Source organism: Equus caballus, chromosome 19 (genome assembly GCF_041296265.1).
Source record: "Equus caballus isolate H_3958 breed thoroughbred chromosome 19, TB-T2T, whole genome shotgun sequence".
Lineage (NCBI taxonomy): Eukaryota > Metazoa > Chordata > Mammalia > Perissodactyla > Equidae > Equus > Equus caballus.
The window spans coordinates 13,730,241-13,802,329 of NC_091702.1; positions in this window are offsets into that span (position 1 = coordinate 13,730,241).

Here is a 72,089-nt window from a genome sequence, read left to right on the forward strand (position 1 = left end):
ACTGTTGATTATTTGTATACCTTCTTTGGAAAATATCTATTCAAGACCTTAGCCCATTTTGTGATCATCTTATTAGTTTTTTGCTGCTGAATTTTAGGAGTTCTTTTCTATTTTCAAAATTAACCTCTTATCAAACCTCTTATGGTTTGTGAATAGCTTCTTCCATTCCAGAGATTGCTTTTGCAGTCTACTGATTGTTTCCTTTGCTGTGCAGAAGCTTTTTAGTTGGATGTAGTCCCACTTGTTTATTTTTGCTTTTGTTGCCTGTGCTTTTGGTGTCATATTCATGAAATCATTGCCAAGACCAATATTATGAAGATTTCCCCTGTGTTTTCTTCTAGGATCTTTGCAGTTTCAGATTTTATTTAGTCTTTAATTCATTTTTGAGTTGATCATTGTATATGATGTAAGATAAAGGTCGAATTTCGTTATTTTGCATGTAGAAATCCAGTTTTCCCAACACCATTTCTAGAAGAGATGGACCTTTCTCCCTTGTGTATTCTTGGCACCCTTGTCAAAGATCAGTTGACTATATGTGCATGGATTTTTTTCTGGGGTCTCTATTTTTAGTTCCATTTGTTATATGTCTGTCTTTATGCCAATCATACTATTGTAATTACTGTAGCTTTGCAATATACGTATATATGTTTTCAATTATTTTATTGAGATCATAATGTTTTATAACATTTTGTACTTTCAGATGTACAGTATTTATCAATTTCTATATAGACTACATCATGCTCAAATCTAATTTTTATCAATCACCATACATATGTGCTCCTTTTTACCCCTTTCGCCCAAACTTCTGTCCCCTTTCCCTCTGGTAACTACTAATCTCTTCTCTTTATCCATGTGTTTGTTTATCTTACACATATGAGTGAAATCATGCAGTATTTGTCTTTCTCTGTCTGGCTTATCTTGCTTAACATTATACCCTCAAGATCCATCCATATTGTCATAAAGGAGACAATTTTTTATGGCTGAGTAATATTCCATTGTGTATATATAAGTACATCTGAATCCATTCATCAATTGATGGGTACATGGGTTGCTTCCATGTCTTGGCTATTGTGAATAATGCTGCAATGAACATAGGGGTGCATAAATCTCTTTGGATTGTTGATTTCAAGATCTTTGGATAAATACCCAGTAGTGGGATAGCTAAATCCTATGATATTTCTATTTTTAATTTTTTGAGAAATCCCCATACTGTTTTCCATAGTGGCTGCACAAATTTCCAGCAGTACATGAGGGTTCCCTTTTCTTTACACCCTCTCCAACATTTGTTATTTTTTTGTCTTGGTAATTATCATCCTTGTGACAGGTGTAAGGTCATATCTCATTGTAGTTTTTATTTGCATTTCCTTAATACTTAGTGCTGTCGAACATCTTTTCGTGTGCTGTTGGCCATCTGTATACCTTCTTTGGAGAAATTTCTGTTCATATTCTCTGACCATTTTTTGATCACATCCTTCGTTTTTTTGTTGTTGAGTTGTATGAGTTCTTTGTATATTTTGGAAATTAACCCCTTGTTAGATATATGATTTGCAAATATTTTCTCCCAGTTTGTGGCTTGTCTTTAAATTTTATTGATGGTTTCCTTTGCCTTGCAGAAGCTTTTTAATCTGATGTAGTCCCATTTGTATGTTTTTTCTTTGGTTTCTCTTTCCTGAGTAGACATGGTATTTGAAAAAATGCTGCTGAAAAGAGTATACTGCCTATTTTTTCTTCTAGGAATTTTATGATTTCAGGTATTACCTTCAAGTCTTTAATCCATTTTGAGTTAATTTTTGTATATGGTGTAAGATAATGATCTACTCTCATTATTTCTTCTTGATTCGGTTTTGGGAGGTTGTATGAGTCTAAGAATTTATCCACTTCTTCTAGATTATCCAATTTGTGGGCATATAGTTTTTCATAGTATTCTCTTATAATCCTTTTATTTCTGCAGTATTTGTTGTAATTTCTCCTCTTCCAATTCCTGTTTTATTTATTTGAGCCTTCTCCTTATTTTTCTTAGTGAGTCTGGCTAAAGGTTTGTTGATTTTGTTGATCTTCTCAAAGAACCAGGTCTTAGTTTCATTGGTCCTTTCTACTGATTTTTTTTTTTTTTTTAGTCTCTATTTCGTTTATTTCTGCTCTAATTTTTACTATTTCCCTCCCTCTGTTGACTTTGGGCTTTGCTTGTTCTTCTTTTTCTAGTTCTGTTAGATGTAGTTGAAGATGACCTATTTGACGTTTTTCTTGTTTGTTGAGGTGGGCATGTATTGCTACGAATTTCCCTAGAACAGTTTTTGCTGCAGCTCATAAGAGTTGGTACATTGTACTCTCATTTTCATTTGTCTCCAGGTATTTTTTAATTTCTCCTTTGATTTCTTCATTGATCCAATCATTGCTCAGTAGCATGTAGTTTAGTCTCCACATATTTGTGACTTTCCCTGCTTTTTTCTTGTAGTTGATTTGTAGTTTCAAAGCATTGTGATTATAAAAGATGCTTGATATGATTTCAGTATTCTTAAATTTATTTTGATTTGCCTTGTTTCATAACATGAGATTCATCTTTGAGAATGTTCCATGTGTATTTGAGAAAAATGTGTATTCTACTCTTTTTGGATGGAATGCTCTCTATATATCTATTAAGTCCATTTGATCAAGTGTTTCATTTAAATCCACTATTTCCTTGTTGACTTCCTGTCTGGATGATCTGTCCATTGATGTAATAGTTGGGAAAGTTGGGTGTTGACATCCCCTACCATTATTGTATTGCTGTTAATTTCTCCCTTTAGGTCTGTTAATAGTTGTTTTATATACATTAGTGCTCCTGTGTTAGGTACATATATATTCATAAGTGTTATGTCCTCTTTGTGGAATGTCCCTTTTATCATTATATACTGTCCATCTTTGTCTCTCATTATCTTTTTTATCTTGAAGTCTGATTTGTCTGATATAAGTATGGCAACATCTGCTTTCTTTTGTTTGCCATTTGCTTGGAGTATCATGCTCCATTCATTCACTCTGAGCCTATGTCTGTCTTTAGAGCTGAGAAGCATTTCCTGGATGCAGCATACTGTTGAATCTTGTTTTTTAATCCATCCAGCTATTCTGGGCCTTTCTATTAGAGAATTCAATCCATTTACATTTAGAGTGATAATTGATATATGAGAGCTTAATGCTGCCACTTTATCGCTTGTTTTCCAGTTGTTCTATATTTCCATTGTTTCTCTTCCTTTGTATTTCTGACTGCCATTTCATTTTGGTGGTTTTCTGTGGTGGTTTTCTCTTTTTTTTTTTTTTGAATTGTGGCTCTGCTCAATTTTTTGTTTAATGGTTACCATGAGGTTTGTATAAATGATCTCATAGATGAGATAGTTCATTTTCTGATAGCCTCTTATATACATTAGCCTGAGCATGTTCCATCTCTTTGCTCTTCCCTTTCTAAACTGTTGTTGTCACAAATTATTCCGTTTTGTGTTGTGAGTTTGTGACTAAGTTGAAGTGTTTATAGTTACTGTTGATGCTTTGCTTCCTTTTGTCTTTTAAGTTATAATTAAGTATTTGCTACCTGTTCTGAAAGACAACTGCAGTTTTCAGATTTTGTCTGTCTTTTCATCTTCTTGCTCAAAGCTTTGTGGACTCTTGCCTTTTGTTTCAGGTATGAGGGCAACCTTGATCATTTCTTGTAGGGGAGGTCTATGAGTGATGAACTCCCTCAGCTTTTGTTTATCTTGGAAAGCTTTTATTTCTCCATTGTATCTGAAGGTTACGGTCACTGGATAGAATATTCTTGGCTGAAAGTTTTTGTCTTTCAGTATTTTGAATATATCATTCCATTCTTTCCTAGCCTGTAAGGTTGCTGGTGAGAAATTCACTGAAAGTTTGATAAGGCTTCCTTTGTGGGTTATTTTCTTCTGCCTTGCTGCACTTAATACTTTGTCTCTGTTGTTAACTTTTGCCAGTTTTATTATTATACGCCTTGGAAAAAGTCTTTGAGTATTGATGTCGTTAAGTTCTATTGGCTTCATGTATTTGTAAGCTGGTTCCTTCAACAAGTTTGGGAAGTTCTTAGATATTATTTCTTTGAACAAGCTATTTGCATCTTTCTCCCTTTCTTCTCCCTCTGGAATACCTGTAATCATTATAGTGCTTTTCCTCATTGAGTCAGATATTTCTCAAAGAATTCATTTATTTTTTAAAAATCTTAGTTCTCTCTCCTCTCCACCTGAAGCATTTCTATATTTGTATCCTCTAAATCGTTAATTCTTTCCTCCATAAGATAAGCTCTATTTTTTAATGCTTTGGATTATGTTTTATCTAATTAATTGTGTTCTTCATATACAGAATTTCTGCTTTTATTTTTATAGTTTCAATCTCTTTGGTGAAGTATTCCTTCTTCTCATTACTTTTTTTTTCCTGAGCTCACTGACTTGTCTTTCTGACTTTCCTTGTAACTCATCTTTATGACAGTTATTTTGAATTCTCTGTCATTTAGATTGTAAATGTCTATGATTTCAGGTTTCATTTGTGGAGACATCATTTTCCTTCCTTTTGATGAAGACTTCATTGAATCTGCAGATTGCTTATCACTGATGTATGTTTAAGCAGTATTGTCTTTAATTAATTAATTACTTAATTAATTAATTTATCTTTTTGAGGAAGATAAGCCCTGAGTTAACATCTGTGCCCATCTTCCTCTACTTTATATGTGAGATGCCTCAATAAGAGGCCCCATGTCTTCTCACTCTTCCTAGGAATGGGTATAATCCACAGTGACTCATAGGTTTATTGATTCCTCTTAGCCTGTAATCTGAGTGCTGCTAAAAGCATATGTTTGGTTACTTGTCCAAAAGTGAGAGATTGGGGATTGAATTGGAGATCAGTGTGCAAGTAATCTGTTTTGCTGACTCCCTCTCCAAGGATGGTAGTAAAGAAAGAAGGAACAACATTTTACTGAGTTGTTTACTTTTGAGAAAACTCTTAAGAGAAGGAGAATTTAATTTTTGTGGTTGCAATAGCTTTTTCTTGTTCTGAAGACAACGTTTAGTAATTCTAGGAAACAAAGTAGTATTTTACAGCCAGGTCTCACTGAAAAGTATAAAATTTTATGCAGGTCATTTACTTTGTTCCCTAAATTATGTGTTTAAGTGAGGACTTCTACTCTCTGCCCACCGAGCAAATCCTAGGAATGTTACTTAAAACTTCATGTACATTCTTGTGCCACATAACAACATTTCAGTCAAACGAACTGCATATACGACAGTGGTCACATAATATTAGTACCATGTAGCCTAGATGTGTAATGGCCTATACCATCTAGGTTTGTGTAAATACTCTGCATGATGTTCACACAGGAAGGAAATCATCTAGGGATGCATTTATTGGAATATATCCCATCTTTAATTGATGCATGACATATTTCATTAATATGCTTATAAAACATAAAATTTTCCTGTTTTGAAAATGGATTCAAAATCTGAAATGCACACTAAGTTCTCATTTGTTTAAATAACTGACAGAAAAGTATATGAAAATGAAGAGGACTAAAAATTAGAAGTTTTCCTTTTTAAAATACTGTCATCTCTCTGTACTGGAGGGGGATTGGTTCCAGGAATCCCTGCAGATACCACACTCCAGGGATGCTGAAGTTCCTTAGTAGGCCCCTGTATGCATAGATGAAGAACACGCAGATACAGAGGGCCTACTGTAATGTTTATTAAACATAGTCTGTGAATGCTTTCAAAATTCAAGTATCTGATAAATATAATAGGAGCTATGTTATAAAAATTTAACTCCTGCTCACGTGGTCATTCTCCACACCTTCTGTACAATTATATAAAAGGTAGTTTATTTCATAGACTGAGAGAAAGATTTCTCTCAACACTGCTCTGGAACAAGAATTGTACCAGTGATTAAAGATAAAGTGTTAGTTGTATAGACAAAATAGTCATTAAAATTTTAGATAACTCCAGAATTTTAGCTTCCAAAAAGAATAAAGTTCAATATCTCTTTATAAAGAAAAATATATAATAATTGACCAGTATAAAATACCGTCATTTCTTCCCTTATAAATATGCATAAAATAGAGCCATTATTTTTATTTGCAGAGGGAAAAACAGAGCTCAACATCTTGTCTGGGTTGTCTACCCTTCTCTCTGCTTCGCTCACATCAGCCTCAGCATTCTACTGCAGGCAAGCCACAGTGTCAGTTCTTTTGTGACATCAGTTACAGTAAAGAATGATTGATGGGCACAGAGAACACTTGTTTTGAAAATAAAATTTCCTAGAAGTTTGAATTTAGTGGAGAACAAATGAGGAAAAAAAACCAAATAAATACAAAGGGAAAGAAATATGGTCAGGCTAACAGGTGTTAATGTTTCAATTTCTTGCTTCTTATATGCCACTTTAAGCTGGCATTCATTGTTAGCGTCCTCTTCCACAACTTGCCTGTCTTTTTATGGTGTTTTATCTGCTTCTTACATCCTTTTTTCATTCAGAGGTTGTGTGAATTATATCTCAGTGTATTCTCTTTCTCTAATTTTCATGTATGATTTCTCTGTGTTCTACCTATTAATTCTCCTATAGAGAGGCCTCTCACACTGAGAATTTATAAGAGGTGTCTGCTTTTTCTCTATTTTAATTAGAAAAACTCTTTAACCACTTCCTGGAAAATTCTACCATCATGAAATGTTCTTTTTACTATTGGATAATAGCCTTGATTTTCTTTTCCGGGTCTTTATTCAATCACTTCAATTCAGACAGACTTTCTAAGTTTCATTTTTATTGTACTGTGTTACACATTACAATGGAAAATGAAATATATCTGCCCTGCCACATGGGCTTAATCGTATTCCTTTGACATTAATTACCTTTTATATGTCAACAAACACATATTATACTCAGAGTGTGCTTCTTTGAGCTTCCTTTCATAGAGAGTAATTGTAAAATGATGAAATTTAAATGAAGCATAGCCGACTTAAGTATACAATGTGTGGAGAAAAACAGGAGAGTCAGTTTTCTCTTTATTGACTACCTCCTGTGGAGACAGGAGGATGTTTGTTCTAGTTTCTCAGGTACTCCTATTTCCAATTTGTATTCCCAGTGGTAGAGATGGTACAGGCATACTCATCACCAATTACCAAATAAATTACATTAGGCAAATATTTACTGACTGCTTTACATGTGAGTGAGGGAAAATAATAGAGAGGAAAAGAGTTGTTTAGATAGGAGATATTTTCTTCATTCTTGATTTGATTAGGCCAAATCTCACCATGGGGGTGACATAAAAGCATCCAGGTGAGAATTTTATTAATTGAAAGATTCAGCATTATAAACATGTGAATCTTCTCCTAAGCTGATCTACAGATTTCATTCAATCCTAGTCGAAACTGTATAGCAACAAGAATAACATCATTGTGGTGGAAATTGATAAGTTAATTCTAAATTTCATATGGTCAGCAAAAATCCAAAGAATGGCCAAGAAAATCTTAAAGAAGAATCAAGTGGGAGGACTTATACAAACAGATATCAAAATTATAATAAAACTATGACAACTAAGACAGCGTAACATGGATGCAAAGATAGATAGACAAATGAAATATAATTAAAACAAATGCAAAGGCATAGAATCCTGATCTATGAAAAAGTTCCATCCAATGGAAAGCTTTTCATTAAAGTAATCAGATCCATTTGGATACGAATATGAGAAAAAATGAATGTTGACCCTAAACCATACCATATCCCTCAAAATTTAATATTGATTATAGATCTAGATATGAAAGACAAAACAATATAACTTGTAGAAATAATAGAATATCTAATGAGGTTGGTTTGGGTAAATGTATTTCAAAAAGGAAGCATACACACACATACACACAAATAGAATAACCGTAAAAGAGAAATGTTGATAAGTTGAATCATTAAAAATAAGAGCTTCTATTCACACACACAGAAAAAAATCGCAATTAAGAAACTGAAAATGCAAACCAAGAGTGGGAGAAGATATTTGCATTATGTATCTCGACAAAAACCTCACAACCAGATTATATTAAAGAAATAAACAAAAGCTTTACTAATACAGTGAAAGTAGGCAGTCATTTTTTTAATAGGCAAAAGTCTTTAACAGATATTTTTAAAAGATATCTAAGTGGTAAATTAACATTTTAAAAATTGTTTAACATCATTTATCATCAGGAAGGTGCAAAATAATGGCTATCTTTTTAATATCTCTCTTTCCATTTATACACATTTTATTATTCTGAAAGCAAGTATGTTTCTGGTTCAAGGCAGGCTATCATTATTTACAACAACAGCCCCATGAGTTCTCCACACGCCTTTCTCCCGCTTCAGGACATTGTAATGACTGTCACATGCCTATTCATACAATAAGGAGGTGTCATAAATGACAGGAAAGGACCCCAAAACTATCTGTCTGGGAGTTCATATAAACCACAAAATGTCACCCTGTCTCCTGAGAAAAGGAGAGTAACCTTTATTTTGTAATGTTTTACAGTCAGTTGAAATGTAAGTGCACGGGGTTCAACTACATGGGAAATAATCAGGATGAAAAGACAGATGGTGCTATCGTTATATCAACATTCTTTGCTCAAGAGGTCCTGATCATCCAAAAAAAAAAAAAAAATACATGAAGATATTCCTAGAGCAGTGTTTCCTGACAATGCCACAAATACATGTTGCTGCATACCCATCAGAATGAATAAATTATAAAAACAAACAAAACAAAACAACAAAATTAACGTATTAATTAGTGTTGCCAGGGTTTGTGGAGTCATTGAAACTCTCATATACTGCTGGTAGAACAAAACTTATTACAATCAATTGGGATAACTCTTTGGTAGTATCCACCTATGAAATTATAACTTCCAGCATTCCCAATAAAAAATGTGTACATGTGTTTATCAAAAACATGAACTGGAATCATTCACAGCAGCATCATTTATAATAGCCCAAAATTGAAAAGAGCCCAGATACCCATAAACAGTAGAATAAATTGTGGTATAGTCACACAATTAGAATATTCTAAAATAATGCAAATGAATAAACTATTGCTAAAGATAACAATATGCAGGGGCCAGCCACGGCGGCCTAGTGATTAAGTTCAGCATGCTCTGGTTGGGTTGCCTGGGTTCAGTTTCCGGGCATAGACCTTCACCACTTGTCTGTCAGTGGCCACGCTGTCATTGCAGCTCATATACAAAAAGAGGAAGATTGGCAACAGATGTTAGCTCAGAGCAAATCTTCCGCAGCAATAACAACAACAAAATGACAATCTGCAGGAATCTCATAAGTATGATGTACAAGTACTCAAGAACCAACACAATGGTAGTTTAATGTGCCATCAAACTCTATACCAGCATTACATAGTGGCTAGAAATGTGGCCTTCAAAGTCACAACACCTGGGTTTGAACACTGGCTTCAACAATTACTAGCTGTGTAAAACAACGTTTCAAATATTCTTGGATCAGTTACTTTAACTCTCAATTGCTTGGTTTAAACATAAATAATGGGAATAATAATAATATTTAAATTTGTCACAAGTTTTTTTTGGGGGGGTGTTAAAATATAAGATAGTGTCTGATACACTGTAAGTTTCTATAATAATAATTTCTGTATTATAAATTATTATACTGATTATATATTGTACCTACTAAAGAGGCACTAAGTAACCAAGTAAGTAGAATGACTCATCCAGTTGGTGTCAGCCATCCTGTTTACCTTTGTATCTATTGTGCTTGCCCACCCCATTCTAGAAAAATGGACTCACGGATGGAGTAGTCATAGTGCCAGCAATGGACATTATGAATGGGTCCCAATCCCATGAAAAAACACATAGACAAGCTGATACAGCTATTGCTGCTGCTCGTTGTACAACATACCAGTAAAAGAGACCAAAGCTATGCCCCAAATCATCCCTCAAAGGGACTAACCAGCCATCAGGGGGCAAATTGGCCACATCAGAACCCTTCCAACATGGAGATAGCAGAAATTCTCCTTCCCTGGAATAAAGGCATATTCTAGCTTAGCCTTTGCTTTTTTTGATTACAGGACCTTGGGCAGCACCACTCTATGAATGCCGAGTGTTTGCTCCATCAAAATGGGATCAGACTATTTCCAAAAGTATTCCTTCATAAATCTTCTGCACACAAATCTCTATCTTCAAGTTTGTTTCCCAGTGAGCCTTCCCCGGTACAAACACTTGGACACATAACATTAAAACTGTTCAGAAACAGAGGTAAACGGAAACCTTAAAAGAAATGATAGAAAAAAAAGAATAGGATTATTATCTTTAAAGTAGCAGTAAGAAGACTGACAGCTGATTCAAAACAGGAAAGATGGAAGGCAGAAGTAAAGGAAACAACAACTTGGAAGTGCTGAAAGGAAACCTACCAATGTACTATATCACACTTGGGAAAAATAATATTCAAATGAAATAATGTCATTTTCAGAGAAAAATGAACTGAGGAATTTTTTGCCAGAAATGTTCACTAAAAGAAGAACAATAAATAAATAAAGAGAAGGCTTCAAGAAGAATAATGAACCCAGGCAGAAACCTGGAAGTTCGAGAGAGAAAAAAAAAAGAACGCTGGAAAAAGAACTTAGGATGAAAGTGGAATAATAAAAATGAGTAATCCAAAAGAAGGCAAAAAGAATATATACAAATGCAAACAGCATTTTTAACAATAAATAGTAGTTTAGCAATACTCTGTGTTTCGATCTTCTTTTCATGTGTGTATGAAGATAGGGAGGGAGTCGTTAAGCTCAACATTAGAAGAACATCAAAGTATTTTCATTACTGAAAATTCCGGAACAAAGGTCTACCGGAAGTAGAGGGAAATAAGAAATTTCACTGTCTTTATGTCACAATTCTTAAAGGATGAGGCTGTGTTACCTGTGAGTTCTAAGTTTCTAAATAATTCATTCAATAGAACAGGCTGACATAATAAAAATGGATTTAGGAAATGCTAAAGCATGAGTACTATTTCTATAACTGAAATAATTTCATGACAAAGATAGATGACCATGAAAAGAAAAATTCTATAACTGCGGGAGAATTAAGTGGCTATTAAACAAAAAGGAGATCTACAATGAGGTAAGAGGCTTGAGCCAAAAGATAAGTCAATGTACTCCTTCCTTCACTGAAAAGTCTTGATATGAAAAACAATATCAACTGTACTAAACTGTGACCAGTGAATTTGTTTAGATTCTCATAAAAACTGCTTGACTTTACGCAGACCTTGCAAACCAATAGCAAGTTCATGGATAAAACATGGAATAGCAATGGTTTATGGCATATGACATTGAGTGAAAGATTTTTAAATAGCTTTTTTTTAAAATAATAATTGCAGAGGAACTTCAGTTTAGACTCATAACAAAACATCATTAATTCAGATAACAGCAGGAATGGCCTCCCTTATTTCAACATGTCCACAATGAAAAAGAGAATGAAGCAAGACTGATAAAGGTAGTTATGCTATTAACCTCATTATATTGGCTTTTCACATATTTAAAGATGGAATTATGTAGAAACCATAGATATTCCAAATTTAGAGGGCTGGAGAAAATCATTCATTCTTTATAAGAAAATATCGAGAGTCATGGTCTCCCAGGATAGGATGATCTTTATCAGAAAAATAATTCTCCAAACAAAATTCTGCCCTCCATCTACGGATAAAGAAGCCTTGCCCTAAGAAGCAAATTCACAAAAGGTCGTAAAAAGAAATCCTACATTTTTTCCACAATGGAATTTAAAATAGTCTGAAGAAACTTATGGTAACTATGGTGGAAGTTATCAGTGCTCACTTCCTCTTATGGTAATAACTAGACTACATTTTTCAGTCTCCTTGAATCAAAATGACATGTGACTAAGTTTCACTGATGCAATGTGAGTAGAAATGTCATTTCTAGGCTGAGGTGGTGAAAAGCGGGAATGTCTTCTCTAATATATATATTTTTTATCTACTAACTAAATGGAGAGGACCCTGGGCATCATGAAGAGGGGAGAGATACCAAAATGGAAGAAGCTTGGTTTCTGAGTTATTGCTTAAATTCAAGTCATTCGGGAGAGCTACCCGCTCAGAAATACCCCTCTGAATAATTGCACAAAGAGAAAAATACATTACATTTTTACTTGCTATAGCACTGAGTTTTTAGATTTTATCATTTATATCATCTAGTATTACTTACTGTCACTAATAAGCAATTAAATCTTTCTTTTTAAGTCCATCTCTCTACCAGCATAAATACCATATAAAAATTATTTAATTCTTTCCCAAACCTTTTGTGAGTTTTCTTTGTTACTTGACAAACACACCTAATGAAAATAACAATTCTCTTGAGTATTTAATGGTGTGCAAATCAATATGTGTATTTTGGTGGATAAATGGCTATTATGCCAAGTTTCAGCTCTCATGAAGTTACAGGCTACTGGAAGAGGAGATGAAATAAGTTTAGTAGCCCTAATGAGAGGAAGAACAAAATGCTAGCTGTCACAATGGGTCTGTTAATATAAATTGGAAACAGATTTCCAAATGGTGCCCTCTCCAATATGGGGATGTCAGATCAGAGTATACGAAGTTTGAAAACTGCTTATTTTAAATATTTAGACATATTTGTAAATCCATCAAATGTGTCACAGTATACACAGCTATTATTTCTTCACAGAATTAGAGTTCTGGAATTATTTTGCATATATGTTGTAAATACCTATTGTTTATTTTAACTTGGATTAGGTAATACTCATTTAGAGTCCTTATCTTTTACAAGATTATTTTTATCTTTGAAATTAAATAAATTGTTTTTATATCTCTATTTATATTCTCAAAAAAATTATGGCAGAGTAAATTATAATATATGCAAGTAACGAGGTCATATCAAAAAGAGAGAACAAAATTCAGTCATACCGTGATAAACTATGTGTATATTTTGGTGTGGTTAATTGAATTTTACCGATGTAAAAGGTAATTTTCTCTTGGTTCAATTCCATTTTAATTTTTTGTAAGAGAAATAAAAGCTATGTAAAGTGACTGATGAATTTGCTGGGAAATGAAATTTAGGGATAATTTAGAAAATTAGTAGTCTAAATTTAGAACAACAATACAGTTAGGTAGCACACGATGCAGTATACTCCCACACAATGTCTGCTAAGCAATTATTTGCTGACAATAAAGATCCTTAAATTTCAGTTAACTCATTATCTTTTGCTGGTAATGCTAATGTAAAATCTAGTATGTGGAAATTTTTTCTCTTAATTTTCAAGGTTTGTTTCAAAAAAAACTTTAATTAAAATCTTGGATAATTTTGTACATGCCAAAAATTATTGAATTTTTTAAGTGCTCTTAGTTTATAGAAAATATATATTTAAATACAGATGTTTTTCTGCATATTTAAATTTGAAGGCAAACCTATGTATAATTAACTAAAATATTTCTATTTAACAAACGAAACTGGTTGTAGGAAGAAGCCTCATAGAGCACACTGATTTTAGCAATTAGTTGAATGATACTTTTCCAATTGACCTTTAGGAGTTGGAAATATAATTGCAATACATGTTTAAGTTCTGTCATTGCTTTGATGGCTATAGAATTCTGATACCCTAATTGCACTGCAAACTTAATAAAAGAAGAAAAAAAGCTCTTATAATTTCATTTGTTTGAATTAATTGTATGTTTTGGGTTTTATTTGCTAGAATAGCATAATTGAACATCTTTTCTGCTGGGAGCCGTGGCTACATCATTTGATCGGCTGTTTGACAGGGTCCAGCCGATTAACGCCGAGGGGTGCAGGGTCGCCCCTTGGTGAAGAATAACTGGCCAGCCCCTCACATAGTTCTGAAACCTGTGCTGCTTCTAATTGCCCTTCATTCCTTTTCCTTTCTTAACCTCCAGTTTTCACTCCTTTGGGTGGCTGCTTGGGAAGCACTACCTCCCTGGAAAATTAAATATAGTAAGAGAATGTGACCACCTGCAGGTAACTTTCAAGATATTTTTCAGTTAATTATTGGAGGAGCACACAGTCCCATTTGAGACAATCAGAAAGGAATCCTGCCCAGATAAGATGTCGAATTAGGTTTATGGCCTCTGTCTGCTTAATGTTTCCTTCTCCCTCCAGTTCTTTGTCTAAATATATATGCATCGTCCTTCTAAGTTGGTTGGTTAATTGGATGATCAAGAAGTATCTACATATTATTCTGGACCTTCTGCTTTCTGTTAAAATGTTATAGAGGTTTTCTCCTAAAAGCAATAAATAATAAATAATTGATGAGTAGAAGGGCCAAGGGGTGCAAGAATGCCCCTCGGTGAAGAATGGCCGGCCGACACCCCTGATATTTTCTGAATTATATGCATGCTTTCTAGCAAGGTTATGTTTATACTTATTTCTGTTTTTTATTCCTGAAGATATATAGTTTAGCTTAGCTTTTCAGCCCTTTACTAACAAAATGATACTTTGTCAGGCAGTGTGTTTAAGCGATTGTTAGCTCCACAATCTAAAAGACAAAGGAATGCTTCCACCCCCTAAAGGGCGCGAAAATGTAAAGATGTTTAACTGCCCACTGAGAATGCAGATAGCCCTGGGGATAAGACACCCTGGAGTCGCCTTTTGTTGCCATTAACCATCTACACTAATGGCATAAATGATTGAGGGAGGCAGGGATGGCTCCACCAGAATGTAACCAGACAGACTGCTGTCCTGTCCGGAGGCCTGGACCTTCTCTCTTTGATTTTACTTTACCATGAATTACAACAGACGCCTAGGTACCTATCTCCTTTAGCTTAGAGACAACAAACACTAGTTAATTGTGGAGAAGACTACCATTAACCTTATGCTCTATAGAACAGAATGCTAATAAATATTCTTGTGCTCGTTTTTTACTTCCTTATCTCTCTGAGAATATTTGTAGAACTATTTCTGTACTAATCCTGAAAAATATATAAACGACACTTATGCACAGTAAAGTCGGACTTGCTAACACCAACTCAAGTCTCACGTCCCCCTTATTTTCCCCTCATTGCGCCGACGCCGTCCATCCCTCAGGAACCTGGACTCCGCCGGGGCGGGACCCCGGCACTTTTCATATAAAATTAAACAATGTTTTAAAAGAAATTCTCAGTGTTAAATTAAAAATTTTAGGAATCCTTTGGTCTGTCCTAAAACAGTCTAAAAATCAAGTTAATTAACAGAAAATTATGTTTAGATTTAGAAACTGATATGCAAATTAACATGTTTCAAATATATAAAATTAAATTTAAAAAGACATAAGACGCCGCTTTATTAGCTATTAGTTTATCAAATGGAGGGTTTTATTTGTGTTTTTCTTTATTACTTATTTGCTTTTGTGTCTATGGATTGCGAAGCTCTCAACAATGGTGTACCAGAATACAAAATAATAAGAAATAATAAATAGATTATAAATAATAGATATATATAAATATATAGATTTATATAATCTATATATTTACATAAATAAATAGATTATAAAAAATTGGTAATGAAAAGATTATTTCTAGAATGGTCCAAATTAAATATGTTCTTGTAAAATGGCATTTATCTATTGTGTAAATTGGAAGACATATAAAAGATTACCCTTAAGATTCCATTTTCCTAAAATATATTAATGTAAAATATTCAGATTTAATATATAACTTTAAATTTACAATCTTTTTTATTCTTGCCGATGCATCTTGGGTAGATGGAGGCTAAATGTATAAATATGTTTGGAATGAAATTATAAATTCTATAAATTTAGTGGATTATCGATTTTCTAGCATTTTAAAAGTTATATTAAAAATCTATTTTCCAAGATTCCTGTCCATTTTCTGATTAAGAATAACTGTATTCGGATCCTGGGCGCGGACATGGCACTGCTCGTCAGGCCACGTCTAGGCAGCGTCCCACATCCCACAACTAGAAGGACCTGCAACTAAGATATACAACTGTGTACAGGGGGGGGTTTGGGGAGATAAAGCAGAAAAAAAAAGAAAGAAAAAGATTGGCAACAGTTGTTAGCCCAGGTGCCAATCTTTAAAAAAAAAAAAAAGAATCACTGTATTTGAAAATATGGAAAGTGCTATATTTATTTGAGAAAAATTTTTTCGGTAGAAACCTGGATAAACAGCAATGGGCAGCATACAGACAGGGGAGGAGGTGCAGAAAGAGGTCGCCTCTGGTCAAAATTGTTCAGCTATTTTTACTTGTCTGATCACTGATATATAACTTTTCTGAGCTTCTGTTCTTTTATCTGCAAAGCAAGAAGTCAGAATTATATTATCTATAAGGTTCTTATTATGATTTAATTCTCTCATATGAAAATATTATTCCATACTGCTTTTCTCTCCTGTACCAGTCACTCTGCTTTCGAATACAGCAGTATAGAGTTTACTACTATGGCGTAACAAACTTAGTGGCTTAGAACAACACAGTTTAGCAGCTCAGTTCTACAGGTCATGAGTCTGGCACAGCATGACTGCATTCTCTGCTGAGGCTGGCACAAGGCCGGGATTTAGCGAGGTGTTGGACATACTGTGGTTCTCATCAAAAGCTTGGGATTATCTTCCAAACTCAATCGGATTGTTGGCAGAATTGTTTCTTGTAGCTCTAGGAATGAGATCCCTGTTTCCTTGCTGGTTGTCAGCCAAGGTCGTTTTCTACTCCCAGAGACCATCTACATTCCTTGCCATGTGGCTTCCTCCATCTCAAAAGCTAGCCATGGAAAATCTCCCTCACTTCGAATCTATCTCATGTTTAGAATTTCTCTGACTTCAGGTGTCTCACCAGGAAGAGTTCAGACCCTCATAAAGGCTCACCTAATTAAGGGAAGCTCACCAAGGATCATCTTCCTATCTTAAGGTCAACTGATATGAGACCCTAATTATACCTACTAACTACCATCTGAGCAGCACTTAGATTATTGTTCAATTGAGTAATTGGTAAAAGGCGAGTGTTCCCCAGTGGGATGGGAATCTTGAGAGACATCTTAGAATTCTGCTCACTACAAGCAGTCAATGTCGATTATAATTGCTTCTTTCATAATATATGCAACCAAGTTTGGAAAAAAAAAATCAATGCCCAAATAATGATTTACATGTTTCTTTGACAAATGTTAAATAGAAGCGTAGGTTGCTTTGAGAGCAGTTAACGAAGATTATCTTAATTGGACAATGCAAGTGAGCTATCCATTTGTACCCAAAGCATAACTGGTCTTTAGATTTCAATTGAAGGCATGTTATCTCCCTAAATCTTTCTTTAGTCGACATTTCTCCCACAGACTTATCATGGCATTTGGATGTTGCACTGGTATTCTCCATTTACCCTTCAAATCTACTCCCTCTTTTTTACTTCATGCTTTGCCCACCCGACCCACCTCCTCCAGGAGGTGGAAATTTGTAGGCTATTTTAACTGGGTCTGTTACCCTCTGTCTCCTGACTGGATGTGATCAGTGGCAGACACCAGCAAGAGATCAGAAGTGGGAGAATGGTGATGTTGGGGTACTTCTCCCTCTGCTAGCCTGTAGATTGACACAGTTCCTGTCCAGGAGATTGCTCCTCCAACTACAGCTCTGTGTCTCTGGGCAACAGTAACAGTTCTCTCTTCTCTTCCCTTCAATCTAACCGTGGTAGCAGATCCCTGCTGTTTCTGACCTTGGGTTCTTTATTATCTGTTTTTTATTTTCTTTAACATTACCCAAATATTGTAAATATTCTCCTGCAGTTATCCTATTTGTAAGTGGAATCTGTTACCTGATACTCTAACCGATACAAATTTTGTATTACTACCTGGTAATTTTCTTGCCAAAATACCCTCAAATTTGTTTAGGGTAGCAACATGTTATGTGAAATATATGAGACCATGAAAGATAGTTATGGCCAATGGGACATAATCAATGGACGTTTCTGGGAAAGCACCCTACATTCCTGTTACAAATGACAACCATCCCCTGTTCTTCCTGCTTCTTTCTGCTTGGTTCAGAACAGGAGACATGTAGTCATAAAACCACAAGCACGTAGTAAAACACCAAGCCCCTAAGGGGGAGAGTGAAAAGATGGAAGCAGCCTGAATGCCTTGTGACAGCTTCGAGCTGCCATAATAGCCCTGAGCTTCCTGATACAAATAAATCCCACTGTCGGTAGTATTTTTTGTCTCCAACTGGCAGGTGAATGTACTCCTGACTAATATGTCCACCCACCTGTGCCTCTCATGCTTCTGTCCATACAACAGTGTCATCAGCAGGTTAAGTGAGGGCATATGTGTTCGTGGAACATTTTCTTTACTGTTTCTGCTAACCGCAGTCAGGGCACAGGCGGCTAAGCAAGCCTGCAATTCTCAAGCTGTTCTTGCACAGGTAAGCTCAACTTAACCCTTCAGCACACACGTTCCTCTAATTTCTTATTTTCAATAGAAACTCATCAAGACACCAGTCTAGACTGTCTCATAATACTTTGCAAGAGTTTTATGTTCCCCAGCCTCTAGTTTGTAATTACTTCAGTTACGTTTGCTTTTGTCCCATAATCAGGGGATGAGGTGGCAAGTTCAGTGCCCTTTTACAAGATGTACATGCAATTCAGCATTTGTAGGAGCCTTACTGCTGTTTTATTAAACTCCCCGCTTCATTTTTGGCTCACCTCACACTTCGCACTTCTGATGTTGAGAAAGCAAACCTTTGCATCTCCCTCTTTTGATTTCTCCTCCCATATCAACTTGACGGTCTGTGTATTTTGTCCTTAATTTGCTTTCTTAACTCATTATATTTCTACTAAATATTCCTGTGGATGTTTTCTCTGTTACATGATTAATACACTTTCTGATTCTCCTCGATAAGTACTGGTCACTTCACATTTTATCTGTGACATCTTAATAGCTCATCTCCTTTGGGACATTTAGAAAATTAGATGAACAGAAACCACCTTTTTTTTTCCAGGAAACCCTTATTCCTTTACCCAGAACTGAGGTGTCATGAGCAATCAAAGGTTTGATCAGACATCTGTCTCTCTACAGGTCATGATTTAGCTCACACGGGCTTGGAGTAATTAAGCCTGAGAAAGTTTTTCAGCATATATGGGAAGAAATAGATCTGAGAGCAAGAAGGAAGAACAATCGAGATAATAGGGAATTTCATTTTCATAACATGTCGGAGGGAAGAAATCTCATGATACATGATGTCGGATAATTAGTGATGTTTAGTAGAGAAGAAGCAGATTTGATGAGACACAGATATTTTGAAATTAGAAGACTAGATCAAAAGGCAGCATGAGACTTTCTTTTATGGGGTCTTCTTTCACATCACATTCATATGATTCTGATTTTTGAGGCTGAGCCTTGCTACAGGCCATTAGCTTTTTACTGTGAGCTGCTGAGATGAGAAAGCAGCAAGATAAAACAGCAAACAAAGAATTTAATGTGAGAAATTAAAATGGTCAGCTTGTTGAACTTGGTTACATTTTACTAATACAAAGAAAAGTAAAATCTGTTGCTGAAGTGATAAGGAAATGCTAGAGAATGTTTTTATAAATTGTTCATTTTCCATCTCATTTTTATTATGGTAACAATTAAAACTGAAATTGCGTTCCCAGCATTAGTGCCGTTACAGTGATATTTCATAGATACTATTTGGTGCTGTAGTATTGAGACAGAGTGATAAAAGGAAATAATACCCATTTTATGCTTTTGTGTAATAAAGACTTTTCATGCTTCTCTTCAAAGTTTGAGATTTTTCTCATTAACAAAATTAAATAAAATGGTGATTTGGGGAATGCTCTGTCACTGTTATTATACCTTTTCTGGTTTATTTGTACTTATTGAAACATTTATATAAGTACAACAATAAATTTACACAGCTTGGATTAACTTCTTTTTTTTCCAAATGCAAGCAAGTACCATTTGTCATATTTCTGAGTCATTTTCAGAGGAGTGTGATACTAACACTGAAATTGCCCCATTTGAGGCTTCCAATTTCTGACTGGCAAGATGCATTTATATCTTTAGGTGTCAGAAATGAGGATGAAACAGAAAGACTGAGGGGGAAATTGGAAGTGATGCCATGGGGCCCGAGGGGAGTCAGACAGGACTTGGTGATGAGATTATGTGTAGTCTGAGACAGAGGTCATAACCTCAGACCTACACAAGGCCGGGAGCTGAAACCGAACTACACCACCCTCCCTAATGGGTAGAAAGCACTCGGATAAATACTTACTTACAGCATACAACACTAGCAACGATTAGCGTGGTAACGCACTTTCTATCTTTCTGCCTGTATATCTTTATTGGTAACACAATAAAAAATGCCCAAGATGAGCAGGGCGCATGTTCAGGTCACTAATGGATTTGATCCTATTTACTGCCACCCCCAACTCTACCCAAAATAAAACATGATCTTGAGGTCTAGGACTTTTATTTGTTGTGTTTATGGCAGTCACTTTAGTGACTTACACAGAGTAGCTGTTAGTAAATAATTGCTAAATGAATAAAGTTTCTTTCTGTTTTCTATTTTTTTTTTTGAGGAAGATTAGTCCTGAGCTTATATCTGCCACCAATCCTCCTCTTTTTGCTGAGGAAGACTGGCCCTGAGCTAACACCCATGCCCATCTTCCTCTAGTTTATATGTGGGACACTTGCCACAGCATGGCTTGTCAAGTGGCACGTACGTCCACACGCGGGATCCGAACTGGTGAACCTGGCCCAGAAGCTGAGCATGCGAACTTAACTGCTGCGCCAGCGGGATGGCCCTTCTGTTTTCTTTTTTACATAAGCAAATTATCTAAAAAAAGACTAATATCTAGACATACTAAGAAGGACTTGCAGAAATGACATCTTATCATGTAAACAAATTACAGATACCCATAAATTTCTTACCAAATTTGATTATATGTAAAATTTCTGTATGTCAAAAGAATCATTACTCAAAAAGATAAAAAGTAAGTTTACAGATATTTTTACTCTAAAAGATAAAAAGTAAAAGCTTTCATTTCAAATTATAGGTTTTAATGAAAGAGCCACATAGATCTATCAAAGATTTTTAAGAAAAATTATTTCATTCCTGAGAAATTGGATTTTTTCCATTTATAGCTTATTTTTCAGTAGTTAATGGATTTAAAATGGTCATTTTGGCAGCTTATTTTAAAATAGTTTCCTCTGTATTTGTCAATTTACTCATGCCCCTTACCTCTTTGTTAATAATAATAAGAAGAATACACAGTGCACTGAAAATGTAATTCTTCTTTAAACTAGCCTCAAATAGACATTTTTGATGTTTTTCCCTCTTATTTTATCATCTCTCCTTTTGTAACTATCTTGTCAATGTTTAAAATTCTGAAAAAAAATAAAATGTAAGAATTTTAATCATAGTATTATCTTCAATAACTGATTTCAATTTGGAAAGAATTAATGCATGGAGAAGTCCTAGACTATGAGAAGGAAATTTGATTGTATAAAATCACTTTATATGAGATATGATCATTTAGGCACGCACACCTTTAATTTCAGGGCTCTCCTATTACAAAAGTTCACAAACCGAGAGCACTTATTTGAATATGTTATTTTGTTCCTGCTAAAATTCCAGAAATAACACATCTGGAAGAATTGCTTTATGATTGGAGCATGAATAGACACTATTAATTCAGTAATAATGCCATGATTTAAGTTAATTATGCTTTACCACTAAGTCTCAGGAAAATTACTATGTCTGAGTTGTACTACCTATTCTCAGGAAATCACTTCAAAGACATTAATTCTACCTGTTAAATGATCCTAGTTATGTCTCAGAGTACACTATCCTTCATCTGTGCCTCAGATTCCTACAGCCATTTATTTAAAACTGATTTGTTGCTTGCAAACAATTATGTCCATTGTTTGTCACATCTATTTTCCATCATTGGAACACACTGGATCACAACCGTTAAAGTCAAAAAATTCCTTTTGTTATGATACAGAGTCACTGCCTTTTTACTTTTTTGAATCAGATAACACTTTGCTGTTTAAAAATTCACAATTGGAAACATTAAAACTAAAAAGTACTTTAATTCAGAATCATTTTATTTTATTTTTTTATTTATTTTTTTTTAAAGATTTTTTATTTTTTCCTTTTTCTCCCCAAAGCCCCCCGGTACATAGTTGTATATTCTTCGTTGTGGGTCCTTCTAGTTGTGGCATGTGGGACGCTGCCTCAGCGTGGTCTGATGAGCAGTGCCATGTCCCCGCCCAGGATTCGAACCAACGAAACACTGGGCCGCCTGCAGCGGAGCGTGCGAACTTAACCACTCGGCTACGGGGCCAGCCCCTAATTCAGAATCATTTTAGAAAATTAAATATGACATTTCTTCTTCTCTCTCTCTCTCCCTTCTTGGCTTTTTAAAAATCATTTTACATATAATAATAGTATCAAGTAAAACCTTTTATTTGTTTATGTTATTAAGTAAATTTCATATCTTAAGCAGTGAATCAGATCAGAGAGAGTAGCTGGAAATTTAAGAAGTAGGCTCCATTATTTAAAATATTTCATCAAGGGTTATAAAGACTTACTTTACATAATTAACATGTTATGACTGAAGGGTCAACCTTTCTAACAGACTGTATGAGTCATAGTGAAAATATTACTTTGGCAAATAAGCTAATATACTGTAAAATGGTTATAAGTAAAAATTTTTCCTGCAGGGGATGGAGCTTTAATCCTCTCTGTTTCAATCTATCTGAATTATGAGGTGAAGGCACATCTAGTTCTTAGCAACACCTCGTGTTTCCGCCAGTAAAATCACTTTGGCAAAGTTATTTGTCGTATCATAATTCTTACTTTATATATTCACATATGCATTTGAAAGATATGGTCTAGTTCCTCATTAGATATTCGGTTTGAGGAGCAATCAAGCTAAAAGAAATGACACCACTTGTAGAAAATAGTTTTGTAAAGGGGTAACCAAATGCAAAGGTTGATTACTAAATAAGAGAGTAAGATTAGTGGATATGAGCAACGTAGTTTGGAACAATGTGACCTTCCGCTCTTGGGCTTCCTACTTCTATATTATTTCCCATTGATTAAGTTTTTGCCTCTATATACTCTTCTCTTTTGTTATTTGTTACTGTTTTTTTAATTACACAAAATTATAGTCACTTTGTTCAACATAGTTCAGTAGGTTTATTCTCTGATGTACCCTCTGATCTCCAAATATAAAAATACACATATGTGTTGTCTGTCTATATGATATGTAAAATATATATATAAATTGTATATTCTCTGAACTAAATTAATTTGATAGGACAATGTAAAAAGCACTTTAAAAATAGGTAAATGAAAAATGCCCCAAATTATAATTGCAGACATAATATCCATTTAAAAAGAACAAATAAAACAAAAAGAATCAGAAGCAAAAATTGAACAATAGTTTATGGAAAAGAACATTCTACAGACTTAACTCATCTTTGTTAGTAAAACAAGTTTCATGTGTTTTTCCAAGTTTCGGGCTCGCTTTTCAATGTTATTTGATGAGAAGATGCTCTTAAGGTTAATATAGAAAAACTTATCTTTCTTTTATATTTAGTACTTTTTGTATTTATTATATAAAAAAAAAATTTCCCTATCCCGGGGCTGGCCCCGTGGCCGAGTGGTTAAGTTCGCGCGCTCTGCTGCAGGCGGCCCAGTGTTTCGTCGGTTCGAATCCTGGGCGCGGACATGGCACTGCTCGTCAGACCACGCTGAGGCAGCGTCCCACATGCCACAACTAGAGGAACCCACAACGAAGAATACACAACTATGTACCGGGGGGCTTTGGGGAGAAAAAGGAAAAAATAAAATCTAAAAAAAAAAAAAAAATTTCCCTATCCCAATTTCAGAAACATTTATTTTTAAGTTATCTTTCAAATATTTTTGTTTGCTTTTAACGTTTGAGAACTTAATCCAATGGCATTTAATTTCTATTAATGGTATGAGGTAGGTGCCTAATTAAATTTTCATTCCCAGGAATAACCAAATTTTCTAGCTCTAGTAACTGAACGATTCTGTTGTTGTCAATTGTTCTGCTAGCCAAGTATGTCACATATCAAAGTTCCTTTGGTAAATTTATTTCTGCACCATGTTTTTGCAAATAGCTTTGTAATAAAATCTGATTCCTGCTAGGGATCTTTTCCCTTTATTCTTTACCTTTAGAGGTTTCTTGGCTGTTTTTTGCATTGGAGCATAGTTTCCCGATTCAATTTCTGAACTCTTTGACAGTAGCAACATTGGGAAGGGTTAGCATCTTTTGTCATGGTCCATGGGCCTTCAGGATTTGGTGGCGAGTGGAGAAGAGAATACAGGAGGACGATCAAACCTTATGCTTCACCCCAGAAGGACTTTTAGACTGTCCTTATGTTAACCTTGTTTGCATCTGAATCTGCATTTTGGGCCATAGGAGACAATTTCTATAGTAAATGAGCAGGCAGCAATTGTCTCAAAGGAAGAAGAGAAGAGGCAAAAGAGAACTTAAGGAATTTTTTTCTAATCTCTGTTCTAACTGCCATGCCCAGCAGCCCTCTGCCTAGGTGGTAGTGTTGTTCAACACAAATACATCAGTCGAAGATAAGTATTTGCTCCAGGATTTTCAATGCAGTTATTTCTGTTAGTTCCTAACATCCTAGTTTCTCCTTAAAACTTGCAAGGTGACTGGAGGGAGCTGGTGGTAGTAGGAGTCTATTCTAGTTGACTCTCTTGACAGGAATTAGAGAAGTTGCCCTTACTCTTAACTATCTGGAAGATGTTATTCAATCTGGCTCTTGTCTTGATTTTGTGGATTAATTGTGTCTTCCTAGGTTTATATCAATGCTTTTTGTCCTTAAAATTCAATAAATACAGCCAGGGGGTTATTTTCCTTATTTCTTATTTTTGTCTACTGTATCAAACATTTCTTATGAACTATTCTAGATTCTCTCGCTCCAATCGTTTCTCTTTCGAGTCACTCCTAAGGTGTGGGCTCCAACTAACTTGATGATGGCTTAACTTCACAAGGCCTCCCAGAAATGCTGCAGAATTAATAAACCTCAGGGAAAATCTTTAAATGATGGGAGATAAGAGCCAGTAGATAAATTATTCATTCTCATCTAGAGCAGCTGTCTTCAAAAACAGTTCATACAGCTTGTCAGAAGATGATTCCATGAGACGGAGTAATCAGTGGCACTTAGGGGAGGCCAAGTCAATAAGCCTTCCTAGTGTAGGCTCTCTCTCCCTATGAGCATCACTCTTTCCTCCTGGGATCACCAACTTTACTGATGGAGCACAGGAGGTGCTGACTCAGGCTCTGATTTCTGAGGAGCTCAGTCTGACTTCTACTATATGTGGATCGCACATAACCTGAAAATATAAGCATACTTTAGTGCATAAATGACCTTTCCTATTGCAAATTTAAAAGAATTTATGTTACATTTTGTATGATTTTCTTTCTCTAGGAAAATACCTTTACATTATTTTGTATAAGTATTGTCTGATTCTATGTCTTGAAATTCAGTGGGAGAAATAAAAAATGAAACCAGTAGTAATAGGAAATCAACTTAGACGTACTAATTATCTTTCAAATACTATATGGCATGAGAACATACAAAGCACACAAAATTACTGCAGAAAACCAAATTAGTAATGTAGAAGACAGAATTGGGAAAATTACGTAGAGTAAAAAAGAAGAAAGTTTATTTTCTGGAGTAAAGCATTGAAAATATGCTCTTCATCTATAACCTAAATGCCATACTAACCTCAAACATTTTATTGTTTAGTGTCTCCAAATTTACATATTGATTTTCCCAGTTTTAATTATTTATTCTAAACAGTAGATATAGATAAGATTGCTATTTACTGAAAAAATGTGCAAGCGACTTATTTTGGAGTCTCCTTCTGGTATAATTGAACATCATTATCAAAACCCAGTGATAACAATTTATATTATTATCTCCATCATTTGCTATATTGAGGAGTTTGGAGACAGATCTGGAGCTATGGAGAGTGGAAATCTATTTTGTATTATTTCCTGAACCTCAAAAGTGAGGTTTCCTTATCTTACAGTCAATTGTGTTTGGCCTCTTCTCTAAGAGCATGGTAATCTCTATCTAGCCTCTTTCTTTGAGTTTCTGACCACCTGGTCACCAGTTATTGACCAACTGGTAAAACAGTTATTGTCCATGCAATTAAAGTTTATTTTCTATTTTTATTTCATGGAAGTTTTGCTTTTAGACAAATACATATTTTTAAAAATTGAAGAAAATGTAATAAACAATGTTATCTTTCAATCATTAGGTAGAATTTTTTCCCCCAGGTTCTTTTTGTTTATTTTTCTATTTTCATTAAAAGTTGTATTACATGATAATGCCCCCATCAAAAGAAAATATCACACTACACTAATGACAGATTAATATGTTTAGAAAAATCATTTTTAACTCTAATATTTAGCAATTATTAATAACTGTAGTCTGGTAACATTGTACTTTTCCCTGAAACTTTCAGAATTGAATCCCCAAAATATTTTTATGAATATATTAATAGAAATTCTATTAGAAATGACCCTATGATATCACTATATTTTATATCTCTATTCTTATACAGAAACATAGGCAGAATGCATTTTCAATGAATTGCAAAATGTGGCCTTTCATATTCCATAGAACAGAAAATAAAAATTGTTTTATTTATAAAATTTAATATATTTATAAAGTAAATAAAATAATAAATAAATAAAATTTATTATATTTATGAAATTTATTACAAAATTGCTTTATTTAATAGAAAATAAAATAAGTTGTATGGAATCTTGATGTTAAGATAAAGGATGATATGGGTTCTTATATAATGTAAATCCTTTTTTACCCCATCTCTAATATTACTGATATTCAAACTGACAGCAGCTTCATCAAGGACTTCTTTCTTACCAAAGTCAATTAAAATATTCTTTATATCATGATGCTTTCTGAAGGAATATATTTGTAAATTACTTTGTACTTAGCAAATATTACTAGTTTCTAAAACTGGGCTTTATAAAATGTCATAGGTTTAAATTTCATAAAATTTAAAACTTTGTATTTGAGTTCCACTTTTTAAAATTAAGCGTACATCTTTAATAATCATATTGCTAATCAGATAAATAACAAAATTCTGTCTTCTATCTATGAATCTTTAAATTTGTTTACATCAAAAAATAAATGTAATTGCTCTAAATCAGAAATAATACTGCCGCATATCCTACAGCAGAGTTAAAAAGATATGGGATTTAGAAACAAAGTACTTCATAGATAATGAGGTACCAAAGCTTTTTTGTTGTTTTTGTTCTTACCAAGCATCTGAGTAATTCTACTCTTGCTAAAATATAAATGAAACTTGATAAGTCAAAAACTCTGGTTCATACTCTGAAATTGCATTGATTTCCCAAACAGTTTTTTTTTAAAGCTTGGCCCTGAACTAACATCTGCTGCTAATCTTTTTTTCCCTTCTTCTCCCCAAAGACCCCCGGTACATAATTATGTATTCTAGTTGTAGGTCTTTCTAGTTGTGCTGTGTAGGATGCTGCCTCAGTGTGGCTTCATGAGCCATGCTAGTCCAGGCCTAGGATCTGAACTGGCGAAACCCTGGGCCACTGAAGCACAGGGCACAAACAAAGACTCAGCCACGGGGCCAGTCCCCACAAACATTGTTTTTACACCTCAAAATGTGGAACTTGTAAACAACTGTCTCTTATGCATTAAATAAACCAAGAAGTCAAATTTTACCACTTTGCTCTGTTAGATAATTGACTACTTTTTTCAGTTCAATAAGTTACATAGCACTTTTAAGCTATGCATAAGCCTGGCTTTGGCGTTACAGCCACTGATCAGAAAATTCCTGAAAAATTTACTGGGAACAATCTCATCTAAAGTTACTTTAGTATATATCAGAATTGTATAACTACCTAGAACAGAGTATATACAGAGTCTTAAATTTCTCCTCACAAATTACTCAGTAACTTCAAAAGAAAATAGAGCAACTATGTTGAAGAGAAACCAGACAACACTTCATCTAAATGATCAAAATTAACATAACCAATAATGGAGAAACAGGTATTGTGTGCCTGAAAATATGATACTCTGGGAAGGAATAATCAATTTTATGTAGTTTTAGCCCAAAATAGATAGCCTGAACCAAATAATGAGGAAGAGAGTCAGAAAACAACAAAACCCAAATTGAAATACCTCGCATGACTGAAGGAAGCTTCCAGATTAAAGGAGAGCAAACAAGCACCGCAAACAGGTCTTTACCTGGTGGAATCCTTTGTAGGAAAACCAAACAACAAACTCCTTTACAGGCTATTATTGCAAAAATATTATTGCGATGAATTTCAATATACTGCAGACTAAAGTGTCCTGGCAATGTTAAGCTTCCTAAACATGGTAATTGTAGTGCTGTTATTTAAATGAAATACTTTGTTCTTAGGAAATACACTAAATAAAGTATTAAGGAGCAAAGGAGCATGTTATAACTTGTTGAACCCGGGCGAATAGTATGGGGGATTATTTTGTGTATTTTTTCAACTTTTCTGAAAGTTGGAAATTATTTCAGAATAAAATGTTAAAAGATATAAATAAATGTCTGAATAAAATAAGATGCATTCTTGAGAATCCAAAAATTCTTAGCAATTGAGTTATAGGCATCTCAGTTTGGGTTATTTATTTTCTTTTTAAAAGTATGTGCATTTCCTGAATTTTAAAGAGATATGGCAAATTTATTTACATGAGATTTAGGCAGAATATATCTGGTTCAATGTTTATGCATTAACTCTTTCATATATTTGTAAGGTTAACATAAAAATTAAAAGAAAAGGTGAAACAAAAAATGAAGCATATTAAAATCTAGAAAAAATGTCCAAAAAGCAGGGAAGAAAATAAAAATAGATCCCAAGGTGATTCAGACATAGTTGTTATTAACCACACACTCTGAAAGTAATCATTGGGGGCCAGCCTGGTAGTGCAGCAGTTAAGTTCATGCTCTGGGCTTCAGCCGCCTGGAGTCCACAGGTTCAGATCCTGTGTGTGGCACTTATCGAGCCATGCTGTGGCAGGCATCCCACATATTAAATAGAGGAAGATTGGCATGGATGTTAGCTCAGGGCCAATCTTCCTCAGCAGGAAAAAAAAAAAGAGTAGGATTGTCAGTGGATGTTAGCTTAGAACTAATCTTCCTCAAAAAAAATAATAATCATGATTTTTTTTCAAGAAAACAGGAAACAATGGACTAAATATATGAAGAATTGGTGAATTTAAAAAAAAATTTAGAATCATATAAAATTCTAAAATATCTGAAATTAAGAAATTATTGAACGTGTTTAATAGCAGAATACAAAATTGTTCATCTGAAAGACTACACAATAGAAAATTATGGAAAAATTGAAGAGATGAACAGAAAAAAATGAAAGACAAAGGTGCAGAAATAATCACAAGAGAGCTGTGGAATACAGGAAAGGCTCAAAGTCTAAGTGGATGACTCTTGAAACCACTATGCTAAGTGAAATAAACCAGTTACAGAAGGACAAATACTGTACAGTTCCAAATATTGTACGATTTCTCCATGTAATGGAATATTACTCAATCAGAAAAAGGAATGAAATTCCGATACATGCTACAATATGGATGACCCTTGAAATGATTATGCTAAGTGAAATAAAGCAGTCACAGAAGGACAAATATTGTACAATTCCACTTATATGAAGTATCTAGGATGGGAGGCGAAATGTGGCATGGCTGCTTAATGGAACAGAGTTTCTGTTTGGAGTGATGCAAAAGTTTTGGAAATAGATAGTTGTGAAGTTGAACAATATTGTCAACATAATTAATACCATTGAAGTGTACATTTGAAAGTGGTTACAATGACAAGATTTATATTATGTATATGTTACCGCACCAAAAACAGTAAGCAATGAATTAGATTCATTCAGCATAAAAGTTTTCAAACAAAAACAGCATTTTATATTGCTTCATGAACTAATAATGCTGTGTATAGATATAGGTTTACACTCTTTAACCTAAACTACTATTTTCAAAATTAATGTGAAGTTTCATTATGGCATCATTTATGAAGAAAAAAACCTGGTAGCAACCTAACAACCAACAATAGCTGAACAGTGAGACAAATTATGGTTATTAACTTCATAGGAAATTATACTGTCATTAAAATAATCATAATTATGTAGCAATGTGGAATCTCCTTATGATATGTTAAATAAAAAGGATATTTCGTAAGTGGAAAAAAGCTCTTTCAACTGACATGAGCATCAGTTTTTCACACTCTTATTGCTCTACAATTATCTGTTGGGTCAGTTGGCAATACAATAGCTGTATCACAAAATTTAAGATTCTGGAGATCACACCTTTGTACAAGGAAATGAGCATGCAAGCTACCAAGAGTATAATTATTAGGAACTAGAGTATCCTCCTGAGCCAGTCTCCTCATTTTGCCAATCTCATCAATGAGCATAGGTCAAAGCCAAGCCAGGAGAAATCCCCTGCTTTGGCACCATTATGTTTGAGAAGTCACCCATTTTTCCCGTTTCAATATTTCGATCTAAAATCCAACAGGAAATTTTAAAGATTTTAGAAAAGTTTCTAGGAATATACGTACAATATTTTTCAACAATGACAGCACAAGAACTCCCTTGGGAGATTGAAAGAGGACAGATGGCTATTATATGTAACTACTCATCCATTTTTTGGCTACTGTTCTCCTCAGTAAGCCGATAGTCTTGGTGGAATTGCCAAAGACTGGATAATTCTTTTTGTCATGGCATGGATAACCCTTCTAATCTTTTGAAGTTTTTTGTAAATTGCAGTGAGGCAGCTATTAAGACAGAAAATGGCTAGCTAAAATTCTTTATTTGTGAATAGGCTGAACGCATTGAGTACTAATATGTTAGATTCTTCTTGAGCTAGAGTGTAATTTTTCCCTATGGCTAATCATCTACATGACTCTATTTGTAAGCCACAGTGGTAAAAGTTTGTGAGGATCACAAAAGGGATCCCAGCCTTGTAACTGGCCCTGTGAGGTAAATCTGAGATAACACTCCAAGGTGGCAGGTATGCAATAGATTGGAAACAGGTCAGCACTTGGGCAATATGTTCCTGAACATTTTGTTAGGAAACCAAGTGTGCTTTAAGTTCCACAAATGCAGTACTACAAATTAGGAGCTATCCTTGGAGAATTTTCTTGCCAAAGTGTTACAATGGGATTGTTTAGCAACTTTTACTTTATTTATTTTTGTTTTCTGAAAAGGAGATAATTTCCACTCACCCACTCCCTAACCCTACTCTCAGTCAAAGAAGGAGAAAGAAAGAGCACACAGTGCTCTTTGGCTGAGTATTGCCTGTTAAAGTTTCTTCATGGCACAGTCACACGAACACAAATATTACTGCATAAGTAATACCTATCTTGGGTCTTTTGGTGCCTCTTCTCACTAATCATTTTTTCTGCTTCTGTGTGGATCACATCATGAAGTACATTAAACCTGTCTTTGTCGTATCTATAATGATAATGACTTTCAAAAATTCATTAAGGCTATTTTTCCATGTTTTGTCTCAGAATGAGTATTTTGATCTTTCTGACAACAGTATAGGGACTAACAGAAGCCTCCTAGATGAAATGGGAGCAGACACAGAATTCAGTAATTTTCTGAGACTTTCTTTATTGAATGGATCATTTTTAACCAGCTATTGCTACCATAGCAGATAATAAGCAAATGTACCCATAGAAACAGGAAAAAAAAGTATGAAAGAAAAAAGTTCACCTTTAAATGACAGAAAGTGGCACAAAAGAAGGCAGGGTAGAATACACACTGAAAAATAAAGCAAAAGAAAAGAAAAAAACAAACAAACAAAAATTATATAGACACAAAACAAAACAAAAATGTGCAAGATCTTGATCCAGTGACTCAGGTGGGAGCTGTGTACCTACCATTGTCATCAGCGTGGTTTTATGATCTTGGGATAGCTCTCTTTCTTCCAATGTCTTCTGTTTACAGAGAACTTCTGAGAATCTCCAGTTTTAAATCTCTCATCAGAATGGAGACACAGATGATGGAGCTTGAAAACTTGTGTGACTTCTCAGTTGGGAGTCATAGATCAAAAGCCCTACTTCCTGGTCATTAACTGGTAGTTAAAAGTATATATTATAAGGTCTTTTCTGATGTGATTCTAAGACATTTTTCTTTGACATCTTTTCCACAAATGAAGTCTTCAGGTTTTGAGCTTGTGAAGACTATTTGGAAGGATCCTGAGGACAAACAGATTGTACCTGGATATGGTATGGCTGAGTAGACATCATTAGTTCTTCTACAACTTTGTGATGTCACCTTGAACTAATGCAGAGTCCAAAACTGGGGAGGAAATACCCATCTTCAGAAAATGACACTTGATAAGCTTTATTGTGAAAATCAATGATTGCTGGTCATACAGGTCAGAGGTCACATAATTAGTTAAGGAAGCCCAAGGGTGTCAGATTGCTTAAACAGTGTGAATTTTAAAATGTCAGTAGTTCTATCTACTTTTCCTGAAATTGGAAGTGAAGCAACAATAAAATATCTTCATAAATAACAAGAGTTTGCAAAGCTTTTTCATACAGTCAACAAAATGGTTTCCCTTGTCATTAGAGTGATGCTAGAATTCCCGGGTTGAGAACTCAACATCTAGGTGTAGCCTCAGCAAGATGGAGGAACATGAAGACTTAGATCCTCCTCCCCACCATGGAAACGTGGATTTAAGAACAAACTGACAAAATACCTCTGTGAGAAATTCAAAAACCAGTTAAAAGATTCCACCAACCCAGGTGAGAGCAAAGTCAATCACACAAAATCTCCAGTAGGAAATTCATAACACCCTTCACTCTCTCTCATTAGACTCCCACCACACAAACCCTGTATGAAGTGCAGCACATTTGAAAGGAAATCTCCAATCCACATCTTCTCCCTGGTGTGGGAAAGGAGTAGAATATACATCCAACTGACATTAGAGGGGCTGCTCAAGGGAACCACTGTCTGTCTTGGATTATATCCAAATACTGACAGGAACTGGGCACTAGGTTGAGGATCTCTGGGAATGAAGACTTCAACCATGCACCTGAGTCTGCAGTACCGTAGAGGAATACTAGGCGGAACCCCAGGATGGTGATTTGCTACCGCATGAGAGAGGCCACAGTATTGCAGCCGGACACCAGAGGGGCTCCTGGGTATAAAGTGGAAAACTTCTTCAAACAGGAAATTACACACAGAAGTCCAGAGAGGGCACATACGCAGAAAAGTTTTGATGAGTCTCCAAATCTCTAGCAGTGATGAGTGGAGAAAGCCCTTCCTGTAGGAAACCAAATTACATAATCTGGAAAAGTTAGTTGATTCTTCAAATGCTGAAATCGCAACAACAAAAAATAACAAGACATACAAAGAAACAGAAAACAATCACATGTCTAAAGGAATATACTAAATCTCCAGAAACCAAATCTAAAGATAAATGAATTACCAGAGAATTCAAAATTACCATCATAAGGATACTCAATGAATTAAAAGAGAGAATAGATAGACAACTAAATAAAATCAGGAAAATGGTGCATGAACAAAATGAGAATATCAGCACAGAGATAGAAAATATTTAAAAGAACAATATATGAAAATGAAGAATATAGTAACTGAATTGAAAAATTCACTGGCAGGACACAAAAGTAGACTTGGCTGGACAGAAGAAAGAATCAGAGGATTTTCAAAATTACCAAGGCAGAGGAGCAAAAAGAAAAAACAATGAAGACACATGTGGAGAGTCTACAGGACTTATGGGACACCATCAAATGGAACAATATATGCATTATAAAAGCCTTAGAAGGAGAAGAAGGAGACAAAAGGGCAGAAATCTGTTTGAAGAAATAATGACCTAAAATTTCCCAAATCTAAGGAGAGAAATAGGCATATAGATTCATGAAGCTTAAAAAACTCCAACAGGATAACTCTAGAAAGAGCTACATTCTGACAATCACACTGTCAAAAGTCACAATTAAAGAGAGAATATTCAAAGTAGCAAAAATTGTCATGTGCAAGGGAACTCAGATTATCAGTAGCTTTCTCAGGAGAAACATTATAGGCTAGAAGGAAGTGGGATGTTATATTCAAAGTACTAAAAAACCCCCAAACTTCCAACCAGGAATATGATATCCATCAAAACTGTCCTTTAAAAAGGAAGAAGAAATTAAAGCTTTCCAAGATAAAAAAAAAAAAAAAAAAAAAAAGCCAAGCGAGTTTGTCACCACTAGACCTGTTGAAAAGAATACTACAAGTTGAAAGGAAAGGATGATAAACAGCAACACAAACATATAAAATTCTCTGGTAAAGGTAAATATATAAGATAAACCACGTTAGGCCACAAAACTATGTCCTAACAAATTTAAGAGGATTGAAATTATACAAAATATCTTCTCTGACCACAGTGGCATTAAACTAGAAGTCAAAAGCAGAAGGAAAACAGGAAAATCCACAAATATGTGGAAATTTAAAAATCCACTCAAACGACCAATGGGTCAAAGAAGAAATCACAAGATAATTCAGAAAATATCTAGAGACAAATGAAAATGGAAACACAAAATACCAAAACTTATGAGATACAGCAAGTGCTATACTAAGAGGGAAGTTTATAACAGTAAAACCTTTCATTAATGATAAGAAAGATCTCAAATCAACAGCTTAACCTTACACCTTATGAAACTAGAAGAAGAACAAAATAAGCCCAAAGTAAGCAGAAGGAGGGAAATAGTAAAGATTAGACCAGGGATAAATAAAATAGAGAAATGAAAAACAGTAGAAAAAAATCAATAAAACCAAAAGTTGGTTTTTTGAAAAGATCAACAAAATAGACAAACTCTTAACTAGACTAAGAAAGAAAAAGGGAAGACTCAAATAAATTAAATTATAAATGAGAGAGGAGACATTACAACTGATATCACAGAAATACAAAGAATTATAAAAGACTGCTATGAATAGTTATGAACAATTATATACCAATTGGATAGCAAAGAAGAAATGGATCAGTTCTTAGAAACAGACAACCTACACAATCTGAACAGACTTATTACTAGCAAGGAGCTTGAAGCAGTAATCAAAACCTCCCAACAAAGAAAAGCCCAGGACCAGATAGATTCACTAGAGAATTCTACCAAGCATTTAAAGAAGAATTAGCACCAGTCTTTCTCTAACTCTTCTAAAGAATCAGAGAGAACACTCCCAAAATCATTCTATGAGGCCATCATTACCCTGATAACAAAATCTGGTAAAGGCAAAACAAAAAAAGAAAACTATAGACTATTATCTCTGAAAAATATTAAATCAAAAATCCTGAATAAAATACTAGAAAACTAAATTCAGCAGCACATTTAAACAATTATACATCATGATTAGGTAGGATTTATACCTGGAACGCAAGGATGTTCAATATACAAAACTCAAACCATGTAATACCTTTCATTAACAAGATGAAGGACAAAAACCATATGACCATCTGAATCAATACAGGAAAAGTATTTGACAAAATCCAACAAGCTTTCATGAGGAAAACTCTCAACAAACTAGACGTAAAAGAAAACTCCCTCAATGTAATAAAAACTGCATATGAAAAGCCCACAGCTGACATTATACTTATTGGGGAAAGACTGAAATCTTTTCCTCTAAGATCAGAAATGAGGCAGAAATGCCAACTCTCACCACTACTAGTCAACATGGTACTGGAAGTTGTATGCAGAATAATAAGACAAGAAAAAGAAATAAAAGGCATACAAAGTGGAAAAGAAGAACAAAATTATATATGTTCACAGATTAGATGATCATATATATAGAAAACTCTAAATCTATTCACAATCACAAAAAACAAAAACTCTGTTAGAACTAAAAAAAAAATTCAGCAAAGTTGCTGAATATAAAATCAACAACCCTAAATCAGTGGTATTCCTACACACTAACAATGACTAATCTGAAAAGGAAATTAAGAAATCTTGTTTACTATAGCACCAAAAAGGATAAACTATTTAGGAATAAACTTAACCAAGGAGGTGAAAGACTTATGACTTATACAGTGAAAGCTACAAACTATCGATGAAAGAAATCAAAGACGACAAAAAGAGGAAAGACATCACATGCTTATAGACTGAAAGACTTAAGATAATTAAAATGTCCACACTACCGAAAATAATCCACAGAGTCAATGCAATCCCTATCAGAATCTCAATGTCAGTTTTTGCAGAAATAGAAAAAACCATCCTAAAATTTGTATGAGATCTCAAGTCACTTTAAATAGCTATAAACAATCTTGAAAAAGAAGAAAATTGGAGGCCTCACACATCCTGGTTTCAAAACATACTACAACATGATAGTAATTAAGATGGTGTGGTACTAGTATAAAAATAGATATCTAGACCAGTGGAACAGAGTATAGAGCCCAGAAATAAACCCTTGCAAATATGGCCAAGTAATTTTTGACAAGGTGCCAGGAGTACACAATGGGGAAAAAACAGTCTGTTCAACAATTGGTGCTGGGAAAACTGAATATTCACAAGTAAAAGAATGCTGTTGGAACCCTACCTTACACTTTATACAAAAAAATAACTCAAAATGAATGTAAATATCTAAATACAAGAGCAAAATTATTAAAACTTTAGAAGAAAACAGGGAAAAAGCTTCAGGAGTTTGGATTTGGCAATGATTCTTTTGATATGATGCTAAAAGCACAGGCAAAACAATAAAAATTAGACAAACATGACTATGCAAAACTTAAATCTTCCATATCTAAAAAAAAAAAAACAACAGAGTAAAAAAGCAACCTATGGAATGGGAGAAAATAATTGCATATTATGTATCTAAGAAAGAGTTAATATCCAGAATATACACGGAACTTCTATAGCTCAACAACAAAAAACAAATAACTTGATTTAAAAATAGATAAAAGATAAAACAACCTGAGAATATATTTCTCCCAAGAAGGTATACAAATGGCCAAAAAGCACATGAAAAGATGCTCCATGTCACTAATCATTAGGGAAATGTATATCAAAATTGCAATGAGATATTACCTTACACCCAGCAGGATGGCTACTCTCAAAAACACGGAAAATAACAAATATTGTGGAGGATGCAAAGAGGTTGGAATCTTTGTACACTGTGGGGAAAGAAAAATGGTGCAACTGTTATGGAAAACAGTATTGAGGCTCCTGAAAAACTAAAAGTAGAGTTACCATACAATCCAGCAAACCAACTTCTGAGTTTATATCCAAAAGAGCTCAAAGCAAGATCTCAGAGAGATAGTTGCATACACATGTTTATTGCAGCATTATTCACAATAGCTAAGAGGAGCAAGCAATCCAAATGTCCATCAACAGATGAACTGATAAAGAAATGTGCTAGATACATATAAAGGAATATTACGCAGCCTTAAAAAAGAAATAAATCCTGTCACATGCTACCACATGGATGACCTTCAATAGCTATATGTTAAGTGAAATAAGCCAGTCCCAAAAGCACAAATATTGTATGAGTCTATTCATATGAAGTATGTAAAGTGGTCAAAAGCAAAGAAATAGAAAGTAGAAAGGCTGGAGGAAGGAGAAATTAGTGTCTAATCGTAAAGAGTTTCAGCATTGCAAGATGAAAAAGTTCTGGAGATCTATTGCACAATATTGTGAATATACTTAACACTATTGAACTGGACACTTAAAAATTATTATTATGATGGCAAATTTAATGCTATGTGTTTTTTTACCATCATAAAAAAAATATAACAATATATTTGCTATCAACATGGCCATAACTGTCCAACAAGGTGAAGCTTCATTCCATCTTGAGGAAAATTAAATGATAATCAGACATTTTTCAGAATTCATCCTGGGGGTAGTTGCGGAAATATACCTGGAGATATTAGAAGAATCGTGCAGCTTGGGCTATTTCCACGTTATACCTCTACAGTTTTACCAAGATTGTGTTGCTGACATATGAGACCTTCACGAGGGACATCCTAAGCTATTTTTGTAGATTTTCTGCTGATATTGATTGAGTATCCTGCAATTTGTTTTGGCTGTGGTGGGGAACTTGATGTACATTTTTTGCAAGATTCCCCTGTGTCATCAAATACTGTCCTAAAAGTCTCCGAGATTACCCTCAGGTTAACTACAGCTATATTTTTCCAAATATCTTTTTTTTGACTCTGGAGAAAATGTCTGAACCATAATGGGTTCTTTGAAACTCTCCAGAGAGCACTTTGGAGTGTTACCAGGAAAGGTCTTAGTGACTGCTGCCTATCTGGTATCAAGATCTGCGAAGGCATTTTCTGGCTGTTATTCCTTTTTATATGGACCTTTACCTTTATAGATATAGGCAATAGAGCCCTTAAAATATTAAAATGTCTTTAATCGGTTGGTCATTCTTTTTTGTGTGTGTGTGTGAGGAATATGGGTCCTGAGCTAACATCTGTTACCAGTCTTCCTCTATTTTGTATATGGGATGCCACCACAGCATGGCTTGATGAGCAATGTGTAGGTTTACACCAGGGATCCGAACCTGAGAACCCCAGGCTACTGAAGTGGAGCATGTGAACTTAATCACTATGCCACTGGGCTGGCACGGTTGGTCATTCTTACTGAAGTTTCTTCTGAAATCAAGAAATCTCACGGTTTTGTCTCTAGATCCTCAGCAAGCTTGGTGAATGACATGAGTTCTGCAATGTCAACAAAGCTGCGTATCTGGCAAGGAGACATATTCTAGGGGTGAGTTAAGATTTGTTGTGTTGTAAGCTGCCTGGTATCTTCCTGTTCCTGTCATAGAGCACAGCCCCTCAAAACACAAGGTTTTCTAGGGAAGGGATTTTTAATAAATGTATTTGGAATATGGACAGCTGTCAGAAAGATGCTAGGGCACTTGTGAATTTCCCCTTCTTCTGGTAGCAAAAGGAGAGCTGGATGGAAATGTTTGAGGAAGAAAGGGATATAAGAATTTACCTCCTAGGTATAAGGAATTTCCTAGGGGATTTATTTCTTTTGATAACATTAAAACATGAATTTGGAAGTTTAATATTCATTCTGAGGTAAAATAGCAGGTAGATAGTTGTTATCAATCTTAGAGCTCACCTTATATTTAGAACATACCTGGAATCATTTGCATATTTGGATATTGCTAGAATTTCAGGGAAACCTAAGGGTCCATAGGGTCCTGGCTGAAGGCTTTTGAAAAGTAGGACAGTGCCTAAGTAAACTCTGGAGACATAACTGACCCAATATACTGCCGTTCTGTCCAGAAAAACAAAATTAGATATTTAGTCTCTTGTTGTAAAGGGACACCAGTGTGAAGGTTATAGGCTGAGGCACAGAAAGTACCTGTGGGTTATTAGAAACAGACTCTGAGGCAATTTGTGTAAAAGTGACAGGTGTTTCGCTTCATATTTCATGCTTGTATCTATCAAAAATTTGTAGAGTTATCGTTTAATATTTAGACAAATGTCTCCATGATTGTTTAAGGATAAAACAGGAAATTGAATAATTGGTTCCCACTCAGAACACCTTCACCAACCAGCTGCCAAATTTTATTTCTTCTTCAGTTTCTAGGTGAACACAGGACAATTGTTTGTGCAATGTTGTTTTATACTTGCAATTTCTGCAGGTGTTTTTTTCAAAAGGCCCTATTCTCTGGTATGGAATGACTGGATGGGAGCAGTTAGTTGTTTGTAAGACCATCCATATCAGTTTTTCCTGGGTCTTATTCCACTACTTTTATTCTAAGACTCTTTCAAAATGTTCAGAAAGTGGTTGGAGATCTGGCAGTAGGATTATTTCCCATTCCCGATTTTGCTGGATTTTAAATTGTCTGTTTCTGGCTTAAGGCTGGTCACAAAAAATGAAGAGAAATATTGAGCACACCTGTTTCAGGATTTACACCTGGTCATTGAATAAAAGAATTAAAGCACCTGTTCCTGAAATTCATCTTCTCTTTACTTGCAGAACTGTATTAAAGTATAATTTATTTCCACAAGAACGATGTTGGAGAGAGGCTCCAAAGATATTATTTAGCATTTTCAACTTTTTAAAACCACTCTAGTTCTCATATATAAAAAAGCTTATAGAATAAGGATATAAAGAAAATATTTTTTGTACAACTGTACAGTCTGTTTTAAGCTGTGTTCGTGTCTCAGTTTTTAACAAAAAATGTTTCAAAAGCAAAAAACAAAAAATAAAATTTTAAAAATAGAAAAATGTTTTTAGAGTAAGCATATAAAGAAAATATTTTTTGGACAACTGTACAGTCTGTTTTAAGCTGTTATTACAGAAGAGCCAAAAAGTCAAAAAAAATAAAAAGCTTATAAAGTAAAAAAGTTGCAGTAAGCCGAGGTTAATTTATTCTTGAGGAAAGAACATTTTTAAAATAAATTTAGTGAAGCCTAAGTGCTCAGCGTTTATAAAGTCTACGGTAGTGTCAAGTCAGGTCCCAGGCCTTTACGTTCACTCCACACTCACTCACTGACTCACCCAGAGCAACTTCCAGTCCTGCAAGCTCCATTCATGGTAAGTGCCCTATACAGGTGGACCATTTTTTGAAATCTTTTATACTGTATTTTTACTGTACCTTTTCTATGTTTTGATACACAATTGCTTACCCTTGTGTTACAATTGTCTACAGTATTCAGTACAGTAACATGCTGTATAAGTGTGTAGCCTAGGAGCAATGGGCCGTAGCATATGGCCTAGGTGTGTAGTAGGTACACCATCTAGATTTGTGTAGGTACATTCTATGACGTTTGCCTAACAACGCATTTCTCAGAACGTGTCCCTGTCGTTAAGCAGCACATGACTGTATATAGGACAAGGGAAGGGATATGTTGGGATAAAAACTGTTAGGTTCAATTTATTGTTTGGAGAATAGACAGACAGTTTAAGGTTTTCAAATATCTTTTTACTTGCTTTGGTGACACAATTTAAAAAATAATTTTATAATCTGAATTTATTTGGAAGCATTCTCATACCAGTCAAAATGCAGAGCACTGGATGTTTGGAGTTTTGCTTCTTTTTCTTCTCATTCTAAGGTACTTTTCAAATGAATAATTCACTTTATAAGTTTGGGATTGGTGAACACAGTAATAAAAGGATCCTAGTGAGCAATATTTTTTATGAAAAGTAAGCAGTTTTAAGTGTGTAACCTTTTGCCCACTAACGGAACTGTTGCCCAGATGAGCAAACTATTGGCCTGGATAAATGGGTTTTCAAGATTTTGCTGAGACAAATTGTAAGGTTATTTGTTGGTTTATAGACTTATTTTCTGGGCAATCATTTACTGAAATGAACACCCAAGTTAGGTTGATAAAGATTGTCTAGGTTCTAAGCCCCAATAGTTGAATTATATTAAAACATATGGTCTCAATTTCCCAGAAAAGTGTAAATCCTCTTTTCAGCTATTAAAGCAGGGTGTTGGTAACATTGATCCTAAACGTATTGCCAATCCAAGGCAGACTCTGCATACGATATGGCCCTGATCTTTGGGAATCCTGAAGTTTTGCAGGAATTTTATCTATAAAAACGCATACATACTTTGTAGTAAAGAATTTAACTTTAGATAAATACCCAATAGTGGGATAGCTGGGTTGTATGGTATTTCTATTTTTAATTTTTTGAGAAATATCCATGCTGTTTTCCATAGTGGCTGCACCAGCTTACATTCACACTAGCTGTGTATGAGCATTTCCTTTTCTCCACATCCTCTCCAACATTTGCTGTTTCTTGTCTTGTTAATTATAGCCATTCTGACTGGTGTAAGATGGTATCTCATTGTAGTCTTGCTTTGCATTTCCCTAATAATTAGTGATGTTGAACCTCCTTTCATGAGTCTGTTGGCCATCTGTATCTCTACCTTGGAAAAATGTCTTTTCATATACTCTGCCCATTTTTTGATGGGGCTGTTTGTTGTTGTTGACTTGTATGAGTTCTTTATATATTTTGGAGATCAACCCCTTGTCTGATAAATGATTTGCAAATATTTTCTCTCAGTTGGTGGGTTGTCTTTCTGCTCCGTTCATGGTTTCCTTTGCTTTGCAGAAGCTTTTTAGTCTAATGTAGTCTCATTTGTTAACTCTTTGTTGTTTCCCTTGCCCAAGTAGACATGGTATTCGAAAAGATGATACTAAGACCAATGTCAAAGAGTGTACTGCATATATTTTCTTCTAGGAGTTTTATTGTTTCAGTTCTTACATTCAAATCTTTAATCCATTTTGAGTTAATTTTTGTGTATGGTGTAAGATAATGGTCTACTTTCATTCTTTTGCAAATGGTTGTCCAGTTTTCCCAACATCATTTATTGAAGAGACTCTCCCTTCTCCATTGTATGTTCTTGTCTACTTTGTCAAAGACTTACTGTCCATAGATGTGTGGTTTTATTTCTGGGTTTCTGACTCATTGATCTGTTTGTCTGGAAAACTTGAAATCAATGATCCAAAAAGATTTATGCACCCCTATGTTCATTGCAGCATTATTCACAATAGCCAAGATGTGGAAGCAACCCAAATGCCCATCTATAGATGAATGGATAAAGAAGATGTGGTATATATATACAATGGAATACTACTCAGCCATAAAAAGACAAAATTGTCCCATTTGCAACAACATGGATAGACCTTGAGGGTATGATGTTAAGCGAAATAAGCCAGACAGAGAAAGACAAATACTGCATGATTTCACTCATATGTGGAAGATAACAAATACATGGATAAAGAGAATAGATAAGTGGTTACCAGAGGGGAAGGGGGTTGGAGGGTGGGCAAAAGGGACAAAGGGGCACATATGTATGGTGACAGATAAAAATTAGACTACTGGGGGTGAGCACAATGAAGTGAATTCAGGAACTGATAAACAATAATGTACACCCGAAATTGCACAGTGGTATAAACTATTATAATCCCAATAAAATCACTTGGGAAAAAAAAAGAATTTAACTTTGCCCAAAGAGAGGTCTGGCCTTTGCACTCAGCTCCTGGGAGGTAATCACTAATGCTTGGAATGTCCTGTCTGATAAAAGTGTTTGTTTACTTGGGGGCCTTGGGACATGCCAAGTAGTCTATCGAAGTGCTTTCTGGTAGGGATTCTGGCTCATGTGGTATCAGCTGGACTACTGGAGGGTCTGGAGAGTGAGGTCAGCCATGTGGGCACTTCACCCTGTCTATATGATGGAGCCCCAATAAAGACTCTAGACATCAGGTCTGGGGAGCTTCCCCAGTTGCTAAAATTACATGCATATTGTCACACATCGTTGCTGGAAGGAGAGAACAGCTGCAAACTCCATGTTTGGAACCTTCTAGATGCTGCCTATGGGACTCTTCTCTTGACTAATTTTAATCCATCTTTTCACTGTAACAAAACCACAATCGCGAGTATGACAGTTTTCAGTGAGCTCTGTGAACTCTTCCAGAGAATTGTTGAAGCTGAGTGGTATTGGAAACTCCTAAGTTTGCAATTGGTGTCAGAAGCGAGAGCAGTCTTGTGGACTGTTCCACAACTTCACATATACGTATACACACACATTCATAGATATGCCCTCCTCACATCTAGTATATGAGATATGCAAATGTTACGTTTTCAGATGCCACATGGTACGTATCTATCATACATATTTGTCAATAATTGAATCATGAATATTTGATAATTCAGCTTATATAATAGTCTTACAGAAGCTATTTGAGAATGAATACTAAAATATTCATTTTCATAAGATTTTCTAATTTATATTGCTACAATTCAGTCAAAAATATCTAAAATATTATATCAGTGCTCTATTGAAATGCTTCCACCTAGTTTAGCTTCCATGTATTATTGTTTCTGTGCCTATTTTTAAAACTTAAAGAGTTTTCTCTCATATTATCCAATGTTTCTTATAAAACAACTTGCATGATAAGTTACTTCTTTAATTCAAAAGAAATACAAATTTGCTTTAATTCAAGGGGAAAAATTGTGTCTGCGGATGATTTTATTTCTGCATAATTTTATTTTATTTTTTGTTAATTAGGTAATTTATGCAACATCATAATTTCCTTTCTACTTTACCTACCAGAAAACTAAGTGTCAAATTAAAGACCAATGTAAAATCTAGGTTCAATCAGGTGATTGAGGTTAAGTATTTTTAATATATATATTTATCAGTATTCTTCTAAATGCCAGCAGGAAGTTCCTGAAACAGGACATATTATTATTTACTCGCAGCAAATAATGCACGAGTTTTCCTGTGCCATAATTTCCCTCTTCTAGCACAATGTGATGAGGAGCAGATAACACTCATATATACCAGATCGGTCTTACAGGTAAAGAACCATCCAAAAGTAAATCTGTGCATTTATTAGGATTGAGAGGCAGCTGCTGTCTCCCCTTCCCATTCTGAGAGAATCTCCTTACAAATATGAGAAGGATCCTGGGTCCTCATGATCTGTAATGTAAATAAATTTCTTCAGAGGAAGGTAGGACTAGAGTCTCCAGCGTCACAACCTAGGGATGTCTCATGCCTCTTTGAGCATATAAACATATACCTCTGGAGTGGTAAACCTCTTTGGAGTTCTCACTGGCTAATCAGTCACAAATTAGCTTCTAAGGCTTGTCTTTTAGCCCCGGACCCAAGTTTTAGTAAAACTCGCTCAGAGACTTAATTGTGCACAATTATAAAAATATTTTCTCTACAACCCAAAAACTGCTAACATTTAACTCCCCTCTAATATTTGGCTAGCTTTTCTTTTGTTTTGATAATTATATAATTTAAGCTATTAAATAGCAGTTACAAAAGTAGATCTTCAACAAAACATCCTTTATGTGGCGAAACAAATTCTGAATTAACTCTGCTGTAAATATTTGCCTCATACAATCAAAAGATCTCAAAGAATCCAACAAGTTAATAACAAATATTGATGTTTCAGGCATACATTCCTGCCATTCCACATTCCATTTGCTTTTAAAAATATTTTTTAAACATCTTTTTAAAACTAAAATTTTAATTTTGAGATAATTGTAGATAGGCATGCAGCCGTAAGAAGTAATACAGTGAGAGATGGTATACGCTTCACCCAGTTTACTCCAGTGGTATCATCTCGTAAAACTATAGGACAATATCACAGCCAGGATATTGACGCTGAAACAGTCAAGATGCGGAACTGTTCCATCACAGCAAGGATCCTTTATATTGCTCTTTTATAACCACAGTCAAATCCCTCCTTATCTCCTGGCATTTCTTTAATATTGTCTCTGTTTCTATAATATTGTTATTTCAAGAATGTTGGATTAGCAGAATCATATAGTTTGTAACCCTTCAGGATTTGTTTTTTTTTTTCTTTTGCCTTTTTTTTCTAGCCTTTTTTTTTTACTTAGCATAATTCTCTAGAGACTAATCCATATTGTTGCAGGTATCAATAGTTAATTCTTTTTTATTGTTGAGTAGTATTACATGGTATGGATGAACCATAGTTTGTTTAGTCATTCACCCACTGAAGGACATTTTTGTGTGTTTATGATTGTGATTATGACTAAAACCACGTACACTTCCATTTCCATTTCCATGTTTCTTTGGTGTGCATATGAATACAAGCTTTCATTTCTCTGGGATAAATGTGTAGGGGTGGGATTCCTGGGTCTTATGGTAACTGCATGCTTAATTTTATAAGAAACTGCTCAACTGTTTTCCAGAGTGGCTGTAATATTTTACATTCTCACCAGCAGTGTGAGAATGATTCAGATTCTGCATATCCTTTCCAGCATTTGGTGTTGTCAGTGGTACTCATGGATTTAGTTTGCTTTTTCCTAATGGATAATGATATGGAACATCTTTTTATGTGCTTATCTGATATCTGTATATTCTCTTTGGTGAAATCTTTCCTATTTTGTACTTAGATTGGTTGGTTTTTTTTTTTACTATTGTGTTTTAATAGTTCTTTAATATTCTACCTAGAATATGTGGTTTGCAGATATTTTCTCCTAGTCTTCAGCTTGTGTTTTCATCATTTTATAAGGTCTTTCACGGAGCAAAAGTTCTTAATTTTGAGGAAGTCCAATTTTATCAATTTTTCCTTTCATGGATAATGTCACATGTAGGAATACTTTGTGCAGCTCTAAATTCTGGAGATTTTATCGATGTTTTTACTTTATAAGAGTTTCATAGCTTTACATTTACATTCATGACTTATTTTGAGCTAATATTTTTATAAGAAGTGAAACTTAGGTCAAGCTTTCCCCCTTTTCTCCTATTCTTGTATATGTATGGATGCCACCTTGCTCTAGATTCATTCATTGAAAAGACTACCTTTCCTCCACTGAATTGTTTTCTGTACCTTTGTCAGGATCATTTGGACATATTGGTGTAGGTCTATTTCAGGATTCTCTATTCTGTTCCTTTGAGGTATGTGTCTATCCCTCTGAAAACCCACAAAGATTTGATACCCATCACTATATAATAAGTTTTAAAATTGGGGAGACTGATTATTTGCAATCTATTTTTCTTTTAAAATACTATTTTAGCTATGCTAGCTATTCTGACTTTCTGTATAAGTTTAGAATAATCTTGTCTCTTTCTCTCTACAATTTCTTGCTTGGAGGACCGGCTTGGTGGCGCAGGGGTTAAGTTCGCATGTTCTACTTTGGCAGGCGGGGTTTCACCAGTTTGGATCCCTGGTGAGGACCTATGCACTGTTTATACAAACATCCTGTGGCAGGCATCCCACATATGAAGTAGACAAAGATGAGCACAGATGTTCCTCAGGGCCAGTCTTTCTCAGCAAAAAGAGGAGGATTGGAGGCAAATGTTAGCTCAGGGCTAATCTTCCTCAAAAAAAAAAAAAAAAAAAAGAAAGAAAAAGAAAAAAGAAAGTAAAATTTCTTGCTGGGAATTTGATAGAAATCGTATTAATCATATATATCTCTTTGGGAGAGAATTGACCTCTTTACTATGATAAGTTTTCTAATCCATGAACACAGTACGTCCCTCCATTTATTTATATCTGATGTTTTTTATCAGCATTTTGTTGTTTTCAACATTCAGGTCCTATACATGTTTCCTGAGATTTACACCTAATTTTCTCATTTTTTGAGCAACTATAAATGATATTGTATTTTTATTTTTATTATCTATGTGTTTATTGCTATTTTATTGAAATGCAGTTGAGTTTTCTATGTTTATCCTGTATCATGCAAACTTACTGAACCCTCTTATTAGTTCCAGGAGTTCTGAGTAAATTCACTTTGATTTCTTGTGTAGATAATCATGTCATCTGCAAATAGCGACTGTTTTATTTTTTCTTACAGTCTGTATGCCATTGATTTCTTCTTCTTGCCTTATTGCATTGCCTAGAACTTCTAGAGTTGTATTAAGAATGGTGAGAGAAGACATCCTTGCTTTGTTCCCTATGTTAGGAAAAAGCATTCCGGTTTTCACTGTTAAGTAGGCTAGTTGTAGGGTGTTTTGTAAATGCTATTTATCAAATACAGGAAGTTTCTCTCTATTCCTATATTTCTGAGACTTTTTACCCTGGATCAGCATTGAATTTCGTCAAATACTTTTTCTTCATCAACTGATATAACCATACAATTTTTCGTCTATAGTCCATAATATAGTCTAATACATTGATTTTTAATATAGAATCAGGCTTGTACCCCTGAAATAAACCTCATTTCTTGGTTATAATTCTCTTTCTCTATAGGAATATTATAGAATTCTATTTGTGAATATTTTATAAGGATTTTTGCATTTATATTAGGGATATTGATCTGTAATTTTCTTTTTGCATACTATTTTTGTCTTATTTTGGTATCAGGATAATATGAGCTAAGTCCATAAAATGATTTGAGAAGCATTTCCTCCTTTTGTATTTTCTAGAAGAGATTGTGTACTATTGATCTTAATTCTTTAAAGGTTTGGCAGAATTCCTTAGTGAAACCATCTAGGACTGGAGGGGTTTTTCATAATGTTTATTAATTACAAATTCATTTTCCTTAATAGGTAATAGAGTCATTTGAGTTACTAATATCATTTTGAGTGATTTGTGGTAGTTTGTACTTTTTGAGTACTTGGTCCACTTTATATAAGTTGTCAAATTCTTGTGTGTAGAGTTGTTCACTTTATTCTTTTAATATTGTTCTGATGTCTACAGGATCTCTAGTGCTATCTCCCTGTTTCATTCCTATTATTGACAGTTTGTGCTTCTCCCTTTCCTTTATTGGTTGCTAAAGATTTGCCAATTATATTGATCTTTTCAAAGAAATAGCTCTTCATTTTATTGATTCTTTTTGTGTTTTAAATTTCACTGTTTTCTGCTCTTATTTTTATTGTTTCCTTTCTTTTGCTTGATTTCGTTTCTTTGTAATTTTTTCCTAGGTTCTTGAGGTGGGAGTTTAGATTATTGATTTAAGACTTTTCCTCTTTACTGATGTATGCACTGTGCCATAAATTTTCTTCTCCACACAGAGGTGTGCCTCAAAAGTTTAATATGTTGTATTTTTTTACATTTATTTCAATATATTTTTTATTTCCATGAGTCTTCTTCTTTGACCCAGGGATGATTTGTGAGTGTGTTCTCTAGTTTCCAACTGTTTTGAGATTTTCTTATTATCTTTGTATTATTGATTTCTAATTTAATGCCGTTGTGGATGATGAACACACTCTGTATGATTTAAACACTTTTAAATTTATTGAAGTTTGTTTCATGATATGATCTGTCTTGGTACATGTCCCATGAGAACTTGCAAGGAATGTTTATTCTTTTATTAGGTGAGATGTTCTATAAATGTTGACTCAATTCTATTGGTTGATGGTATCTGTATTAGTTACCTATAGCTGCTGTAACAAATTCCCACAAACTTGGTGTATTTAAACAAGAGAAATTTATTCTCTCACAGTTTTGGAGAGCACAAGTCTGAAGTCAGTTGCATTGGACTGAAATCAAGGTGTTGGCAGGGTCACAGTCCTTTTGGGGGCAGTGGTAACAATCCGTTACTTCCCTTCTTCAGCTTCTGGTGGCTGCAGGGATTCCTGGGTTTCTGGGTGCGTCACTTTAACTTTCAAGGCCAGTATCTTCAAACCTCTCTCAGCTCCATCTTCATATTGCCTTATCCCCTGTGGGTATCAAATCTCCTCCTTGATCATCTAAATAATTCAGATCAGATATGAGTGAGACTCTGGATATGAGCCACCCTTGGGCAAAATTCTTCTCCATCTGTGGATCTGCAAACTAGACAACACTTTATCTGTTTCCAAAACACCATGAGAAGAATGACATAGTATAACAGTTGTAGAAATTCTCCTTCCAAAAGGGGTCACTGGTCTCAAATAACTTCAAAATATGGGAAGAAAAATCCCATTCAATTTCAAGCATTGGTAATAGTGCTTTGTGGCTTGAGACTCCGCTCTGAGCTAAGGCTGTACCCTAGGAGTGACACTTCCTTTCTCTTGAGTGGTGACATTTGTTTGCAGCTGAGTAGTTTTATGAGACTGTTTCATGCCTATGAAATTTTGGGATTCTAACAACCTTCTTTCATTTTTCCCTGTCTTTGTCCCTTTCAGTCCAAGCTGACAGTGCTTCTCCTGATATAAAATTCTCAAAACCTTTGTGAGTCTCTCATATATGTCACGAGAGATTCATACCATTAGACAAGAGGACCCTCTACAGATATTTGCTGGACAATCCCATCTCTATCCCTGGCTTCTGCGGAGATGGCTGAGTGGATCCATGACTGATATACCTAATCTCCTCAGTAGTAGCAAAAGTTGCCAGCCTGCCCTTGCTAATTTCTTCTACATTCTTACTTATTGTCTGTCTAGATCTTCTATGAATTGTTGAGATCAAGATGTTGATCTCTTTAAGTATGTATTTTTTATTTATCCTTTTACTTCTATCAGTTTTTTCTTCTCATATTTTGCAGCCAAATTGTTCAGTGCATACTCACTTATGATAGAAATGTATTTGATAAATTAACCCTTTTGTCATTATATAAAGTCCCTCTCTATATCTGGTCATTTTCTTTGCTCTAAAGAGACATCGGTATAGGTATTGCTGTTTTTTTTTAAATTGACATTTGCACAATATATCTTTTTACATCCTTTAACTTTCAACCTGCCTGTTTTGTTATATTAGAAGTGAGTTTCTTATAAACAGTATATAGTTGGGTCATGTTTTAAATCCATTCTACTGGTCTCGCTTTCTCTTTTAATTGATACATTTAGACTGTGCACATTTAATGTAATTATTGTATATTAGAACTTAAGTATGCCACTTAAAATCTTTGTTTTCTGTTTGTTTTCTCATTTATTGTGGATTTTTTTGGTCCATCTGTTTTTTTTCCCCTGCCTTCCTATGAGTTCCTTAAGCACTTTGCAGAATTCCATGTTGATTTATTTATAGTGGATTTTTTTGTTTATCTCTTTTTATAGCTTTTATGGGTTTGCTTTAAGTATTACATTACATCAGATACGTGTGTATATATACACTACATTTAAGTATTTACATTGTCATATCAAGTGAAGTGTAGAAATCTTCTATCTCTTATCATTCCTTTACTATTCCTTGTTTAGCATATAATTGTCTCATTATTTCCTCTATATACATTTAGAACCACATCAAATACTGCTATAACTTTTGCTTCAACCACCAAGCAAAATCTAGAAAACTCGAAAGAAGGAAAATCAATTGTATTTACCTACACTTACTTTTTCCTATCATTCTTTATTTCTTCCTGACGTTCCAGGTTTCCTTCTTAACCGTTCTTTGATGTGAGTTTGCTAGCAACAAATTCTCATAGTTTTTCTTTATCTAAAAATATCTTTATTTCCTTTTCATTCCTGAGGGATATTTTAACTTGACATAGAACTCTGGGTTGCCAGGTCTTTGCTTTAAGGGCTTGAAAAGTGATGTTTCTCTTTCTGGTCTCTGTGGTTTCTAATGAGAAATTCACTTTCACTTGAATTGTTTTTCCCTAATTCATGAGGTTTTGTTTCTCTCTCATTGCTTTCAGTTATTTTTCTTTCCCTTTACTTTGCAGCCCTCTCTGACACCACCTGGGCAGGGGTGGGGGTGGATTAGAGTGCTGCATCATAGCTTGGTAAGGGGTGAAAATCTAGCCTCTCTACTCAGCCTCTGGTGGAGGCTGATTGGGGTGCAGCCAGTTTGTCTTGTGCTGTTTGTCTGCAGTCTGGCAGTTGTTGTCTAAGCATTTTCTGCCTTAGGCTGTCCCTTTCCTGGTCCTTTGGCTAAAGACAGCAGACATTTTGAAGGGTTTTTTCTTTGCTCTCATTGGCATTTCTGGGTTGCTGGCTTCTTAGCACCAAGTCTGGAATCATGTGCCAAAAATAAAACCTAAGTAACTCACCAGTGTCTTTTCCAGTTCCTAGCCAGTCTGCCTTCTTCTCTCGCCCTTTCAACATCTTCTTAGGTTGGTTTTAGATATAATATTTAGGGGTTGTAGTTGTGTTAATGGGAAAAATAGTTAAAAGCATGTTTCTCCATCTTTCTGGAAGGGAAATCCTTCTATTGGCTTTGTAAATGTCATTCTGTCTATCCATCTATCTATCCATCATCTATCTTTCCATATATATCGTCTATCTCCAAGACATTCATTAGTGTTCCAAAAGAATGTTTGGTTCATTATTATACAATGTCTCATGTACTTTTCCCCCATTGTTATTTTTAAACAAGAACGCTATACAAAAATGTTGAGGAAATCTTGACTTAGATTGCTTTTGTTCTGAATATATATGCACAAAAATATGCTCAGTTTGCTAGTTTTCTTTTGTAGTATAAGACTAGCTATATTATTTATAGCCCATTATTATGCAAAATAATTTAAACACCAAAGGGTTAAGTGTTCAGTGACTTCTCAGGTGTATCTAGGTAATGTAATCTAATCAGGCAACTGAGATGTACCCTCCAGCAAGCAGAGTATATGAAACTGTTGACCTAAGGTTAGAAATAATTTCAGAGGAAATGACTTCCAATTAAGTGCAATTCTTGCCTCGGTGTAGGTGGAATCAGCATTGTAGATGCAATTTTCTTCATTGCAGAAATAAAACTTATCATCAACAAGTAATCAAAGCTTCTAAAGCCCCTATGATCTGTTTCTTTCTTCTTCTTTTTTGCTGTTCCTGGATCAACCAGGTTTCAATCTATTTAGAACCTTTTCAATAACATGGAAACATTGCTAACAATGATTTCTGTAATAACTAAATCAGCATATTATCAGATATTCAGTAGTGGGGATACTTGTAAGAAAGATGTCCCGAGCCAGAACTGCTTGTACTCTGGTTCTGTAATAGTGACCAGCTGCACCTACTGAACAATCTCATTTGGTTTTTATTACTTCTTATTTTTAACTTCAGTACTAAAGTGCTGAGGCAGCTAAGAAAGCACAGAGGCACTTTTTGAATACTAATCTCATAGACTACAACCTCTGTTATATCAAATACATTTTTAATGGAAAAAGAGAAGATAGAAAGTTTCAACACTAACTTAATTTAGAATTTACCATTTTTTGCTATAAGATGTAAATTTTCCACCACATGATTATTCTTTTTATTACTTTAGTAGAGTAAATGTCATTTAAAGAACTCTTGAGCTGCTACAGAATACTATTTATAGCAAAAACAACTGCTACTTTAATCATATTGACACACTTTATAGCTATGCTGTAAAGTATTTTTTGTACCTGACACTTATGACAGAAAACCAAATCAAACTAAGCCTTAATGATTGCTGTTCTTCTCTGGATATATGAAACAGAAGAATGTAATAATGACTGAAAATATATTTTCAGGGATTAAAGCAATAATTTTGTATTCAAGAACAAGGAAAAGAATTGTCTAAATTTAATCAGAAACAATATATGATTAGAAAATGAAAAGAATAAACTCTATCAAGTATATGACTATGTAGATTATATTTCTTGATACTAATTAAATTTTGGAATAGGGCACATTTTCAACATTTGTCACTAAGAGAGAGAAAGTAAAAACCAGAATTAACCTTCTAAACATGATCATAAAGTTATTTTCTTGATTCTGCAGTCTTTACTGAAACTAATCACAAGTTAATTAGTGCCAAAGCGATTAAAATACCAATTTAAATCCTGAATTATATTAATTATAAGTGTTCACTACAAAGGAATCTAGTAATTTTTTCTCCATTATTAAAAAGTGTGTGAATTTCCCAAGATGTCTTATTGTTAAAATATCCCCAGTGATTTGGTCATTCTCAAGTCAAGTGTGTTATGTACATCTAACTCTGTAGTGGGTGTCAGCATATAAATACATGAGGACTAGCCAAACTCAAATGGTTTCCTCAACAATTGATATTATTTGATGATGAGCCAGATGATTATCTAAAGAAAAGGGTAAAATCTCTATTGGGTATTGCTTTCTGGCCAATCCTTTCACCTGAGCAATCATATCAGATGAGAGACATAAACTTTTTTGATATATATGTTGTGTATTATTATTGAGATAATTTTTTAAATAACATGTTTCAATATCTAGAAGGTGAAATTTTAAGTTTCTATTTTGATCAGCAACTCAAATATTTTCCTAAATTCTGAAATCAGTGTCACATTATATCAAATATTTCATGATCAGAATATTTTATTATATGCATTTATACTTTATTATTAAAATTGTAATGTTAAATCTATATTTGCTATGGGAAATTATAGGTATTTAATTTGCAATATGTGAAGATTAAAATATTTGATGTATGTGTGTATAGATACAAATATTTTATTTCTAAGAATTTGTTTTACCTAGCCTTTAAACCTTATTAGTGAATTTAGATTTTTCATTAGCTCCTTCATAATGTAATCTTATTTTCATATAATTAATAACATTGAATTCAATAAATGTGGTAAAAAGTAAACACAGTAGACAGTATTAAATTATTTAATAAATATGTAAATAAGTGAAAGCATAAAGTGTCTGATTGTTTATTGCTATTACTGTCATTATTCTTAGTTATCTAGTTCCTGACCGTTTGTTTGAAACATATTCTTACTGAATATATACTTACCTATTTCTGAAGTTTTCAGAGAATGACTGTCTATTTTAGAGTTAAGTATAAATGAAAGTAATGTTTAAATGAATGTTTCCATTTTCTTTGTTAAAGTTTTGAACTTTTTATTTTGAACTAATTGTCAACTTACAGAAATCTTCCAAAAATAGCGTAAAGAGTTCCAATATATCTCTTACCCAGCTTCACCACATGATGCAAAGAGGAACATGCCCACTAGAGAAATCATGGAGCACGACTCCTCTTAGAGGCAGCCTCAGCCTGGATCGCCACACCCACAAGGTCAAAGTTACAGAACTGAAATGTGCTATGTGATTTATGACTTTGAAATGAAATTTGGGAGCAGAATATGATGTTGTCTTAGCTATCTTTCAATGTGTCTTTTTCTTGAATGTAAGTAATATTTTTACTCCATCTATAAGTAATATTTCTACTCCATCTATAGTCTTAAAATTGGATATTAAAGTGAAACAAGATCTGACTCCAGATTAAGAGGTAATGTGGTGTTGTAGTTGTGACACTATAATTTCCAGAAGAAAGGAAAGTTTTCAGCCTTCACTCGTGTCTGTTGGTAAATTCTTAGGGCATCCATAGTTCAGAAACTTCCTGAGAACTAACGAAACTATTTCATTCATTAGATGCTTTAGTGTGTGTGTGTGTGTGTGTGTGTGTTGCACTTTGCAGTAAAAGTTTAATGCATTTTACCCTAGGTTTTAATCATATAAACAACAGAATTTAACCAGTAGTTCTATTGGGACATAAGTATTATCTTAATTCAGCATTATTTATTTCACCAATACTGTAATCATTAAGAAACATATAGAATCAAAAGGTAATAATTTTAACCATATAATCTATTAATCTCTATAATCTATTAATTTCTGTGTTTGGCAGCCTTTTGTAACTCTCCTTCACCTAGAAATAATGGTGAAATTCTTTATCACAGCATCCCAGACACTTTACTATCTGACTCTAATTTCTTTTGATATTCATATCTCCTATCACTGCATGTACCTTTATATTGTATTCACTCCCACTTTTCCCTTAACCTTGAAAGCCCTTGCCTCTGTAATGACTTGTCCACATTGCACTGCTCCCCTTTCTCTGTAGTGTAGCTTTAAATGTTCCCTACTCTGCACTCTGATATTACTGTGGTCATAACACAAGAAGAGCATTTATCACAATGTATCACATTGATATTTGACTGTATGCTCTTCTCCTTCCTCTGCTGGATAATGAGTCTCACCAAGCAAGTGTCACGTAGGCATGTTTATATTCACAAAGCACAGCAGAATTTCTGGAATGTGGTGGATATTCAACACAGAGATTTTAATTCAATAAATGAATGAGATCTAAGATAAAATGCAAAAATGATTGTCATTGTACAGCTCTTCGGTAAAAACAGAAAATTTTAGATATTAACCAGTTGAATGTTAGCCAAAACTAGGTAGATGTTTAAATGGGAATTTGATAGGATATTGCAGTATGTGGAGGTGCTACCTGGAAGGATAATAATATTGTTTTCTTTCTGAAGAGTTTAGTATTACATTCACTCCCTAGTGATGAAAGTGTTATTTGAATAACACTGCATGCAATTAGGCAAGACAAATACAGAAATGGCAGTAGTGGATCCCTTTATTTCTCTGTGATTAATGACTGAAAATAATGGTTAACATTGTTAAGAGTGCTTACTATAGGCAATTCTCAAATCTCTGCACTTATCAGTTCTTTTAATCCTCCCATTATGATGGAGATACTTTCTATGATGATGGAGATACTTTCTATGATGAAGATACTATTATTCTACCAGTTTAAAAGATGCAAGGACGTGACAAATGGAGGCTAAACAATTTGCCAAAAGACAGATAGGAGGTTGTAGAGCTCAGCCGCGGGGGGTCATGCTTCAGTTTGGGGTTGTTACTCCTATATTACGCGACTGCCCAGTACTGTGAGAGCAAGCTGTAGAAGGAGCAATGGGTGAGAATAAAGATGGCAACAGAGAAGTCTGTACAGTCATATCCTAATCATCTAGGTAAAATGAGAGTTTGGATTGTTCCGTCCACTGTATGATTTTCTAGAGTTTTCTCTGCTTTATTTTAAAATTTTCTAAATCTTTTCCATTTGTTCTTTGTCTTTTTTTTTTTTTTTTGCTGTGATTCTTGTTTTCTTCCTATATTCTCTTTTCTCACTCCAGAAAATAAAGTTAATGAGTGGATGCTAGAACATTGCCTTTCAATGCTAAAGAGATGTCTAGCATACATTTTATGTACTTGATACAAAAAAAAAAGAGTATTAAGTAGTTTTAGGTGGTAGTTCCATTTCAAAGTGTTTGCTTCTTCATAGCTCCCTGCCATGCTGAGATGTATTTTTTCAATGACTGGAGGATATTTCAACTCTGTGTGTACCTCCTTGAAAAGTGCTAATTTTCTTGGCAAGTCAAGTACAGAACATCTGCTTATATTGACTCTCTAGTTGGAAAACAATAAGAAAAACTTTCTTTTCTTTTTCTGTGCTGGTGATAAGATTGTAATACGCTATTGCATATTAATGACTCTTGAAATGCATACTCGTTTGAATTTGAATGGTCAGAAGTAAAGTGATGTGATATTGAGTTATAAAACAGACATAAACCATATTTGCTAAATACTTTCTTCACCAAATGAAAGCATCACATATGATATAACAGTAAAATGAATGAAACATTTTAAAGGAAGCTCCTGTTTATAATCTTCCTTCCCTAGTTACATGACAGCTAATGTAGTTTTCATGGTCAAATTTAACTTTTGAGACCATCTGCTCTATGAAAGATGTCATGGAAATAAAAGATGTTTTGAAATGAAGAGAGAACAAAAATCTTATTCAGAGAACACTTCCCAGCTGTGTTCCCAGTTACTGTGTAATCATCTTTCATTATAGATGCTGGATGGGATGGGGAGGGCGATTAGAAATGCAAACCTGATATTCTGAATGTGTCCATCTCTTTTAGGGCCAGATCTGTTCAGTAAGGAACTTAGCCTCAGATTCCAATTATATTGTATGTAATGTTTTGCCAAGTCGCTAATATTTATTGAGTTATCATTCTAATATTCTAAAAAACACCCCAAAGATAAGGACAGCTTTTAGAATCCTTATATTTATAGAACACTAGACACTAAGCAGTTTAAGACTAAGCAAAACCCAGACCATACTATTGTCATTCTTGTCTTATTTCTTTTTTTCTTCCAATTGACTTTCTACTAGAAAGATAATACAGCATAGCAAAAAGTCCAATGCTACAAGTTCTCATATATATATATATATATATATATATATATATATGCTAGATACATTGTATTCAGATCTATTGGACTGTTTCTTATTCATCTTTGTTTATCTCAACTGCCTAACCAAAAAGAAGGTGCTCCCCAATATTTGAAGAAACAAAGAACGTAGGACTGAAATATAGGGGTCAGTGTGGAGGAAGGAAAAGAAGCACAAGAAGAGGGTTACAGAAATTGAAAAGAGGGCAAGAGAGAAGTCTAACATTTGAAAGTCATTTAGTTCCCTGGTATCTGTCTGTTCAATGTTAAAACACAGAAGTGGATTAGATAATTTTCAAGTTCATTCTACTGCTAACTTTTTATAGTCCCATGATCATAAATTTTCTAAAAAAATTAAAAATTCTTCCACTGAAGGGTAATTTTAAAATACTTATTTTTACATTTAAAAGACTGTAGCATTTTGCAAGAATAGGCAAAAATTGAGGACCGTGAATAGTGCAGAGATTTTTTTCCCTTCTTAACACTTACAATTAATTTATGTCTGACTATACACTATTAATGTTTTTGTCAAAATCTTAGCAATTAGAGCTGTTTAGATTTTGGATGACCATCTTGACCAAGGCAAGTATTAAGAATAACTCTAATTTTGTAAAGTGTTATAGCAATGATTTGGTTGATTAGTATTTGTTTAAATATTACTCTTTACCGTAACATCCAGATTGAGGTCAGACATCCTAAAGAGATCAAACAGAAACTAGTCAGCAGCACATCATGTCAAAAGCTTAACATTTGCTTCATTTAAGCTAGAGAAAATTTCAAAAATCAATTTCAACTAACTATATTTAATTTATACATCTGTATTAAAAGATAAGCTAAATTAATTGTATTACATCATAAAATATACATCTCTTCAGAATAATAGAAAGTTACTTGAATATATATTATATCTGATAATCTCACAAAAGCTCAAAATCAGGCTTCAGGATGCCTACGATAAGTGAAGGAACAAAAGTGATTGTAGCAATTCACACAAAAATAAAAACACTTACTGGATATACCTCAATTGCTAAACTTTTAACTTTGAGAATCTATTAAAGAAAACTTCAACTGATACATGACACCTTATAAAAGTGTTTATAAAAAGGACTCAATTTCCAAGACCTATTTGCTAGTTGAAATGTTTATTTATGTAAAAAGTGCATTGGCAAAATATCATCTAAAATATGAAACAGTGAGAAGTTGGAATTGAAGGATACCAAATCCCCCAAATTATCCTTACCCCCTTTAGTTTTTGTTGTTTATTTTAAACAGAACCTACCTGGCGGCCATAACATAAGCTTATAATTTGGAAATTTCCTTCTGTTAGTTTATTAAAATGTGGGATTTGGGTGGAGGGGGAGGCATAGTGATGTCACTGGATAACCGAGATTAGATGAAAATGGTGTGGGATCAGAAGTACCTTTGAAGGTATAATGTTCGAAAATAACGACGAAAATTCTATTAACAATTCCATTTTATAACACTTCCTTTCCCTTTTTTTTGCCTTCTCTTCCTTCACTCTTTTTTTCTCAGACGAAATCTCCGTGATAGCCTATGCAATAATCTGCTTCATAACTCTTCGTGGATGCAATTGGAAGGGATCACATTCTTTAACTGATATCAGCTTCAGCCTCTTTCTGTTTCTTGTATGACTCAAGTCCTTGTCTGATCCGGTTACTTTTCTGTCTCGCATAAACTATACTTGAATTCTACCTCAGACCCCCGTTGACCGTAAGCTGTAGCAGTCTGTGGTATATTAACTCCCCAAAGTTTATCAGCTCCTATTTAAAATGTATTTACTTTCACTTGCAGGCTGCTAAGCACTGTGGCAGAAAATCAAACCACTTTGCTGAGAGATTGCTTCAGAACTGAATGTGATCTTTTATACACTGACACCACCACTGCTCCACTCCCAGCCACCCCACCTTGTGGGCTGGTCATTCTTCCGGAGATCCTCTGTTGCACACTCCATTGCAGTGGTTAGTCATTTTTGCTTTAAAAGAACATATTCCTGAAACTTTTTAAAGCAGCGATAACGTGATCGTCAACTGGGTGTTCATTATATATGCAAAGATTAAATGCCTTTCACATATTTTTTAAATCTTTGACATTAAAACAAATTAATAAAGTAGACTGCTTCCTTCATTATTTTCTTTTAGATGAGGAAATTGAGACCCAGAGAACCTACGTTACTTGGCTAAGTGTATATGCTTAGTAAGTCAGAGGGAGAGCAAATCTGTGTCTATCCAGCTTCTCTCTTTTTCATTCACTCATTGAATGTACCATATGCTGATTATGTGTTACCTGCCCCTGGATTAGGATTAAGTATCCAACTGTCTAGAAAAGTGTGTTTCCTTGTCCTGCGGAGGTGACAGTCACTCAGAAGGGACTGACATTGGCCAAGTGATGACAGTTCTACTCAGGAGTACGAAGAAAAAGTGCACACTATGCAGATATGGAGTGGGATTAGGGACAGAAGCTTTATTAATAGTTATAAACACTTAAACTGAGATCTAAAAAATGAATAGGATTTAGCTGCACAAAGCATAATTATGGGAGACAGGAGGCATCAGATAATGCCTAAAAAATGACATTTTCAAAGTGAAACATGTTGAGCTTCATAAAGTGAAACAACAATAGTTGCCTGGGGCACAGAGAAGCCGGAGAAAGGTTTATTTCTCTCTCCCTTTTCAAAGTCTCTTTAAATCGTTATTTATATACCTTGTGTTTATGGCATTTTAAAAGATAAATATATTTTCTTATAATATTTTAATGTTTATGGTAGAAGAATAAGAAAATAATATTTACTAAAAATAAAAATAAAACACATCTCTAATTCTAACATCGAGAGATAAGCACTATTGGCTCTTGGATGTTTCTCCTTTCAGACAGCCTCTCCGCATAGGAATATGTATATTTTTACAGGAAAAATATGCACATAACTAGCTGACTGCTCTGAAGGCTCTTCATTAATGTGATATCTGGAATTCTTTTTCATGTCTATAAATTTTCTTCTGCAACATAATGCATGAACAGTGTAGTACTGATATGAGAATGGACAGACATTTGATTAAACAGAATAAATATTCGGAAATGGATGTTTCTATGCTACTATGGCTATTTAAACATCACCGTCTAAAGAAGAGGTAAGCTATTTAACAACTATTTTGAAACATTTATTAAGTATGTGGAAAAACCAGTTTTAATCCTCGACTCTTCTTTCTCTCACACCCCACAGATGCCCCTGCATACTCATCGCCTTGCCTTTGTCCCACATCATTATATTCACGTGAAGAAACTCCAAACTCCTGCCTACTGCAGGCCTATGTTCTGTTGCCGAATATCACTGGAAATAATACAGCCATGCTGCCTGGTCTCACTTTATATATGTTTTTAAATCACTAATACAGCCCTTAATGCTGCTGTCAAATCAAATTATATTTTCTAAAGCATTTATTCTTTCATTCTCTGAGACGACTCTTCCGGACATAGTCCTTTCTCTTTAAACCTACTATACCTCCTGTTAATCTTTACTCTCAGATGATGAGCCCAATTCTTATTAAGCAAAGACAAAAACTGTAAGAATTTGAACACAATTTCCACAAGCTTCCCCTGTGATTATACATACCACCCTCTCTCCTCGATGTGTAGACCAGCATTCAGGGCTCATCCCTCTAATTGTGAAGTATCGCCCATCCACTCTTACTTTTTCAGGGATGTTGTTCCACCAATTCTCTCTGTACCTCTAAGCAGTATGACCGAAGCTTTTTAAATCTACTTGTGTACTGTTGAATCTCCAGAGCCCGGAAGGGCACTTGTCATGGAGTGGGTACAGTTAGTGAATGAAAGATAAAATGAAAAGAGAAAGATATGTCACTTTTCCTTGTCAAATCTCAGCGTTTAATGTATGATACTACCTAACCTGTCAAGGGTGGAATGGAATGATTTCTCACTTCCATGGTGGATACACATCTGAAATTAAACATTTCTCAAAAGCAATCTGATAAAAAAAGTCATAAATTCGTAGAGTCAAAGCCTTAATATGACAAATTTACTGTTTTTAGCCTCTTGTAAGTAACAAGGCAAATATTAACATACAATAAAATCTTTGTTTATACAGTGTCAATTTGAGTGAAAAAGTGGAAAACAAAAAAAAATTTAACAAATTATAAGGAGTCTACATGTTTAAAAAATTGTGTGTTATTGCAATCACACCCATAAAGCACTTCTATTTGCTTTGGAAATAAGGTGCCATCCCAGAGGATTACGCCTGTAGTCCTCAGATGAGGAAACTGGCCTACAAGAGGTTTTGAGTATTCTTTATTATTAGTGGTCAAGTTCAATACCACTGACCACATCTCTCTCTGCCACATTACTCTCCCCCAAAGTCATGTCTGATTGAATGCTGCAAGAGTATCTGATTGATAATCTATGAGCCAGACACCTATTGATGTGGGAGCCGAAGTCTCTTTGAGTGGGAATGAAAGAGTCATCAGCTAGTTTCTATAGAAGATATACAGAAACTAAGGCCTGCTGTTAAAATTGTTTGCTCAATGAAAAAAAAATGGTTTATGTTTGTAATAATCATGCTACTTATTCATGGTCATATATTTAACTGAAAAATTTCTCAAATGGAGAATTTAGTTTTTATATATATAAGGTAACAATGCAAGCTGCCAGGAAAAAAATAATAAAAATGTAATTCACTCGCTTGTGAAATCAGAGCTGCAACATCTGCTTGCTTCACCTGCTGAGGAGATTACTCCAGCTTGTACTTTATGGTTAACAAGACTGAACACTTTGAAACGTACTTCTCTAGTCACCCAACCTGTAAATGAAATACATCAGCAATGCGATTATTGCACTGTGCTCTTTTCACAGGTATAAATCACATTTAAAAGAGTTGCAGTGCTGAGCAAGAAAAACTATAATTTGTGTTTTACTGTTAGTGCCTGAAACTTGACAATGTAAACCAGTGTTCTGAATTTGCAAATAGTTTTCATGGTTGTTATGATGAGTTGACCTCAGCACTAGGAAAGGAAATCAGACTAGAAAGCAATGATATTTTATGGAAACTCTCTCTTTCATAACTTGTTTCTTTCTCTTGTGTTTTGCATACCTTTAGTAGAATGGCCATATAATTTTCTATAGTACAAACTTTTTGGATTACATAGTAATTTTTTAATAAGCATTTTGGAAGATAGAAAAACAAAACCCACAATAGTAGTCAATTCTAAAAACACTCTCTAGAGAGAGTCATTATTAACAATTTAAGAAATATTTATGTATATACACTTACATACATATTTTTATATATCATTATATATATAATTATATATATATATACAATTGTAGGTTTACTATATGCTCTGTGCAGAAAATCTTGAAAAGACAAAATATCTAGTATAAAAAGCAAATAACTTCCATACAGCCACCAAAAGTCGAGGATTTTAACATTTTGACAACATTTTTCAATTGAAGGTTTCTTCTTTTCCTTAGAATTTTCCTGAATAATTACAGTCATGAACCACATAACAATGTTTCAGTCAATGACAGGTCGCCTATGTGATGTTGCTCCCATAATATTAGTACTATATAGACTAGGTGCGTAGTAGGCTGTACCATCTAGATTTGTGTAAGTGCACTCTATGATGTTTGCACAACAATGAACTCACTTAGACACCTTTCTCAGAACATATCCCTGTCATTAAGCAACATGGGACTGTATTTAGATTATAGGTTCATATTTTCTTTCACTTCTTCTGTCTCTTTGTTTCTCATTAACTTTGCCATATCCTTGCTTGACCTTTTCAAAATAAACTATATTGCTCTTATTTATCAAATTTCTTTTCACCTAATTTAATATTTTCTATTTATTAAAAACTCATTTAGATTTGCATTATTATTATTTATTTATAGATTGAACTACTTAGCTCTTTGGTACTTCTAATAATAAAAGCATTTACAATTTTCATATTTGCAAGATATCAGCAGTTGTTTCTGTTTTGTTTGTTTGATTTTTCTTCTGGTATTTCCAACTCCCTAACACATTTAAACACACAGTGAGTTTCTAAATCAGCATCTAAAAGTGGAATTTTGTAGAATTAAAATAAATTACCTTGAAAAGCATTTCCTAGACTTGGGGTTAAGAATATGATTCTTATACCTAGCTGTACAGTAGAATTACCTGGTGGGGGAAAACTCTAACATATCAGATACTCAAGCTCCATCCTTAGATCCTTATTTAGTTGCTTTGTATAAAGCTGAAACATAGATTTTCTTCTGTTCTTGAAGTGGTTCTAACATACAATCAGAATTGAGACTATTCAATTCAGGGATGCAGACTGCAATCAGAATTTAGACAAAATGATTTGGGAAATTAAGACCTGAAAGTATAAACAGGTTGTTACTAAAATTTTTAATTTGCTTTCTGACCTATGATTTATTTAAATAATTGTTTTCTTAATTTTCAAATTATATTAATTTTACAAATTTAAAATCAGAATAAAAAAATGGTTCACATTAATTATAGAGTACTCCAAAAATATACAAAAGCAGCCATTGTCCTTAGGCATGGGCATGAGCAACAATTTCTATTAAGTTCTTGTAACTCATTTTGCCAACTGTCTTTTATTTTCAGAATTTCACCAAATGTTATGCCAAATACCAAATGCAGTCCTACCCCTCTTTTTCTTACCCCAATTTATCATAAATTAATCTCTTTGTTGGTCTAGAAATAATGAGGAAAAAACCAGTGACCAACTGAAAAATCAGAACTCATTCAATAGAATAGCCATTCTTTATCCTGGCTGGGCATAAAATTCAATTTTTAACAACACAAAGAGCCTAGGACTATAGACTAAGAGATTCTGGGTCAGCAGGTCTAGGTTAAGGTCCTGCCATCTGGATGTCTTTTTGAAAGGCCCAACAGTGATTTTGGCATGCATCCCAAGAGACGAGCCATAGAAGTTAAGGAATAAAAACACTGATTTATTATGACTAATTCAAATCATGTGCTTCTATTACAGTAAGTGAGCATTGGAGGAGAGGCCAACTACATTCTTTTCTTTTTATGAGGTGTGTAAAATCGCTCACTTTCAATTGACAAAACATGTGACTACATCATTTGCATATTTTGAATCTCACACTAGCTTTATATATTTTCCATTTACCAAAATTTGCCAAAGACCATGATACATTGGCAATTTGTCCTGATTTTCTAGTTATTAATAACTCTGTTGCTATTATTAAATTTACTCTTTTCGTTTTTTGGGGACATTTTAGATATAAAGTATTTTAGTTGCAAATTGTATTTTCCACTGGTTATTCTCCATTTATTATCTTTAGTTGCAAGCTCATTTCTCAGCCATTTCTTTAGCCTTAAACATGATTTTTTTATGAACACCTAATACATAATGTAAATATTAACAGACCAAAAGGGACAAATAGACAGCAATGCAATAATAGTAGGAGAATTTAAAGCCCCACTTTCATAAATACATAGATCATCCAGACATAAATTCAAGAAGAAAACATTAGCCTTAAATGACATATTAGACCAGATGTACTTAACAGAGATTTAAAGAACATTCTATCCAAAAGCCACAGAATACATTCTTCTGAAGTGCACATGGAACATTCTCCAGGATAGGTCCTATGTTAGACCACAAAACAAGTCTTAATAAATTTAAGAAGATTGAAATCTTATCAAGAATCTTTTCCAAGCACAATGGTATGAAACTAGAAATCCATTACAAGAAGAAAAGTGATATATTCACAAATATGTGGAGATTAAATAACATGCTACTGAACAACTGATAGGTCAAGAAGAAATCAAAAGAAAAAAAATTTAAAAACTCTTGACACAAATGAAAATAAAAATACTACATGCCAAAACTTATAGGATGCAATAAAAGCAGTTCTAAAAGGAAGATTCATAGTGATAAATGTCTAAATCAAGAAACAAGAAAGATCTTAACCTAACTTTAACCTTAAGGAACTATAAAAAGGAGAAAACATGAAGCCAAAACTTTGTAGAAGGAAGAAAATAACAAAGATCAGAGTGGAAATATGAAATAGAAGATAAAGAAACAATGGGAAAAAACCCATGAAATTAAGAGCTGATTTTATGAAAAGATAAAAAGAAAAATGACAACCTTTTAGCTAGATTCACCAAGAGAAAAAGAGACAGGACTCAAATCAAATATAAAAAGATATTAAGTGATACCACACAAATCAAAAAGATCATAAGGAACTACTATGAACAATTATTTATATGCCAACAAATTGGAAAACCTAGAAGAAATAGATAAATTCCCAGAAACATACCACCTAACAAGACTTCACTGTGAAGAAATAGAAAATATGAACAGACCAATTACTAGGAAGTAAATTGAATTAATATTCAAAATTCTCCCAACAAACAAAAGCCCAAGACCAGACAACTGCACTTTTGAATGCTACCAAACATTTGAAGACTTAATGTCAATCCTTCTTGAACTCTTCCAACAAATAGAAGATGAGAGACTACATTCAAACTCATTTTATAAGGCCAGCCCTACCCTGATCCCCAAATCAGAAAAGGACACCACAGGCAAAGAAAAATAAAGGCCAATATCCTGATGAATATAGATGCAAAAATCTTCAACCACATATTACCAAAACAAAGTCAACAATACATTAAAAGGATCATACACCATTATCGAATGGAATTTACTCCAAGGATGCAAAGATTGTCCAATATCGGAAAATCAATCAATGTACTGTACACCACATCAACAAAATGAAGGATAAAAATCATATGATGATCTCAATAGATGCATAAAACGCATTTGACAAAACTCAACATCCATTCATGTAAAAACTCAACAAAGTGGGCACAAAGGAAACATCCCTCAATGTAATAAAGGCCATATATGAGAAGTCTACAGTTAACATAATACACAATGGTGAAAAGCAAAGGTTTTCCTTGAAGATCAGGAATAAGACGAGGATGCCAACACTTGCCACTTTTATTCAACATAGTATTGGAAGTACCATCCAGAGCAATTAGGTAAGAAAAAGAAATAAAAATCTTCAAAATCAGAAAGGAAGAAGTAAAACTGTTAGTATTTGCAGATGACATGACATTATATGTAGAAAACCCTAAAGACTCCACCAAAAAATGTTAGAACTAATAAATGAATTTGGTAAAGTTTGAGGATACAAAATCAATATACAAAAATCTGTTGCATGTATATACACTAATAACAAACTATCAGAAAAAGAGATTAAGAAAACAATCCCACTTACAATCGCATCAAAAATAATTTAAAAACTAGGAATAAATTTAACCAAGATGGTGAAAAACCAGTACATGAAAACCATAAGACATTGATGAAAGAAACTGAAGAAGACACAAATATGTGGAAAGATATTCTGTGCTCATGTGTTAGAAGAATTAATATTGTTAATATTGTTAGAATGTCCATACTACTCAAAACAATATTTACATTCAATGCAATCCCTACCAAAATTCCAATGGCATTTTTCACAGAAATGGAACAAACAATCCTAAAATTTGTATGGAACCACAAAAGACCCTGAGTAGCAAAGCAATCTTGAAAAAGAAGAACAAAGCTGGAGGTATCATGCTTCCTGTTTTCAAATATTATTATAAAGCTGTAATCATCAAAACAGTATGGTATTGGCATAAAAACAGACACATAGATCAATGGAACAGAATAGAGAGTCCTCATATGTTTATACATTAGAAGTAAATATATGCATATATGGTCAACTACTTTATCACAAAGGAGTCAAGAATATACAATGAGGAAAGCACAGTCTTTTCAATAAATGGTGCTGGGAAAATTGCATGCAAAAGAATGAAACTGGACTACTATTTCACACCATACACAAATATTAACTCAAAATAGATCAAAGACCTGAATATAAGATCTGAAACCATAAAACTCCTAGACAAAAAACAAAGGCAGTAAGCTCTATGACATCAATCTTGACAATGATTTTTTGATTTAACACCAAAAGCAGAGACAATAAAAGCTAAAATAAACAAGTGAGACTATATCAAGCTAAAAAGCTTCTGCAAAGCAAAAAAAAGCCATCAGTAAAATAAAAAGGTAATCTACCAAATGGGAAAAAATATTTTGCAAATTTTGTATCTCATAGGGTTAATATCCAAAATATATTGAAAAAAACTCATACAATTGAATAGCAAAGAGCAATCCAATTAAACAATGGACAGAGAACCTGAATAGACATTTTTCTAAAGACGACATATAGATGCCCAAAAGGAACGTGAAAAGCTGCTCAACATCACTAATCATCAGGGAAATGCAAATCAAAACCACAATGGAATACCACCTCACACCTGTCAAAATCTCTATTATCAAAAAGACATTTCAAGTGTTGGCAAAGATGTGGAGAAAAGGGAATGCTTGTGAGCTGTTGGAAGGAATGTAAATTGGTGCAGCCACCATGGAAAACAGTATGGAGGTTCTCAAAAAATTAAAAATAGAACTAACATATAATCCAGCTATTCCACCTCTGAGCATTTATCCCAAAGAAATAAAGACACTAACCTGAAAAGATATCTGCACTCCCATGTTCGTTGTGGCATTATGTACAATAGTAAAGACATGGAAGCAACCTATGTATCTGTCAATGGATGAGTAGATAAAGAAAATGTGCTATATATACACAATGGAATACAACTCAGCCATAAAAATGAATGAAATCTTGCCATTTGAGACAACTTGAATGGACCTCAAGGGCATTATGGTAACTGAAAGTCAGACAGAGAAAGGCAAATGCTGTATGACCCCTCTTATTTGTGGAATCTAAAAAACAAAAACAAAAAATAACTCATAGATAGAATGATTGCTAATTGTGGTGCTTCCAGAAGAATGGGTGAGTTGGTGACTGAAATAGGTGAAGGTGTTCAAAAGGTATAAATTTCCAGTTACAAGACAAATAAGCCACGAAGATGTAATGGATATTACATGGTGACTATAGTTAAAATACTGTATTGTATACCTGAAAGTTTCTAAGAGTGTAAATCTTAAAAGTTCTCATCACAAGAAAAAATATTTGTAACTATTTGTGGCGATGGATATTATTATATTCATTGTGGTGATGATTTCACAATACAGTAGTTCCCTCTTATCTGTGGTTTTGCTTTCCATGGTATCAGTTACCCATGGTCACCCACGGTCTGAAAATGTTAAATAGAGAATTGCAGAAATAAACAACCCATAAGTTTTGAATTGCATTCAATTTTGAGTAGCATGATGAAATCTTGTGCTGTCCTGCTCCCTCCTGCCCACGAGATGAATCATTCATTTGTCAAGCGTATACATGCTGGACACACTGCCTTCCCCGAAGTCACTTACTAGCCCTCTCAGTTATCAGATCAACTGTCATGGTATCACTGTGCTTGTGTTCAAGTAACCCTTATTTTACTTAATAATGGCCCCAAAATTCAAGAGTAGCGATGGTGGCAATTCAGACATGCTAAACAGGAGTTATAAACTGCTTTCTTTAAGTGAAAAGATGAAGCTTCTCAACTTAATAAGGAAAATAAAAAATTGTTTGCTGAGATTGCTAAGATCTATGATAAGAATGACTCTGCTATCTATGAAATTGTGAAAAAGAAAAAAAATTCATTCTAGTTTGCTGTCACACTTCAAACTGCAAAAGTTATCACCATAGTGCATGAAAAGTTCTTAGTATAGGAAGACATGGTATATATAGGATTTGGTACTATCCACAGTTTCAGGCATCCACTGGGGGCCTTTGAATGGCTCCCCTGCAGATAAGAGGGACCTACTATTTATACAAATATTAAACCATTATGTTGTACACCTGAAATTAACATAATGTTATATGTAAATGATATCTCAATAAAAATTAAAAAAAATGATTTTTTGCTGTCAATTTTGAAGCTATATTTATAGATATACAAAATATGTTTTGAAAGTCCTATCAAAATTATATAGTAAGAGGTTTCAATTCAAGATGGCAATGTAGGGAGAACTTGAACTCACCTCCATGCACAGATACATTGAATCTACAGTTACATATGGAACAATTTTCTCTGGAAAAAACCTGAGTGCTGGCTCAGTGACAACTACACATCAGACGAACAAAAAGAAAACCACATGGAAGTGGGTAGCAGAGGCTGGGACACAGTCTCACCATAAACCCCACCCCTGGTGTAGCAACCCACAATCAAGAAGGAACTCAAAGCTTGGAGATTCTCCCTGAGTAGCAAAGAGTTTGAACCTCACATCAAGAAGCCCAAGTTTTAAGACCTGCACCTGAGAGACAAGCCACAACAGCATATAGCTTTGAAAACCAAAGGGGCACATATCCACAAGACCCACATGACTGTAGCAATCCGAAGAATGGTTCTTAAAGAGCTCACATTCTCAAACTCATCAGCTGCAGGGCCAAGTTCAAAGGTTGCCAATCAGGCTCAGACTTTAAGTGAGAAACTCATTTACTTATATTAAAGCATTGGCCTGAGGGACAGGCACCTAATTTAACACACACATCTAGGAGATTGCTGGAACACTCTCTGAGGACAGAGACTATTGGTTGACACCTTCATGCTCTTTGTCTGCCTTGCTCTAGCCAGTAGTAACCATCTCTTTTTTTCTTTAAATTCTTTATCTTTTTCCAGTGGGTGCCATCTTCATGCTCTCCCTCTGCCTCACTACAGCCACAGGCATCATCATTACACTCTCCCCTTGCCACACTCAAGAGCACTAGTATCTCCTAGAAGGAAGCTTTTACACATGTCTAATGCCCTAAGATTTTCAGCTACCTCCCAAGATATCTCCCCTTGATTGCCTGGCTCTGGTGGCCAGGGGAGCTTTTGTTCCTGGGGTCTATGAGACTGTAAGAATCAGAGAGACAATTGCTAGTAGACCACCAACCCCAGGGCACTGTGCAGACAGCTGACTGAAACACACACCACTCCTTCTATGAAAGAGGCCTATTTGCTTGTCAAGAAGTTTTGGCCAGAGAGACAGGCTTCAGGTTTGGCACACACTTAGGAGCCTACTGAGTTACTCTCATGGAATGTAGACTGGTGGGTGCCATTATTGCATTCTCCCTTTACCTCACTACAACTTACCAGCATCATCCAGAAGAAAGCTTGTACACTCATCTGGAGCCCCAATTTTTGTGACTGCTTCCTAGGGGATAACTTCAGATCACTTGGCTGTGGTGGCCAGCAGGGCTTAGCTTGTGGTCCCAAAAGACTGCATATTCTGTGGAAGCCAGACCCTTAGGCAGCAGCTTTTAATCAGCCTGAAACTAGGTGCTGACAGAGGTCCTCTCCTTTGGGACACCAACAGGTTTTGGCACATCCTCAACTACTGTGAGCTTTTAAAAATATAACAAGTTGCTATGAAAATCAAAAAGATTTGAGAAGCAACCAAGAGCTAGCGTAGAGTTGAACAACAAGCTTAATCTCCTATACAAGGCCACTCTTTCAAGACTCAGAGATGTTATAGTTTCATATAATGCATAGAAACTAACACAGAGAGCCACACAAAATAAAGAAACAAAGGAATATGTTCCAAAGAAAAGAATAAGATAAAAACCTCAGAAATAAACACTAATAAAATGATGATAAGTAATTTCTCTGATAAAAAGTTCAAAGTATTGGTAATAAAGATGCTCACCAAACTCAGGAGAAGAATGTATGAACACAGTGAGAACTTCCAAAAAGAGATAAAAAATACAAGAAAGTACCAAACATAAGTCACAGAGCTGAAGAATACCATAATTGAACTGAAAAATACACCACAGGGGTTCAACAGCAGAACAGGTGAAGCAGAAGACAGGATCAGTGAGGTCAAAGACAAAGCAGTGGAACCACCCATTCAGACCAGCAAAAAGAATTTAAAAAACTAAAAATAGCTTACGAGACTTATGGGACAACATCAAGCAGACTAACATTTGTATTATAGGGGTCCCAGAAGGAGAAGAGAAACAGAAAGTGACAGAAAAAGTATTTGAAAAAATAATGGCTGGAAAATCCTCTAAGCTGGAGAAATAAGCAGACATCCAGATCCAAGAAGGAAGACCAGAGAGTTCCAAATAAGATGACGCCAAAGAGAGCTGCACCAAGATATATTATAATTAAAATGTCAAAAGTTAAAGATAAGGAGAGAATCTTAAAAGCAGCAAGAAAAAATAACTTGTTATGTACAAGGGAACCCCCATAAGACTATCAGCTGATTTTTCAGCAGAAATTGTAGAGGCTAGAAGGGAGTGGTATGATATTCTAAGTGCTGAAAGAAAAAAACCTGCCAAACAAGGAAACTCTACTTGACAGTTATCATTCAGAATTGACAGAGAGATAAAGAGTTTTCCAGAAAAGCAAAAGCTAAAAGGAGTTCATCATCACTAAACCAGACTTACAAGAAATGTTAAAGGGAGGTCCTTAAGATGAAAGAAAAGGGAAATAATTAGTAAAGAAAACATATGAAATAATAAACCTCACTAGAAAGATAAATATATAGCAAAAATAGTGGATTAATCACTTATAAAACTAGTTTTAACTTTTAAAGGCAAAAAGTAGTAAAAATAACAATAGCTACAATATTTAGGTAAGGGATACTAACTAACAAAATGTAAATATGTGGCATCAAAGACATAATGGGGGGAAATAAAAGTGTAGCACTTTAGAATGTGATCAAGCAAGCTGTCATTGACTGAAAATAGACTGTTATAGATATAAGTTGTTCTG